Genomic DNA, 51,580 nt, shown 5'->3' with positions numbered 1-51,580 from the left:
CCCGCCGATGTCGTTTCCAGATCATTCGTTAACAGTTATATGTAGTTCATGTCGATTCGATAACGATCACCGACTTCGACCGTCTTAGGGGAAGCATCAGTCAGAAATGGTATCGTTCAGAACAAGTTTATTGTTTGCCGAATATTTCAAGATTGCGTCAGTCCACGAACGACGAATCATTTCGACAAATTTGAAACAATACGCGTTTATAATCACCGCAGCGATAATTACGAACCTAATTCGCTCGATTTTGCCGTCAGCCAGTGACTTCGAGTTACGTTTTCCAGTTGTGATGATGAATACGTCATAAAATCACGTCATCATCATACCAGGGAAGTCAACTCAAAGCCTCTCGAGCCAAATAGTTAACATAGTCATCAGTTTACCGCAATATTACGCGAGTGAAAATATGCCTTTCGAAATGGCGATGAAGCAGCGAAAGCGACGTCATTTTTCGCAGTATACAATCAATATCAATGGATAGACAACAGAAACAGATCATTACTGTTCTGGGGGAGTTGAACTCGGTTCAATTTATCTAGCAGTTATTCGCCAGAATTCGAAAATTCAGCGTTACCGCATCGCCACCAAAAGCCGAATATTAACAAACACAAAAGTTGAAACATAGTGATCGCAGAGTCATTAATAAAGACCGCAGAAAGTCTAACGTTTTTGCCTCTTCGAAAGGTACGTGCTTTCAGAAAATTCAGCTGTTCTTATCTTCATTCGACAATATCTTTTGACATTTATAGTCGCCACGAAGTTCGTAACCGTCGACGTTCAGTTCAAAACTGGCCAGGCCGCTTAGTTAGCGGCGACTACAAATTTCTTTGTTACCGTCATTACTGGAAATGACGGGTATTCGTTGAAAACCAAAGTTGCCCGTCTGGGCAATGTTAAACCTACGGGATGCATGTTCTGTCCTTCGAAGAGGCAATAGATAAGAAGCCGCGAAATCTCTCGTTTCTCCGCAGTTTATGATTTTTACCGTAGCCCTCATTTAAACTAGCAATTATTGGCCTTAGACATCTGGAAAGCGAAAGTCAAGGTATAAGCAAATATCATACCGGCGTTCATACCCCTTTATCCCAGATCGGCGACACGAAACAGTTACCGTCCTTATGTCGGCCGATGATCGTCCGACGGGGCTGCGAATAATTACGAAGGACCACCACAAGCCGCTATATAACGGCGAGCGACGCGCGGACAAACGTTATTGAATAAACGCCGTAACGGCGACGTCATCGAACTTTATTGCATAGGTTCATCACGAAGATTGCAATACGGTCGTTTTACCGCGTATCTTCACCATTTTGACGCGTAACGAAAACTCATTACGCAAAATGTATGATCAACGCCGTTATACCCTCGATAGAATTGAATGGTTAAACAATGGCCATTTACGCTCATTCGCCAGTCAATGGTTTGAATAACATTTAATCAAGTTTACTATTAATAAATTCGCGGTGTAGCCGGTCGTTGACGTATTGATAAAAGACAGTACTACGCAACGTACGCCGATCAAATATTTTCCCGCGGGTGCCGACGAAAGCCATCATCTCTAAGTCAGTAACATTATATAAATCGTCAAGGACTTTCAGTTCAGCGACGGGATATCCGCATATTCCCGTACTTCACTTCGTAAGATCGATCAGTTGTGGTCTACACGCTAAATGCAACCACAGGAGGTATCGGCCTCGCAGTTCGATAAATAGAAGTTACCAGTGTCAGAAGCCAGCATTACCGAAATGCCACCACCATTAAGCGACGTCAAATTTCAGACTCATTGTAATATGGCTAATACGACGCTGCCGGTATAGCGATACGCCGACTTCATCAAGCGTTACATTATTTCTTTATGTAAGACAGAGTTGGGGAATTGTTCGCACCATACAGATCGCTGCAAACCGGAGTAATTTTATCGTGGTACAACCGCCAAAAGAGATGTTCGCCTGTTCATCAACGCTGCGGGTCGAAGAATAAGTCAGATATCAGTTTTCGTCAAATTCAAAGGCAGCCGCAACACCGCTGGTCAGTTGCCAGTTGTTTATGTCGACGATCGCCCTCCGCCAATATTGGCCTGAAGTTGGTTACGCATTAGTTCGACGTCAGACGACGTCTCGCCAATATTAATTGTAGCGCAACCGACGTCAGATCGAGCCTTCCGCCATATTAATATTGTTCCATGTCAGATCGCCCCGCCATATTAATATTACTCAGGTTATGTGGCGAATCGGTGTCAGACGTCCCGCCATAATAATACAATAGGTTACAAGTTGCTTACGTATTTAACCGACGTCAGATCGATCACCGCCATACTCAGGGCCTGTTAACATGGTTGACGTCGTTCGCCGCCAATATTACCAGTTCGGTTGAATACGCAGCGAATGACGTCAGATCGCCTCCGCCATATGTTCGCTTAAAAGCATTAACTTCAACTTCCTTTACCACGAATGTCGCCATAATGTTATATCGACGATGATAACAACAACGATGTGGCCATTTGTCCGATGTTCGATTGTCTCGTCAGAAGGGCCTGTCACCTGCGCCATTATTGATTCGCAGCGATTCACCACTATCAGCGCGTTATATTACCACGGCAGAAACAGCAGGACCATCCATAGATTCGCTCATTAAAGCGACAGTATTCATTGGCGACAGCATACACCATTTGCGCTTGAAGCCAGCGTCAAAAGCCCGGTTAAATTCGAGCTGGCCTACGCAACTTCGTTGCCGACGATTCGTCGTCTTCAACACGTCACGTTATTTCGTCAACCAACTCCAGATTCGCCGCCCCCGTTATTTACGACGGCCCCCATCGATAACGCAATAAAAATTTCAGTGCTGCCGTGGCAACGAACAGGCACCAGCGTGAGGCAGCCCCGTTATGATTCGATTCGTGACACTGCGGTTCATCGTTACTTCCGATGTCGCCGGAATATTAGCTGAACGTAGCGCAAGTTAAATTCACCATCTCTGGCGATCATCAGTAATGCTGGGTTCAAGATTACCATTCAAGCCCAGATGTCGTTCGCCGGTTTTCGCTATAATCGCGCTCTTTATACCTACACAGCCATGACGAAAGCTAACATCAATGGTCAGAATTGCGTTTTGCAGAGCGAACACATCACGTTTACCAAATGCATCATATGAACGAATAAGTTGGGTTACCGTCTGCCAGCACTGCATATTTATTTGGCAGTTCGTATTATTTGGAACAAAATGCGACCGACATCAGAAGACGACGAGGTCGTTGGCTGCATTTATATCCGAAGAAGTTCATCGCAGCAGCAGATTTTCATTGTGCCAGGCCCTTTCTCATTGGTTATGGCGCTTTACAATGAACCGTAAACATGACCATTTTCAGATTAAACAATTGTCGGAGTCAGTGATATTTTCGAGAAGCAGTGGTGTGTGTGTAAGGTTCGTAGGTTGGTATCGCTCATTTAATACGCCGTTCTCGTCGTTTACCGTCTCAGACAGTATAACCCCATAACTCTTCCGACCGCCGGGAAGGGCGTCAATTTCGGAAGTTGATATGCATTCAACGCAGTTCTCCAGTTCTTCAACAAGCAGCCGTTGAACATCGTTTTTAAACCTCATTAGTCTTTCTTTCAGTTCTTCCTGCCAAAGAACAATGACATAAGAGCAGGTCTCATTCATATTTGTGAGTCGTCATCAGCTAACCGCAATAAGGCTAACGACAAATACCGCAGCAACGAAGACGTAAAGCGTCTATTGTACCTGCCAGCAAAGCCATTATCAGCAGTTGTCAACAGGCGAATATGCAATAGCAGCTGCTTATCAATGCAGCCAGGTAATACGGTGCCAGCGTTTAGCACCAGCAAGCCGCTCAAGTTGAATGCCAGCGAGCTCGTAATGCGGGTTCATTTGAAAGAAGGCACGACATAGTCGTAGTTACCGTTTGAAATGTCGATGGCCACGAAAGCGCAACATAATCGAATTGACGCCGGTTTAGCTCAGCACGGAAAGCCAACACGGTCGTTAGATCAACACTTCGCAGCGGAGATCAAGCCATAAAATTCTGCTGGTTTGTCGTCGAATCGCCGGTCGAACAGGCGACGAAAGCGAAGCTCGTTGAGCCAGCAAAAGTTTCGTCAGTGTCAGCGTGGTTTTGCTGCCACCAGTCTTTCGCCTTGTTGACGCGCCGTTATCGCTTAATAGCTCTTTCTATGAATGCCGACCAGACGCAAAAGAGAAGATCAAATGATGAAGAAAGTCGCCATTTTCATCTAAATAAAAGTTGCCGACGAAAGCGACAACATAGTCGGGCAATAGCGAAGTACCGTTCACGGTGTCACTATCGCCCAGCGAGAAGTATTTCCAGCCGTTCGCTATGAATGTACAGTTCCTGAGCGTACAGCGAAAGCAAAGATGCTGATTCGTGATTTGAGCCGACGTCAATGCCGGGAGTATGCTGCGTGAATTTGCCACCAAGTTACTCGTTAGCGCCACCGAGCTCCTCACGATAAACAAGCTGCTCAAAATTCCGCGAAGAAAATATGTGAGCCGAATGAATGTTTCAAGTTCATGCCATGTATAATGATGAAAACATATTGTTCGAGGCAGCCATCTTCTGCAGCATAAATAATATTACGCCATTTCAACATAATATGTTAAACAAGTTACGTTACCGTGTAATAAGGCGACATTCGCCAACTGCGTACACTATCTGCCAGACGATCTCGATGAGCCAGCATGGCTTTATCAATAATAATAAAGATAAATACTGAATAAGGTGCTCATGAGTTGGCTGACAGTACCGCGTTCCTTGCAAAATAAAGCCACCAGCAGCAGTTGTTTCATCTGCTCATCGAACAGTCTCAATCATTAGCATTTCGTTTAGCTCACCGAGGCGTTCACGATGTCGAATACGCCTGTTCATAAACGTCACGCAGCCAATCGAGTTTTACCGGGGATCACGATAATAAACACGCAGTGAATTTAACAGCGAAACTCCAATATTACCGCCAACTCAACATGCGACAGACGAAAGGTAACCGCGAAACTTCAGGCGTATAAATGTAATTTCATTTTATCTTCCGTTAAATAATCGTAATACAGATGTAATAACCGCGAATCTTCCGGTATAACCGTTAAATACCGTACCACAGATTTAATCTTCCGGCGCATGGGCACGTCATGTTGTCTTCTTAACGCACATGCATAAAGCCGCCAGGTAACCGAATTTCGATGCGGATACGTAATATCATCATCTATCTTCCAATGAGCGAAGATTCGTATTTACACGCACGTAGTTTCACGGTTGCACGCATGATTTAAAGCAGATTTAATATATCGTTGGTGTTAACGTTGCGATTATATATGGAAGTTGATGAACAATATTGAATAGACGATGGTTTAATGTTTAAACATTACGGTATATATCGCACGCACGCCGCTCATGACCGTTGTCGACCGTATGCGTTTCAACACCGCAAGATAAACAAGCCGACAGGTTAAGAAGATCATCGCAACACGGTGCGCACCGAATTAACCATTTATTCGAAAGAATGTCGTTACGTAATAAGATTGTTTCACCGATGCACAGAGTTCTAAAACAACAAGCCGTATTGTGAGTTTAAAATAACAGTCGGTATTATGAAAGTTCCTGCCGCGGTGTTGCGAGTTCTAAACAAACATGACGAGTTCAAAACGTTGCGGTATCATGCCTTAAACAATAAATTGCGGTGATGCAGTTTAAAACAACACAACAGATATTAATATTTTGCGGAAGGACCGTCGTTAAAGTGCTTCGGCGAATACAGCATATACAAACCATTCAGACTTCATCAACCGCATTACCTTTAACCGTACGGTGAGTCTGGACTATTAATTAGCTGGTATTTGAAAACGGCGCCGATGTTTCAGGGGATCATTCCAGCTGGACGTATCACGATAATAATTCGTCATCTGCGCAATCATAAGCGTTACGGCGTTCATTTCATCAATCATTTCAGACGCATGAAAATGACAGCCCACCAAGCTCGACAATACACAGAACATTTGTTTGTGCCGAAAACGCGACTTCTGTTTTGTGGAAAGCGAACAGCTTTTTATAAAATATTATATCGATATACGAATATACAATCATGCGCTAACATCAGTCCTTTGTTTGCTGTTCATATGAACAGCACTTTTCGTAAGTCGCTCCAGAAAGTTAGTAGGCCACGCACCAGGTGTCGCATTTGATGAAACAAATTTCAAGCATAAATCGCCATGATTCGAGACGTCCATGAAAGCGAGCGATTCAACGCAGTTAAGACGTTACGTGGTATTTTGTTTTTCATTATGTTAGTATCAGCCTCAGTAGATTACCATCACATCGACAAGTCTAATCTGAAACCAATATTTGGTAAGTTGTTGGGTGAGTCATCCGAATCGTGAGCTGCTGGTTACCAATCATTTATACCATCCAGCCGACATTCGCTCGCACTGTTCCGTTTGGTGTAGTCCGGTGTCGTTTGTTCGCCAGTTGATACGATCGGGATTTCGACCGATGGGGAAGGGCCGTCGTCTTCATCGAAGCGCGTCTCCGACATTGATAAATCCAGGAGTCATTATAACAGTCCGGTGGAGCGCTGACAGCCGGTTTATCTTCCACCATGAAATGCTCATTGTCAGTACTCAGTACATACAATCGCGAATAATGTCTCTTTCGAGCATTTGTCGAATGAACGCCATGTTAATCACTACGAGTCGCACCCTCTTAAATAACGATGACAGACCCGTTCACGATTGCGTTAACTCGCCGCATGTTCGCGAACCAATCGACTGTTGACGTACATATCTTTATTCGACGTTGTTCCAACAACATCTGGTACGGTAGATTACAGACGCCATGTCGAATGTTTCTAACGTAACCGTCTCAATCTTCACCATATGACACTCATAAATTTGCTGGAATCGAGACAAAATCAAAGCTACTAATTATCATCTGCTTCTTCGCGTTCGTTATCTTTCGAAGTGTCCGGCATTTTGGCCCAGCGTTAGCCGTTACTCAACCAGTATAGACGATATGAATATGCCTTATTTACAGCGATCGATTCGAAAGAAATCTATCAGTATCACCAGACCGGTGTTAAACCATCAATAAATCGTCATTATCATCATAGCGATAGCCAGCACGATGATTATTAAAGTCATGATATTGTTTGGCGTTAATACTTCAGAAAACCGTTTCATTATACTTGCCCGAAACGCCGTTCTATCGCCGCTCCATTTATGTCAGCGAAAAGCCGTCCAAGGGCATAATAACTTTGAATATTGTTTTGACATAACACGAATTGTGAAATAAAACCACCGTAGCGCAGCCGGTTACGTTATCATCGACGTCACTTCCAGCACAAAGCAGCCATAAACACAAAAAGAAATGAGTATGACGATCATGTCGTATAAACGGGGAGCATTCCCAGCGAAGACGGCAACAGGCGTTGCTTCAAAACAGCCTACGCTAAATACCTGTCAGTGCCAGCAGTTACGGTCACCCAATGCCAAGGTTACCTGTCAGCGTTAAAGCACGGGAGTTGTCACCCGCCAAATACCTTTAAGTCAGCAACAGCATGGGAAAGTTATGGTCACCAGCTTATCTTTTCATACAACCAAGCACCCCGGATCAAAAGCGCAGGCGCAATTCGTCACGATCTCTCAAGTTTTCCGGAAAACAGCGTTGTCAAATCACGAATGTTTGTTGAGCAACACACGACCATCAAGCACTAACTGATTATCACGAACACAGCGCAAGGCCCGCAGTGGCAAGTCGACGGTGCCTGAATTCCGGGATTCGACAAGCCGTTCAGATCAAAACAGGTTCGCTTCAGTCAGCAAAATTCGAGTTGATACATTGTCGTTAGGCGTCGAGGAACATTCATTGCACAGCCCGATGGAAGCTTCATTTATGGTGTGATGTACTATTGATCGTTGTCCGTATAAATTTTACGTTGTACAATGGAGATATTCGCATCGAGTTCGATCACCAGTTCATTTTGAGACGTATTCTCCCGCGGCGGCAGCTGTGAGCGTCCGAATTTACGATCGCAAACAATAAAATAAAACAAACATGGCACGAAGAATCTCTGCGCCAGCCGGCACACGGGCACAACAAGGATCGTCGGCCAAGTCGTATATAAGTATCGATGCCACCAGTGTTACGGTATTCGTACGAAACAAGCCAGTCTGCCAGTATGCTGCCGCTAACATACCGTCAATAATACGCATGCACGTCGTCATGAGAAATATCAGCCACCCATACTCACCACTGGCTCACCATGTTGATGACCGCTCGTCATTACATGACAGAATGAATGCTATCATCGCTCGCGCTGTGGTTGAATCGGTCGCTGCGCCGATTCGAAACCCAGATCAGTGGTTCTCCGTACGTGGTTACATTGCGTATGTGCAGCGTAAAGGTGCGTGCAGCGTTGATGTTCAGAAATTGCCGCACGAAAGTTGTAAGTGGAGTGTTTGTCCAGATTAATAATACTTTCGTCGAGAATGCATTCATCGTAGTAAACAGCACACGGTTGCATCGATACCATTGAACAGTATTGCTTACATTTTTCTTCGTAAAGTCGGTTTATTTAACATTTCATCAAATAATTGTAGCATTACGTTTTGGGATGCATGCAGTGTTCGAGATCTTTTCTGTTATGTCACCGTTCTAAAATAGATTACTAATAAATTACGTAATGATTCAGCACTTAACAAAGAGCCATGTCATGACGATCAGCTGCGCGACTACAATGCTTTCACCTTCGTTAACAATGACACGCCGACCTTCGCGCCTTTCGCCGTGGGTTACGTCAAATGAAGTGCTCAGCGTTCGTCGTCATACATAGCAACGCTATTACGAATGCGTGCGTACAGCGCATCAAGCGTATGGCGGCGCAATTCACGAATACGAACGACATGCCATTTCGTTTAGAGCACAGCCATAAATGCCATTTCAGATGATTCGAGGCGCATTACGAGAAGCTCAAAATCGGGCCTTTATCGAAAGTCTCATGAACAATGAAGCCCAGTGCGCCATACGACTCCTTATCATTTATGCCATTACAAGAACATCAAAGTTTGCGCTAAACACAAAGTGTTTCATCCAGCAGTTCAATTAGGCTGCAAAAGACAAAGGGCTCACCGTTAAAGGTGCCACAAAACACCATTATCAATAAATCCGCAAATATAAATTATAAGTCGGTTTTGAACATGTACTGGTCGATGGTCTGCGCCGAGCACTGGGTAAACAGCCGTTTTCCGGCTAGCGAAGGCTTCGATTTTAACAGCGTTATTTCACAACTGTTTCAGCAAATGCTGCCAGTAAACACTACTCGGCAACGATGTTGGCCGTACACCACACCAAAATCGTTGCCCGACTCAAAGCAGTTCACGGGTGAAATTCGTTACCGCATCAGCATTCACAACTAAAGTTTGCCAGCAAAACATTCACCAATACGTCGCCAGCACACAACAACATGCACTAAAAGTCGGGTCGCCCGACCTCGCCGCCTATTTCGCAGCCTGGCACGCTTGACATCAAGGCAAGCAACGTCAAGTAGTTCACAACTGTTTTAGCATTGCCAGTAAACACCATTCACAATCGGTCAACAATTGTACCGCTGAAGCTGGGATCAGTTTGAACAGTTGATTCTGGCGAAACATCAGTACAATGTCAGTATTCCTCACAACCAGTTTTACATTGCCAGTAACATCCATTGTTAACACGTTAACCAGTTCATGTTGCACTGTGTTTTAAGTATTCGGTGAAATTACATTCTGCCGTTTTAACATCATGCCAGTGTTAACGTCATTACAAATCATTTTTAAATAACAGCAATAATAATTCATCGGTCATGCCGTTACAATAACCAAACATGTTGCAATAAACACAGTTTTGACCTCAAGAGCAAGAATGATTCTGGCACAGCCGATTAACAAGGCGTCAAAAGTCAGTATTTTACAACTATTCCCGCAAATATAATATCCATTTCGGTAACATGCCGTTGGTATAATACCAAACATGAGATCACCGAATAAGTTTGGGACTCAAAGCGTTTCGGTGAAATATTTCATAATAACATGTAAGTACAAAGTCAGTATTTACCTGGAATCAATAGTACAATATTCATCAATAACAAAATGTTTATTAATAACCGCCGTCAACAGTTTTTGATTCAGTTATTCGGTACTATACAGCCGATTTTTACCAGCAGTTAAAGTCGCGAATTTTACAACTGATTTCGCATAATATCCACCACAACATGCCAAAGAATAACCGTTACGTTGCACAAAATGCGCCTGACCAAAGCGCTCATTTAAGAAATCATATCTGGCACAAAGCCGATAACGGTTCGCGTTAAAGCAATGTCAGTATCACAACCAGCCTACATACAGTAACACCATTCAATAATACGTTACATACCAGTCACAGTTGCATCAAAACGCCGTTTTGATCGCTGTGCGCCTGTTTGAGAAATATTCTTATACAGCTTCGATTTTAACACCGGGGCAGCAAATAATGTCAGCATTCACAACCAGTTTTAGCACACAGTAAACGACCATCTTCATTTAACGTTCATCATTCAGTCGATGTTGCGTAATAAAATCAATAGTTCCGGAAAGGGCTCCATTGAGGTAATTTCGCCCTTACATTTCGATTTCACACTGCGTTGTTGTCGACCAACGTCTTAACAGTTAAACATTAACCATCACGCCGCCATTAAACACAGCACTTTCAATTTTTCACCAATAAAGTCAATTCGAAGTGTTCGAATTCACTGAGTCGTTAGTCCGCATATTCGTATGCCGCAATTAGTCGCCGGAACCGTTATCTGTTCAGGAACGCCATGTTCGCAACAACGATATCTCGCCATACGCGTAAAATAAACAATTTCCACCAGTATCGAACCAATAAAGCGCAAGAAAGCGATTATGCTTATTATTCCGGATTACCGACAACACCATCTTCACAGGAAAAGCTGATAGTTATCGTCGCCGTCGACATGATTTGCAACATAGCCGGTGCCAACCGATAAATAGACCTCTGTCCAGTGAAAGCACGGAAGTTATTATCATCAGCCAGTTGTTGAATGCATACACCCTCCTTTCTAACAGCGTCTTCTTTCAACCAGTTTCGATCGTTACTTCGTTTATTCCTTCAGCACAACGACGTAATTGGCCTTCGATCATGACGCCATGCCGCCGGCACCAAAGGCATAAGCAACAATATCACGCACAAAACCTCGATATGGGGAAGTACATAATTTGAAACAACTTTATCCAAAATGACACGCCAATTCTTTCCAAAGATTGGTCGAATCTTCATCGCAGCACTTAAAGTTCGAGCCAGTTAGTCTTTCATTACGCAAATCTTTTCCTTTCCGTACGGCATGAAACCATGTTCTCAAGAAAAGTTGTCGAGTTCTAAAGCCTTCATCCAATAATGAAAATATCACCCGCTTCAACCGGCCTCGTTAATATCATCGAATTTCCGCTGAAAGCTATTACGTTTAGTTATGGAGTATCATTATTCTTCATCGCCGCATACGGGATTGCCAATTAAGAATATATCCATCATGCCACCAACATTCATGGGCTTCAACTAAAGGTCTGAGTGTTTCATACGCTGAAGCTTTCAAATTGCGGGTTGTATTCTTCGAATGTAGATATGGCCTGATCCAACATAGCCATAACATACCATTATGAAAAGCTACAACCGGAGCGGTATGATATTAAAATGTTCTCCGATCACAGTCCCGAGCCTACAAGAATATGCAATGACAGCGCCCCGGACGATTCACTGAAATATCGCAAGACCGTATGTGACAACATCAAATTTTACCGTGTTTAAAATATCATCATCACCGTTAGCCGCAGGTCATAATAAAAGCGTACACTTTGACAAACTGGTACTAACGTCGACACGCCAGCTCATGTCGTCAGTTCGCATTACCGGTCGTTCATGCCCAAGATGCAACTTCGACTGGATCATGCTCTATCAGTAAACTCGACAACATATAGTTTCGCCTCATTATCTCTTATGAGCGAGCAGAGTTTCATTATCTCCATCTATAGGCGGTCTGCATATCGAGTTCGAACAAGAGTCGGTTCATGATCAACAATATTAGTTATCGAACCGATGACACAAAAGTCAAATCAGTCAAAGAATTCAACCACTAACCGTTATTCCTTCTTTACGTATTTCACGGTAAAATTAGCTCATCCAAACAGAACAGCACTGTTCATTTAAAGTCAAATACAGAGGTGCGAGTTTATTTACGCAACATTAAAACGCAAGTATGTACCGCATCATCGCAGCAAAGTTCTGAGTACGAAAAGTACAATAAGTTGTTTTCAAACTATCATTGTGCTTTGACAGTACTCAATTCCCTCGGCGGACCGCGCCGCACTCAATGACAGTCAAACCTTTATTTTATCACCAATAGTGTTGGTTCGACGCCTGATTATGATCAGTGTTTCATTGGTCAGTTTTCGATAGTAATATCGGTCCATTTTGAAGTCAGATATCACCAACCAAATATCAGCCAGCAACGCGGAAGATCGAATGCCGCACTTTAAAGTCAGGCCGTTGCATTGGTCGCATACAAACAAAAATAATGAGAACTGGTTCTCGAGAAATCGCATCATGTGAGCGAAAGCGGTTTAGTTTTACGTCAATCAATAACTCAGCTTTACAGCATCTTGTTGGCGTATCGTCTGATTTGGCGCATGCGTCATCTTCATTTCGCCAGACACATATTGAACGAAGCGAGATGTGCTGAATTAACGTGGTATGATCGCCGTATTGAATAATCATCAAAACACACGCAGAGTATAGCCGACATGAACCAGAAAGCCCGACAATAGTTTGCATTGTAGACAAAAGCAATTGCTGCCACAGTATCACGCTCATCAAAATCAAAAACATAGCGAACAACAAACTCCATTTTCCAAATTAACAGCAAAAACGTACAATTATTTTCATATATCGTGATGCAGCAATACGCACGCATCATCAATAATAGACAAATTCGTGCGGAGTTCAATACTGACCGGTGAATAGGAACACAACATAGGCGTGAAACATTGCTGTCGGCAACAGTGACAAATGTTTATTAATACGCATAATAAAGACATACACAAAGAATTACGACGCACTTCGTTAATTTGCTGTCAGCGTTATTCGAGTTCATCTCGCTTCATCATTTTGTAACGACGTTACCACGCCGTTCCCGCAAAAACATACGCGATACCGGTTTGCCCAACCAGACCGTTCCTGTTCAGTGGTTTATGGCGCGCGCGTGCGCGCATATATGGCGAGTTTAACTTCGTTTTGCATCAGCAATATCGTTATCGGGTTACCACGCCGTATCTGATGAGGAATCGAACGCCAAGATGAACGCTTTATCACTGGTGCTGGCCCGGTCGCGCGATGATGAAAACGACAGCGATGTCACATATCGCCAGTTTTGCGCCCAGCGAACACATCAGCACTGCGCCAAGAACATTTGCTTCATGTTTACGACAACTTTCTTCCTCAATTTCCAGCGAACACCAAACTTCGCCACCAGTCGCACAAAGTCCTTGGTCGTCTCGGTAAAGAACCAAGAAATATTCGCAAGTTGGTGTTACCCAGCATTATCGACCCAGTTCAAATCACTTGATAAACCAGGAGAGCCAGCATTTTCGGCTTGCTGAAAGTCATTCGCGACAAGAAGAACCGTGTCGCCTTCATTATTCGTTGGCGAATGCATTGAAACTTCACCTTTCGTATTATCTGGCAATGAGCGAAACATTGCTGGTGATGTATAATGAAACACTTGCCGAAGTCGCATTTCGAAGAATATCAGCCGTTTCCTTATCGTATATTTTTCGATAACTTCAACCCTTCGCATGCCAAACATTAGTTGTTCGAAATGGGTTTCAATATACCAGAATGTCCATGGACCGGCGACGATGTTAAAGCGTAGGGCGCAGATGTGAAATAGCACGTGCAACAAAAGGTCACAACCAAAGAATGTACCATGACGAAGCACTTCCGCTTGCCAGCCGTTTCGACTTCAATATTGTAGCGTTCCATCACTTCAAAACCGCGCCAGCACCCAGCAGTTTCCGGGAGCGTGGTTAATATGAGATCCTCATTACAAAACGACGCATGGTTGTATTCTCCACATACGCCAGCTCGCGGCATTTTACGCTTTTCGATCCAAAGCAGAATCACCATTCGATTCACCAGAACAGCATCAATGGAACGTCCAGCTTTTCAGCCGTTGAAAGAACGGACGTTTGTCACGCCGAGTTCAGTCGGTTCGTACAAATGATTTTGTGCCGAAGAAAGCTGAAGTCAATTTCCGATAGGTTGAATAGAAATCAATGCACTTCAAGTTTGTCAGTCGGAAGAGCAGGAAGTGGGCATTCATTTTCCGAATAATTTGCCGAAACCTCGCCATTTCGAGGTTTATCATATGCCGTCATCTGAAATGGAAGATTTGGTCAACCGTTCATCATAGCTCGCTATTATTATATGGAACATCGAAGACATCATCGACGAGAACATTTAACTTCCTCAGCAACATTAAGAACACGTTCGTTGTCAACCGAACATCGATTGACGTCCCGTTCACGAATTGAAGATGTTAACGATGATACGAGGGATTCGTTTAGACAATACACCTTCAACCAATTTTGACGTCGCATATCATCGATCCACCGTTCGTCAGTTAAACAACCGAAAGAATACTTCCAGCCCGGCGCATTTAAACCATATCCTTCAGTCTTCAAACCAAAGCCGAATGCGCGTACCGGTTCGACAAAGTCGTTCAATCGGCTTTCACCCATCCTTCAGACAAACCGTTTGTTCACGTTCTTCTTCATCATTCAACAAAACAATTTCTTTCTCGATTAGCGTCAATTCAGACAATCGTAGTGTCCCGATTTCATCACGTTAACTGATTTACTGAACCGGGCTTCTGGTTTGAAACGTATGATGCGATGCCGTAGATACCTGATCGAAAAGTTGTTCCATGCGTTCATTTCGCCGAGAAAGTCAGTTTGGATAATCATCATCGGCATCAATTATCCTTTGTTCAATCGAATAAACCGTATTTGCAGCGATTACCGGTCTTTCCGTTCATCATCGTCGTAGACAAACAGGTACTTCGCGCTCAACACCGGAAGCCGCATCAGACCAGCAAACGACCAAACCGTTCACGACAGAGGATGTCCAATCAGCAGGAAGTCACGCAGACAGATTGGGAAAGCAGATTTGTATGGACGCAATCCTTTCGTAAGATATGTTCCGGCATTCCGCATCTTCGAATGTTCGTTCGACAGTAGATGTGGTTTTCGTCCCGCCGAGTTGTTCGATGCCGGGTAAACTTCGCCACGGTGCCGCAAGCGTTTCTGGGAATTTCCGGTTCTTCAGTGAAGTTGACGCGGTTCTGTAATTAATATCACGACCATGTTTCGTCGAATTCAGCGGTGATCTTTAACCGACAACCACGCAAAGGAAAGTTCATTAACATACCTTTCCAAACAAATATGTTCGTGATCGTCGGCCGTTCGCTCAAACACGTTGATTATCACAAAATGTACTTCACACTTACCGTTCACCCTCGAATACCGTTCATTTCCCGGCCTTTAAATAAATCCGTCCGTCAAAGAAACGTTACTTCCGGTTACTTGGCGAATTGTTTAAAACAAAACCATCAAAGATATACAGAAGGCATAGCCTGGTTAAATAGTTTCGGTCGAATAATGAAAGTTTCATGCAAACGACGAAACAACCAAATGCATTCATTTAGTGAAAATGCACGCCAGTTGCCCCGTTCCATGCCGAACAAACAACAAACAGCTGCCGAACAGCGTTTCGAAACAAAGACAATCATTTCAAGAAACGCCATCATTTTCTCAACCGAGCCAACAAAGAAATCGTTGTAGAGCGCGGGACCAAACATTAAAACAGTTTCGCCGATTTTACCAAAACAAAGTTGTGAACGTATTTCGATATAAAATCGTCTCGTTAACACGCAGCAATATTTTCTTCCATTTCTTTCAGAGCGATAGCAAACAATCTTCCAGCAACATCAAAACGGCTTCGCATTCATTCACGTAAAACGATTCTGAGGTTTGTTGATATTTGAAATGGCATTGTCGAAGAAGCGATGCCGCAGATAAAGCCGTCAATGGGCGAAATGAGGCAACGTTTACCGGCGCTTCACTACCATCTCAACTTCAGCCTATCATTAATCGCCCGCTACCCTTTCACCGCATTAAACCTTAGTCCTCTATTGCAGAAGGCGTACGCAGAATCGCGTTCGACTTCATAAAATACCAAACCGCCGCGATAATGAATTTCGCCAAAACAGCGAATATTTCGTCAACATAGCTTCGTCGCGTTCGTCAACCAACTCGCATTGCTCTTTACCACGACTCCAGACTGATATTCATTAACTATTACTTCGTTCATAGTCTTTGGTCAATCTGCTTCGTCGGTTTCCCGTATACCATTCATCCGTTTATTGATCACATAAAATTTTCGATCTGTAACCATATACCATTCACGTTTCATAACGTTTCTACTCGTCCAACCTCTGTTCATCACCTCTGGCACCGTGAAATATCCAGGTTGAACCGGTCTTCAATCGTCTGTAAAGAAATGTAAAGAGATCGATATCGGTGGTTGATGCGTTGTTGACTTGGTTGACATCGCCGCCCTATCTTCGCAGATCGACGTCATAAAACCACCGATTAGTTCGTTCCGTTATTACAGATCGTCGATATAAGCCGGAATATTGAAGCGCGCGTTAACGTCCAAACAAACGTTCTCATCGCTTCATCTCACCTTACTGACATATGGTTAGTTACCATGCCGTTTAAATGGTCGTTGTATAATATGCCGTCGTGATATGCCGAACAGTTGCGCAACCACCGTCAGTTCCCTTCATCGACATACGGTATGACACCGTATAGTGACAGTTACTTTCCTCACGTCGTTAAAGCAGCTTCATCGGAAGACCTGAAGCGTTAGACACCGTGACACGCAAAGACAGAACCGCTGAAACCATTCAGAAGCCGGGTGATATCCCAATTCGATACGCGCATGTCGATTATCGGCAACCGAGTTAGCTTCATAAATACCATAGCGTAATGGTTGTTTTCTCCCAACTGGCCGAACAGAGCGTTGAGGCGCCGGAGTCGTTCACGAAAAGTCGAGTAGTCAACCCATAACCTTATTATATGCCAGGAATTACGTAATCAGAATATGCATAATCGAAATTACGTATAATCAGGGAATACGCATAATCCCCGAATTTCAGTAATACCAAAGATAACGTTCAAAATATCATAAATCATCTCCGTAGTTTTTTAGTATATGTTTTCAGACAGCGCCTTCGAACAAATTGAAAGCAAATGCCACCTCGAATAGCAATTCCGAGACGAATATTGAAACTTTAACTTTTGTCACACTGCAAAACCCTACAACCGCTAATTTTATTAAGTTCATTGCATACAAGTGCGCTTTCGTGAACTTCTTTCCCCACCCAGTTTCGGTACGCAAAAGATGACAAATGTCGAGTCATACGAGTATACCCTGCTTTATTTTGTATAACTTCGCAGTTCACGTTTCTCACATTGTTATCGCAAGTATTCGCACAATTAGTCCTTTATTATATTTTCAGTAATAAATGAAAATGGCAAAGCATACGACTTTGCACGCGCGAGGTGAAAGGGTTTGGTTATCGACGGTAACAGGACACTAACTGAGACCATGAAGTTCATTAATGACTCAAAACGTTATTCGCAGCTTCATATTATTTACCGTAACAGCGTAATTGTCAGCAACATGACTGGCTGGTATCTTAGTCGTAGCTTACTGTGCCGAATGAAAGAAATTTGCTAGCAAATCTGAAAACCCGCTTTATAATCATATGGCAAGTTTTTGCTGAAAGGAGAGAGACGAAAGAGAAGAGAGTATATATATATATATAGTATATAGGCATATATATATATAGAGCAGAGAGAGAGAGAGAAGTATATATATACGACAAAGCCATAAGTAGCAGAAAAGCAACACAAGTATCATACAGCAGCAATTGGCAAACGTTAATAACATCCATCAAACAGCGCCGACGCTTCAGCATCACTATCATCACAATGCTACATCGCCCAGTTTTACGCCCAGCCCAGCTTCTGGAATTCTCTGATTAATATTGCCGAGCCTTCAAATGTCGACACCACTGAAGCCGGGGCACCATTATCACGGTTAGTTCATCACTAATAATAAATGCTTACGTCTTCGGGAGCGAATAAAATAATGTGCGAGGCCGTGCTTCATTAATAAACCGAACAGGACGTTGAAAGTCAGACTCGTGAAGACGCCCCAAGCGTTCAAAGCAGAAATACGATATCAACAGGCAGTCAAATTCAAAGAGCAACAGGCATCATGCGTACGATTAGATAACAGTCACATCAATACACATATCATTCACTGGCTTTAAATGAATGAATACGCTAACGAAATGTGAATCACGGATAAACACCGTAGCCTATTTTCATGGGGCATCTACGATGAAGCGCGAGACATATGCCACCGCCATGCTCACGTTGTACAACGGCAGAGGTTTGTTCTTTCATCAGAACTTGTTTAGGGTCAGAAGTTCTCCGTTTTCATAAATCAAAGGCGAGGAAGTCCAGTTTATGAATGCCATATGGAATGTTAGCCCCGGCTTCATGACAGTTGTCGACACCACACACTCGCTCAGTCAGTCATAATGGGCATTACGTGATTAAGTTTGCTCGAGCGTTGACAGTAGCGAAGTAGTTCTTTCCAGCACTTTGAGTTGCCAGCCTGAAGATGCCGAGCCGAAGATATTCGTAGATCACGAAAATGACAGTAACCGTATTTTAAAAAGAGCGTAATAAACGGTCACAGTAGTCGTTTTTCATGTTGCAAAACGATAATATCACCGGCTGGTACCCGTGATCGTGAAGCCGAATGGCGATTGCTGCTGTTCGTTCATTACAGAGCGATGGTTTTCGCAATGCTCACACAGCCGTTCACTGTTCATTGAATAGCACGATAGGTTGTACGCAGTTTGTTTAATGAAAACACAAGAGACTGAGTTTCAAATGTACCCGACAGAAAACGCGAAGCTGAATTATTCTTCGAAAAGAATGAGTATGCCTGCCGAGCTTGTTGCGGTAAGTTTACGTAATGGGAGGAACAACATACCGGAGTATCATTCGGAAATGTTATTCCGCGCATTCTTTGACATTGTCCTTCGGTGTTATTACCATTCAAAATTTCGATATTTTACAGTCAGATAATAATCAGATTAACAGAAAGAAATTCATTTTACCGGACACGAAGACGTGCTACCACATCAAATATAATGTTCTGAAGCCATAGCAGAGCACAGCCGGGAGTACCAAGCTGCTGTTCGCTCACGCGAATGGGTTCACGTTATTGCGAAATGCCGGGACATAAAAGCGGCGTGTCCAAATCAATCTTCCCGCGATTTATGATACATTAACGATTAAAACTTTGAATTACGAGCACCGACAGCGGCGGTGAACATTCAAATCATATGTCAACCCCGCGTTTCAGTATTAACCTTCAATCGCGCAGTTTAGTCTGGCTCGTTCCTCATTCATTTTGCATCCGTCGTGTCATATTATAAGTTACAACACCGCCTTTAGCGAAATCAGAATCACAGTTTGCAGATCTAGTAGGCAATGACGCCGACTTCATCAGTCAGCGATTTTCAGCCCGATTTGTTAGTTAACAAAATTCAACTTCCTCTAATTTGTAATAAGTACAAACTCGAGCAAGAAGATATATTTTTCCGAAAGTTTGAAGACAACATCGGAATAGGTCGCCAGTTTCTCCTGTTTCTATGCTTCTAAGTTCTCACAAATATACAAACTCCATAGTAAATAATCGTACCGTTAAATTACGGCTGAAGCACGAATAAAAATGCGATTTTATGACATACAATTTTAAATATTGTAATTGAGATTCAGTCCTCCCATTTCGGAGGTTTTACTTTCAGAGTAAACATATCAGACAACCGCGTCTTCAAAGTAAAATCTCGATTTTCATATTAGTAGCAATCACCATAAAACTGGTTGGGCGAGCGAGTTTACACGTCAGCTTACAATATTCCAGTTATGATATAACGAGTTCGAACATCAACGTTTATATCGATCGCAATTGGGGAACGATGCATGTGTCACCGGTCAGTCGTTATTCTGTTTATCAGTTAATGGGTATCGAATGTCAATATTTCTAACGCTTTCGCATGTAAACTGACAGCGTCATTACGATTTATGGGCCTTCTAAAGACTACCAGGATTCTCAAACGCAGCCAGCTCAAACGCAAGTTCAACACAGAAAAGAATCGACATGGGAACATTCATTGGTAAGCTTCCAGATTATACGCCCGCATTGTTAATAAACAAGCTCGCACGGTAATGGTTTATTACTGGTGACAATGGTCGAACCGAATTTTTATCAATCATTGACGAACACACAGATTCCATATCTCGTCAACAGTTAAACGGTGACAAGAAAACGATCATTTAAAATCATGCCATTATCTTTTCAGCATTTGTACGGCAGCAACATCAATAATGCATATTTATATTCGCTATAGCATGTTATACGGCGAATAACGGTCATTAAACAATTTCTATAACGAATACCGAAAAACCGTGATTGATCAGAAATGATCTTCCTTATTCAATAATATCCCCTTTCCATCGTTATATTTCGTCTGTGCTATTAATGGGGTTACATTTCAAATTCCTGTTGATTTTCAGATCGTGGGTTGGTTTCGGTAAAATCTTTCGAAAGAAAATTATTGGTTTCGAAGCATCAGAGAAATCTTCATTTATAAGCGTTTCTACTGTGGTTAATTAACTTCGTTATCACGGTTATGACGGTACCGGTAGTAGTGAAATGCACTTCCGCGCCAACGCCAGTAGACGGCGATCATTAACACAGCCATCAATGGACGGAGTTCGCTAAGCAAAGATGTTCTAAACATAAGATTATCGTATGTTCGAAGAAAATGTCAGCAAAACAAATATCTCATTACGGCTAGTAGATTGATGGCGTTGCGCGAGCGAGATATTACGTCGCCTTCAATATCCGAATACTAGGACGTTGTTGTGCAGAGACGAATTAGTGTTTTGGGATCGGCCGGTTAAAGTTAAGTCGATAGCATTTATAGGATGACCCATCACCCCCGATGTGTCATTACGGTCATTGCCATCAACAGAATAGGTTCACAATTTTCTTCTCACAGACAGATCAGTCATCAGTTAAACGAAGATTTCGGCCAGATAAACAGATATTACAGGACTTCGTCATCGGTAAATGGCCAGTAAAGTCAACATAAACTTATTATTTCTCGATTAACTGCGTTCAATTTTCAGTCGATAATAAAGATACGAAGTCAGCAGGAGATATATTACTATAATGGCGAAACAGTTGCCAAAAAACTATTTTGAATGGACAACCGAAATTTGGGTGAAGATAATGTGCGCATGTTCAGCTATAGTCGTCGTGCTAAATATTTGTTAAGTTTACCTCGACAAACAAAAATCGTAAAATGAAAATAAAGTCACACCATAATAAACGCGAACAGATTAAAAGGGCATCAAGCTTCAGCTATACATTTCAAGATAAGGTAGTAATATCTTCTAGCTGCCAACATCGAAACGAAAATATCGTACCGATCATACGATACCAAGAGCAGTATATCAGTAATTTGTGTGCGCATTGTCTTCAATTTAGGCACTAGTGATGCTCACATAAGTTTCAGATAGCCAAACATTCGTGGTAACGTTTCGGTAACGTCATCTGGTAAACAATCCACAGCTAACAGACACAAAGCTCGATTATTTTTAGTAATTAACCATAATTAGATTTGCCGCACTTTTAAAGATGATTGCCTAATGCAGTTCAAGAATAATGATGTATTTCAATTTTGAAAATTGTTCGTTTGGTCAAGAGCTAATTGTCGGGTTGACCATTATCGCGATTTACTTCGAACGGAATCCAACATCGCGTATTGTTCCACATGAGTGTTGCTTCACGATAATGCATTATATCAATCTCGAATTGCTCGCGACGATAAGATTCAGATTATAGCCGAAATCTTATAGCTCGATATACACCCAACTATCAGATGTTATTTAAGACATTCGAACAGTTGTTTGGATCGGTGTCGAAAGACAGGATGACTATTGGCATAGCGATAACCGCTGGCGATATCGCAATAATCAAACACAATCATGAAGGTATTTGACATCTTCCAACGAATCAAACACACAGACTATAAAAGTAATTCACCGAGCAAATAGTCGACGTACCTGATGGATATCAATTTCCAGTTTTAATACATCAGTTGTAGTGGTTGTCAATAAAGCCGTTCGTACATCATTGTCAATGATGATCATCACAACCTTTTCAAACATGTTCGGAGTTGCATCATCGTTCAGAGTCGACAGGTGATCTTTGGGATTTTCATTCAGTGTGATATCGAACACGTCGTGCCTGGTTCGTCATCATCAACATCATATCCCGCCATCGATTAATACAGCACTAATGACATTGATGTTTACTGTTACTGTTGTTCAAGAGATGTTGACTATTTACGCTTACGTTAGTATCTTTTCCATATCGCTTTCCAAAATATCAATTATTCGACAGGATTATTTGAATTGGTCTGTTCGACCTGACAGTTCAATCTTGATTATTAGTGATTTTGAAGGCCGATTCGAAGAATCATTTAAATCTTCAGAAGGAAATCATAGTTGATTGTTTTGAGAAGGGTTAAGAATTGTTTTAGGCAGAGATTACATGTATAATATACGCTTGTATCGTTCCTTACCTTTACAACAGCTCTGCCAAACAACTCGAGCAGAAACTTTGTACAAAAATTAGAGGAGACCAAAACGACAATAAATGTTATTATATAATCTCATATGGCTACCACTTCGCCCACAAAAACTCGGATATCCACTAGTAACTTATCAACTCCAGCCCTTCTCAAAAGCTAATTCCATTCACTTTACGGACGTCTGATACGACCTGCAGGACGGAAAGAAAAATGGTTTCTCGGATCAGTAACAACAGCAATTGCGCTAAATCAGGAAACGGCGAACGAACAGAAGGACCAGCCCTCAAAGGTTGATCACTCGGGACATCTGGACCAGTTCAAGAATGTAAATCCTGTCAAGATGAATTGAATGGCAATTTTTGGAGAAAAGCGGTCTCGGAAAGATCTCTGTAGAAGATCATGCAGAGTAGATCCAACAGTCTCTTGGAACAGCAATCCAACAATGCCAACGAAATGAAACATCAAGAAATGTTGAGCTTACCACAACAACCAAGTGTTAAGCTGATCGTATGATGTTGTTGTTCTTTGGATGACAGACAAACTGCTAATGACGATTGATCTACCGAATGAAACTCAAGATCACCTGATGTAGAGTCCCCACGGATATGAAGACCGTGTCGTTTATACAACTCCAGACATGCTTCTAGAGGCCAGAGAAAAAGGTTGCATTGGTCAATACTGACAATGATTTGCATGACTCGGCTGTGAGCAGATGTCCCTCGCCAACGCTGATTATTATTAAAGTCAAATTGATATGTCATCCGGTACCTGAGTCTGAAAGATTGTCATTAAGTGGTACTCAGTGGGCTTATACCTTCTCGTCCAGTGTGTCTGGTTCGTTTCGGAGCTTCTGTCATGCGATAGCGTAGCAACACCTTCATAGCCTAACGTTTGATTAATACATTATCGCCAGCGGATATCCTGCATCAGCCTGTATTGCCATCATTGTCGTCACATTACGTCTTCGACCTGACATTATTGGCTACTTCAAAAAGGCAACTGACTAATCAAACAACTTGGTTCACATGATAGAGAATGATATATAAATATTTTATCTGATAGTTCCAAATCTTATATCAGGTTACAGAAGGTTTCCGGAAACACATAATCTGGAATGTCTTATCATTATCAAAAGCAGTTCTGATCATTGATATAGCATTACATCAAGTAAAAGCAACCCCATGTGGACAATGCGTGTTAGTTCCGTTCAAATGCAACGCAATAATAAGACATAACCCGTGAAATTCATGTGACCGGTGACAATTTCAAAAATTGAAATACATCCATTATCTTTGTGACATTGGCAATCATGCGCACAAAGTCCGTATGATTATCACGCAACCCACCATGAGTTAATTACCAAAAATCATGTTGATCTGAACTGTGTCTGGATTATGTGGATTGTTTTACTGGTGATGACATTTACCGAAACGTTACCAGACTGAAATCTTTGGCTTCAGATAAGACTATCATACAAACTTATGCTGAAACATCCACTGGTGCCTCGGGTTAGGAAGCAGAGACTTTAATGCACACACAAATCTGCAATTTTGCTACTCACTTTCCGAAGGGTGATATTATGATCAGTACATTATTTTCTTTCTGCTTCTGTGTTGTAGCTGTTGCAGTCCTGGTACTAAAGAATATTACTACAATATTATTGTCTGGAAATGCTAAAAATTATTCTTATATGAAGCTTGATGCCATGTACAATCTGTTCACTTGTTTATTATAGTGTAGGACTTGTATTTTTCATTTGATTTTTTTTTGTTTGTCAGGGTAAACAACAAATATTTGTTTTATGATTGTGTACAAGGCGACTGCTATCGGTAAGGCAGATATGCGCATATTAATTAGCGAACACCCGGTGTCTTCACTAAATTTCAGTTGTCCATTTCAAATAGTTTTATCATTATTTCACTCCATTACGCCAAAGCTGGCATATATTCTCCTGCTTTTACGTTTTCTGAAGTATGTAAGCATATCATTTGGAAAAATTAAGTACAGTTAATCGAAAGTAATAAGTTTATGTTGACTTTACTTGTATTTTATTGTGTGAAGTCCCTCGCAAATTAGCTTTATCTGTTTTATCAGCCGCATTACTTTGTAGGAAATAAGTCTTGTTTAATTTGTGTGAAAGCTGATCTGATGTTCTTGTCTTGGAAAATACACGTATCATAATATTGAGGGAAGAGAGAAGTTGATTGCTGGCTGAACCCTGTCCTGTTGATGTGGCGGTGTATGGCATATATGCCATGTGTGACACATCAGCGGAGGATGATTTGGCATGGGTCATCTATCATGCTATCAACCTTTAGCCGAGTGATCCCAAACACTAATTCACGCCATCGCGCACTTTTAACAACGTCCTCGCCTTGATATTTCTGGATAATTGCTGAAGGCGGCGTAAACCTATACTCACTCAATTACCCATTCTCTTTAACGCCGTCAACGCTACCAGCCATGTTTATGGCTTGGGGATATTTTGTTTTGCTATTGCTCTAGTAAGTTGTTACTGTCTTAGACACACCCATTTAAATCTTTATAATTTTTAAGACATCTTTGCTTAAAGCAGACTCCGGCCCGTTGATATCAAACATGTTAATGAATCGCCATCAAATGGTGTCGATACTAACTGTTAGCGGAAGGCGACCGTTTCCTGCCCCACCGGTTGCACCCGTCATAACCATGTGCAAGCAAAGTTAATTCTTCCCACAATTAGGAACATATGCTATAGAGAGGTAATTTTTGGAGATTTGGAAGATAGTCAGTGACGTTCTCACTGATGCTTCAAATATGGAAATTTCTTCCAAGAAAGTTTTACAAAACCCAGCCAAGTTACAACCCTGATCCTGAAAGAATCGCAGGAGGCTTTGAAATCTTCGAAAACATTTGTGAAATGTATGCTGGACAAAAATATAACTTGATGGAAAGGGATATGCATTGAATAGAAGATCGTCATCCCTTTCCCGACAGTCATGTCCACAGTTTTTCCAGTGACTCCTGTGATTCCGTGATTATAGAAATTGTTTTGTACGTTATTGTTTTGCGTATATACCACTTGGAATAGTGCTAAATGTGCATTATTTGATGTTGTGCCATTTTAAATGCAAAAAGATAATAACATGATTTGTGGGTGTTTTTCTTAATCACCGCTTAACTGTTGACAGGATAATATCAAATCTGTGCGGATTTACGCACTAGGCATCGTGGCACGCCCTTGAAGAGATGTAGTGTCAAAATTCGGTTCAATAAATTCAGTATCGCATGTGTAAACCATTACCGTTGATGCAGGCTTGACAAACAACGAAGCATAGACGACACTAAGTGATTGAAGAAAGCCTGGGGAATGTTGTTCCATGTCCGGAATTCTTTTCTGTGTTATGACTTACGTTTGGGCTGGCTCATGTTTGGGAGCTAAGAACTACGAACTACAGGTCTTTAGAACCTTATAAATCAATAATGAGCCTTTAATAGTTTACATACCCGTAAAGGTCCGGGTTAGAATATTGGCCTTCAGTTACCCATGCTTGTCGTAAGAGGCGACTAACGGGATCGGGTGGACAGGCTCGCTGACTTAGTTGACAATACGCATCGGTTCCCAATTGCGCAGATCGATGCTCATGCTGTTGATCACAGGATTGTCTGTTCCAGACTCGATTATATTACAAACTGCCGCCATATATAGCTGGAATATTGCTAAAGCGCGTAAAACTAAACTCACTCACTTAATAGTTTATAGGTGGTTGCTACTAAATATGAAAAATCGATTTTACTTTGAGCCCAAAAAACCTCATTTTGGGTTGTGTTTCACCCCAGTAAAACAATATGTTTACTCTTAAGTAAAACCTCCAAACGGGAGGAATAATAGTACCGCCGGTCAGGACTTGGACTTGCATTATCCTGAACCACCAATATTTAAAATTGTATGTCAAGCATAAAATCACATTTTATTCAGTACTTCAGGCCATGAAGACCCCAACAGTACAGTTGGGTTTTACTTATAGGAGTTTTTAGTATATTTGTGAAACCTGTTCAGCTTATAGAAAACACATATTTTATGGAAAACAACGACAAATTTCCATTGCAATGTTGTCTTCTAAACTGAGAAAATATATCCTCTCTTGCTCAAGTTTATACTTATTACACAAATTAGGAAGACATGTTCTTCCCAGATTTTGTTAACTATCGCAAATCAACTGAACAGGAAATTCACTGACTGTATTAAGTCAACGTCGTTACTCTAGATCTGCAAACTTTAGCTGATTACGCAAGGAAATTCTGATTTCACTAAAGGCCCTTGGTGTTGTAGCTTATAATATATAAGTATTTTTTATGTTGTAGGTGAGATTCTGCAAAATTAGTGAGGCAATTTGAAGATTTAAACTTGCACATTTGGGGTTAATGCAGAAACATAAGGGTTGACCTCTATCCATGGTTGAGATGTTCACCTTCACTGTCAGACCTTTCGTAGATTCTAAAAGTTTTAATCGTTAATATGTATATAATCCTTTATGAGAGATTGAGTTTATTTACGCCGCTTTTATCAATATTCCAGCAATATCATGGCGGGGGACACCGGAAAATAGCTTACATATTGTACCCATGTGAGGAATCGAACCCGGTATTCAGCGTGACGAACGAACGCTTTAACCACTAGGCTACTCCACCGAGCTGTATACCTTATAAACTAGAACATTATATTTGATCTTAATTTGCTTAACGATCAGTGAAATACGTGTCCATTAAGATGAATTTCTTCCTGTTGTAAATCCTGAGTTGATATCTGATATAAATATCAGACCGACCTTGAGAGGTACAGATAGATGCTAATGGTAAAACACGGAAAGTTGAATGTCAAAGGGTGCACGGATAACACCGATTTCCGAAGATGGCCATTACTTCCGGTATGTTGTACTCCATTGCAGTAAAACTTACCACAACAAACTGTACTCGGCAAGGCACTCGAGTCAGTCATATATTTTTTCAGAAAAAGGATAATTTGGCAGCTTCGCGTTTTTCTGTCAGGTTTTTTTAAGTTTGAGAACATTTTCTCCCAGTCTCTTTGTGTTTTCATTTTAAACCAAACCATTTTGAACCTATCGACATATTCAAACTGAAACTTGGCGAACATTTCTTTACATGTAGAGCATTAAAGCTCATCCACACTCCTGTAGTATAATGAACAGACCTTCTCTCACAACAATCTCATTCGGGAAAATACATCATACAGTCCACTGGAGTTTTAGCCCATTGTTGTGTAAACTCGTTTTATAACCTATGGAAAATGATACAATGACCGTTTATTTATCTTTTTAAAAAATACAGTTTATAATCATTTTCATTGTCTACGAATATCTTTCAGCTCGACATGTAAAACTGTAACTCAAATTATACTGACGAACTAAGACTTCCGCTACTATTCAACACTCGAACAAAACCCCAGCTCCATGTCACCCATTATGGCGCGTGACCCAATTTAAAAAGAGTGTGAGATATCGTGCACATGGTGGATGTCATAAGCCGGGCTGGCGACACACCATATCTAACGGTTATGTAGCATTCCGCAAAACTAGGACACCCTCATAACTGATTCTCAGAAACGGAACTCTAGGCCCTAAACAAGGATTCTATTAGAAAGAGGCTCATTATCCTGCCGGCGTTGTACAACGTGGAGCATACGCGCGGTGAGCATATGGTGTACCTCGCCTCAGCTCATGGTAAGATCACCCCATAGTAAGGCTACAGTTATTTATCCATGTTCTATTTCACGTGCTAGTATTCATTCGACGTTTAGAATAGTGGATGAATATATTGTGTATACATATATGTGTGTGACTGTATGTGAAATCGACTACACGTGAGTGCCTGCCATGGTATGCTGGGTTGGGCTGGCGCACTGTTTGATATCGTATTTCCTCTGCTAGACGCTAGGGCGTCTATTAATTTCACACGAGTCGTTGACTCAGCGTCTGTTCAGTTTTATGCTGGCATTGTGTAAACTCACAACCTCACCGAATTCAACACTTCTACATTCCTCCAAAAGGTACACTTGTAGAAAACATTTATTATTAAGTGATGGAATAACCCTTACATGTCGTAAGTTGCCCCGGCTTCAATTAGTCATCGACGTTTATTTGAAGGAATGCGACAATGAGTACCCAAATGGAGAGTCAAAACAGACAGAATATTAAAACTAGACGTGTAAAAGCATTGTGGTGATGACAAGGGCATGGCGGTCACGCAAAGAGATCCTGTCAGCATTTGTTTGTGGATGTTATTAACATTTATAATTGCTGCTGCTGCTAATGTCACAATGACATTGTACCTACTATACTTATAACTCGGCTCGCCTCTCTCTCTCTCTCTCTCTCTCTCTCTCTCTCTCTCTCACTCTTCCTCAAAAAGACACCATATTGATTATAAATGGGTTTTCCAGATTTATATAAACTTTTCATTATTTTGTATGTGAATTTGTATTCCTGATGTACCTTTTTCAATTCCTTTGAGTAAATACAACTAAAGATATATGGTCATGATGGTACTGATAATGTTATATGATTACAGTAAATAATAAGAATTCAGAGCTGCAGATAACGTTTTGGGTCATTGAGTAATGAACTCGCTAGTGTTCATCTCAGTTGGGTATCCTAATTTTAAATTGAGTAACCAAAACAATTGTACTCACCTCACTTAAAGTCATATGGGTATTTTGCCATTTTCTATTAATTGCAAAAATATAATAAAGTTTAAATGATAGTGTTTGTTATTTAGATTTGATCTTTAATATGAGAAACGATAAGAAAGACTGCAAGTTGCCAAGTTCATGTCCTAAAATAGAACCTCTCAATATGACTCAGTAATTTTATCTATCCACCGGTACGCAAGCTAAGATTTGACATTTTTGTGTGTACGCATGTAAGATCACATTTAGTGAGTATTCACAAAAGTTCAAGCATACTTGTATGCAATAGACTTAATAAGAATTGAGTTTAATAGGAGTTTTACAGTGTGGGGATGTACAAAAGTTGATAAGAAGACGCCAACAACCTTTTATAAAAGTTTCTTGTTAATATTTTATTTCAATAATTCCGTCTGGAGGTGCTACAATGATAAGTTAAGCATTTTAACTTTCAAACAGTTTCAGAGAATATGTCTAAAAAACCTCTCCTAAAACCAGGGAATATGTATAATTCCTGATAATTTTAGACATTATGTATATTCCCTGAGTGAACCAGACATTACACATATTACCTGAAATTCGGGGATTATGCATATTCCCTGATTATACGTATTCCCTGATTATACATATTCCCTGATTATACATATTCCCCTGTAACATATATATAAGTTATGGAACAACTACTCGAGCACATGAACTATTTTGGTCTGGCTGAATTCTTTCATTAGACACAACTCCGTACTTCTTTATCTGTTCAATAGTTGGGAAAACAACCAGTACATATATAGTATTTATGAGCTAACTTCAGTTTGCACAATAGAAAGTTCAATGTATTTTATTATGTCCCATATCTTAATTCGTCAGGATATCACCCGAATAAACCTGAATAAGTCATGGACATATTAATGGTTTCTGTATCTTTGCAATGTCACACAGTGTCCTAACACTAAGTCTTCCAATGAAATACTTTTAAACGGCATGGGAGTAACTATCCCTGCCAGTGTAAAATACCATATGTCAGTAGAAGGGACTGAGTGAGTGAGTTCACTTTACGCCGCTTTTAGTAATATTCCAGCAATATCACGGCGAGGAACACCCAGTATCCTAACAATATTTAAAACGGCATGGGGAGTAACTATTCGGTATGAAATACCATATGTCAGTAAAAAGGACAGATGGTGTGGGAGGTAGACGTTTGGTTTGTTGTTTAACGCCGCACCCAGCACTATTCCAGCTATATGTCGGCGGTCTGTAAATAACGGAGTATGGACCAGACAATCCAGTGAACTATATTATGAGCATCGATCTACGAAATCGGGAACCGATGACATGTGTCAACCAAGTCAGCGAGCATGGACCACCCGATCCCGTCAGTCGCCTCTTACGACAAGCACGGATGGTTGAAGACCAGTTCTAACCTGGATCTTCACGAGTCTGTAGAGAGGGTAGTGGACAGTTAAATAGAGAGTTGGACAGGTAGAAACTGGTGGTAGACCAGGTTATAGAAACGTAGATAGGTATATAGAGATTTACAGATCGAGAGTTTTATATGGTCGAAAGATAAACGGATAGAAGATAAGTATACAGGAAGATGACCGGTAAACAGAGATTGGTAAAGGCTATAAAGGACAAGTAAATAAGTGTAAAGATATATCAGTCTGGAGTCGGGTAGATAGGTAAGGAGGTAAAAAGAGCAATACAGGTTGGGAGGGGAATAGACAGGTTGAGGGGAAACGGATAGTGAGACACGGTAAAGGTAAATATGGTGGCAGAAAGGTGTCAGTGAGTGAGTTTAGTATTCCGCTGTTTTTAGCAAAATTCTAGCAATATCACGGCGGGGCACCCCAGAAATGGGCTCCACATATTGTACCCATATGGGGAATCGAACACGGTTCTGCGGCATGACGAGCGAACGCTTTCACCACAAATAGAAAGTTCGTTTAATGCAGGTAGAAAGAGGGTAAAAGACAGGTAAAGTGATAGAGGGAGTTGGAAAGTTAAGGATGGTAGAGAGGTATATACACTAAACGCCAATAGAAACGTTACCCTCCTTCCTTATTGATGGAGGTAACTATCTACAGCTGGCGTTGTGATGCGTAGACATCCACTTCTTGGTCTGTCTCTCGCCATATTTCTCGTACTGTGTATCATATCAAATATTCTCGCCTCTATAGAATCATTTTACACGTGAAATGGATGCAAAAACCGTTTGGGTATTGCTGCGTTTTTGCGATTGATTTTTGCTATATGTAAATAGAAAATGGAAGAAAATGTTACTTTAAATGTTAACAAAGATAATTTTAGATGTTCCTAAACAGTTTTTCACAATATCAAAGCCACGTTCTACTTGTTTTAATTACTGCAAATCAGCAGAAACTGTTTTAAATGACTGAATTCATAGGAATTACTGTTTTACAATTTACACACTCTACAACGGTTGTTTCTTGTTTTAATAGTTGAAAAATGGCGACTTTAAATGGTGTATCTTTTGTTTCAAAGCATAATTTTTATTTCAACCTTTTTTTCTTGGACATCTAAATGACTGTTATTGGTTTATTTCGGCATGGACGAAATAGGACAATTCAACTCTTCTGAAAAAAAAGATGCATTTCACCTAAATATGAATGCATTTGAGATTTGTTTTCGTGATTTGCATAAAGCTGTGTTGTTAAGCTTTCTTGTAAACTAATACCTTCTAACATATCTTTGATGGTTTTGTTTTAAGTAATTCATAAATGTAGGAGGGTAACGTTTCTTTTGGCGTTTAGTTTATTTAAAAAAAAGGTAAGAAGGAAAATACAGACAGACAGAAGTATTCAGGTAGACAGGTAGAAATTATTGAAGAGATTTATTTTATGTCATCCAAGCATGTTTGTTGACAGGTGTGTCTACGGTGATCTGAACCATGGCTGAACAGAGTGCACAGGATGAGAGTATGGCAAAGAACATGGAACTTTCCTTGCGTGAGTTGTCAGTTAAAGATCCACCACTAGATTCGACAAACACTAAAGACAATGCCATCGATGATATTGAGGACCCACAGAACCGCAGCTCAACTCACTTGGAAGAACCAGGAAATTCCCAAAGTAAACACACGGCAGCACCATCAGCAAAGTTTACCCAGCATGGTGAAGACTATGCCGGAGAGTCATCCAGGACAGAAACCACATCTGTTCTGTCGACAGGCAACGAAGACGTTCATGTCAGAGATGCAGGGAAAGTACTGGGAACACTATCTGCAAAGGATGCATTCCATAAGTACATATACAAGTACTTTCCCAATCTGGATACAACTGTCTACATGACTCCACCAATACCCGTTGGACATCCTCCTGTCATGAGAGAGAAAACTGAGTTTGGATACATTTATAGTCCTGAGTATTATTACCTTCTGGGCGATGAATCAGAGAAGAGGGTTGCAAAGTGTTTGGAATATTTGTTCAAACATCTAACCGATGAAAAGTACCTGCTGTTTTCATCATCACATCTTACCATTTTGACAACTTTGTACGATAACAAGTGTGAGGAAAAAGGTGAACACGATGTACTTATTATCCACTACAAATACGGTTTGATATTCATTGAGACAAAGGGATGTATGGGTAAATCTGATGACGCAGTGGCAAGTGTTATCCAAACTTGTCTTTCTCAGCAGGAGAAAAATAGACGCTTTTTTGGAACAAACTTTCCGGGAGTCAAAGGTGTATCTACAGCATGCATCCTTGCATTTCCAAATATATTTAGAAAGCCTTTCTTGAGTTTCAGTAAATCAGTTAAGCGTATTGAGAAATCAGGATTTTCCACACACGATTGTCTGTTTCTAGATGACACTCATATCGAGAAAGAAAATTCGGTAACAAACTTGTTGGAATGGTGGAAGAGAATAGCAGCGAAACAAAAACATGGATTTACATCCCTGGAAGAGTACAGAAGGGTCATTGAAAGATACATTGGAGAACATTCAACTGTCAAGATACCAGTACCTTCAGCTGGACATGAGAAGGAAGGACCTGGAAAAAGTTATGGACAATGTGTAGCAGGGCTGGGAAACAGATACTCGAACATTGTTTTAACCCCAACCCAAGTTGCTGTACATAACAGTTTTATTGAACGGCTAATTCTCAGGGGGAGATTACGGATCGGGGAAAACAATATTGCTCATCTTACAAGCAATAAAATTGTTGAAAGAAGGGAAAAAGGTATGTGTCCTAAACATGGCTGAATCCCCCTCTACATCATGTTCTTTATGCTTCAATTCTGCATGGATTTAAGGACGATACAAATATCCGAAAACGTCTCTTCACAGTGCCTGTTACTGACCAACAATCTCTTAGACGTGTTCTTGAAACATGTGCAACAAGGAAGTTAAATGTTCTCATTGATGAATGTCCTTGTCATTGTGTTGATCTAGACATTCAGACCACGCTATCGGTATTCCCTGCTGAGTGCATTCTGTGGATTGTAATAGCCAAAGAACATGATGTTGATCAAGGCAGACAGTTGTGCCATCTTATTTCAGATGACAACATATGTCAGCCTCAAAATGGCAGGTTTCAACAAATTCTTCTGGAAGAAATACTTAGATGCCCACCTTCTATACTTCCATTTTGGCCAAACTTTAGGGGAACCTCAAGAACCATTCTGTGGTTCTATTCCAATATCGGAGGTAGACAGTCATCTTGCTTCTGTGGGCTTGAAGCCTCTTCCCAACACAAAATCCGTTGTACGAACTATGACTGAACTCAGCATTGATAAACGTCCGTTCTTTCAACAACTGAAAAAGCTGGACATTCCATTGTGCACAATTTCTGGTGAATCAGATGAGGCAGTCTATACTTTTGGATCAAAGAGATTTGTCGTCTCTGCAAGGAGTAGCAAAGTTTGTATATGGAGGTAATACAACCATACGTGTTTATGTAAGGGATCACGATACACTTCCTGAAACCCAACCCCAAACCACATATAACCAGAAGAAATTTGCTAGATTTCTTTACAAACTTGGTTTTGGAAATGACAAGATAGCTACAATAGCAAGTCAAGGTAACAATAGCAAGCAGAACAAGCTTCGTCCATGGAACGGTCTTGTGTTTAATGAAATAACATTTGCACATTTCTTCCTATCTAGAGCAGCCCTACCTTTAACATCGTCGCCGGTCCATGATGGACCGGTTCTGAATATTGAAATTATTTCAGACAACTTAGTATGTTTGGCAGCGACATCAGGAGGGTTTGAAGGATATCAAAAAAAAGCTGAAATCCACATCTCTGATAGGGAAACGGCTGATTATTCCTTCAAGGAAGTACGACCCCTCGACGGACCAGAGTGTTTCATTATACATCACAAACACTTGGACTCTGTGTGTTTGCTTCGAGATTGCCGGATATGCAAAGGTGAGTTTCAATACATTCTCAACAGACTTGGAATAATAGAAAAGGCGACACAGGAGCGCGAGGATGTGTCTGTCCACGAGATTGAACTCAGCAAAACCCGAAATATGCTGGCTCTCCCTGAGACGCCAAGAAGTGATTTAGACTGGTCCGATGTCATCTTGTTGGACGACAGGGAAACACCAACTTGCGAGATAGAATTTCTTGGATCTTGCCAAGTCCCTATTGTTGATAGGATGACTATGCAACTAGACAAGCAGGATGCCTTTGGGCATACAAAATCAGTGTTGTACATTCGCCCGCGTCAGTTTCAAGGGTTGGAGAGGAAAGTTGTCATTGTCATCCAAAAACATGAAGAACCGTGTTCTGTCTTGGCAATTAGCAGATGTGTTTCACAGCTAATTTTCCTAAAACTGTGACAGTTATGTGGCATCATGTTGTCATCAGTCCTCATCTATCCACTTTGGTGGGGTAGCTTAGTGATTAAAGCGTTCGCTCTTCATCTTGAAAACCCGGGTTCGATTCCGCACATGGATACAACGTGTGAAGCCCATTCCTGGAGTCCCCCACTGTGATATTGCTGGAGTACTGCTAAAAACGAAGTTAAACTCACTCACTCACTCATGCACGCACGCACGCACGCACGCGCACGCACGCACGCACTCACTCACTCACGCACTCACTCCTGGACAAGACGAGTCTGGACAAGACAAACCAGAGGATGTTTTCCCGAACAATGATGGAAAGTTGAAGGAACTAAATCAGCGTCAATGTGTTTTTAGGGCAAGCGTGTGATACTTGTGCCCAATCTGACCGTTTTACCAAAATGATGAAATAGCTTGAATGGAACTCTCAGGCCAACTGACTGATATGCAGTGTAAGTGCGTCTGTGTCTTTGTATATGTCTTTGTATACATGTGTATAAACATTTGTCACGTATTCCTGCTGTTTATGACTGTATGTTTCACACTATATTTGTGTTCCTATATTCGCAATTAGGTATTGAGACTCCACACAGGTTTGTGTGTGTGTGTGTGTTCGTGCGTGCGTGCGTGCGTGCGTACGTGCATGCGTGCGTTCATGTACGTGTATAAGTAATTATACGTTTTACTGTGGGCGGGAAATAGGTTTGGGTATAAATAAGACCGCTATGTTTTATTTCCGAATATGCTTTTGGTTTTGATGGAAAACGTCTATTACTGTAGCAGCCAATTTGCTTTTGTCTACAATGCAAAATATTGTCGAACTTTCTAGTTCATGTCAACTTCTCTCTGCCGTGGTGTTTTTAGTGAGTATTCAATAACATACAACGGTCAAGGTCAACTATGGGCGATGGATTTACCACGTTGAACCCATACAAAGCACATCCCTCCTTCGACCAATATGTAATCTGTGAAATGAAGATTAATTACAGAAAATAAATAGCCCAGAGACGTTCTTCATTATGCATAAATCTAGACTTGTCACATACTCTGGATGCCATAAAGCTGGAATATTGCTGAGTGTGGCGTAAAACTAAACTCACTCACTCACATATTCTGGATTTGCAAGGGCTGAGTTCGCATTGTTTTTGTTTCAAGGTCTGTAAAAATTGTGTATATAGTTTGTTCAAATATGCATTATGCAACAATATAACTAAGTGCAGCATTCGATGCTACTTTTATACGATTGCTTTAACCTGTGTAAATAACGAGACAGATACAACCTGAGGTTGTCATAGTCCCTTTGGCTCAAAATTGGACCGATGAATTGCAATCTAACTCGAAAACTGATAAACATATAATACTCAATGAAACACTGATCATAATCAAAGCATCAGACCAACACTGTGAGGTTTTTGCAGAATTTATGTCCTAAAAATAAAAAAAGTTGTTTAACAAACTATCATTAAAATTTTGACACAGTCCACTATTTGTTACGAGGGTGGAGTGCATACTGTGTCAAAACTTTAATGATAGTTTGGAAAACAACTTATTTATTTTTTTCATACTTTCAAGAACTTTACTTGCACGTGTCTGACACATACTTGCACGTTTTACAGGTGCTACTGTTTGGTTGCCGTGTTGCGTAAAACTAAACTCACACACTCTCTGGGAGCTCCATGTTTGACTTATAGAGTAAGACAAGTGCAACGTTATGATTTGGATAGGTGACAAAGTTAGAAGGATATTTTCTACGTGGAAGCTTCATAAGAGGAGATAACGGGATTGGGTGGACAGGTTCGCTGGCTTGGTTGACACATGTCATCGGTTCCCAATTGCGCAGATCGATGCTAATGCTGTTGATCACTGGATTGTCTGTTCCAGACTCGATTATTTACAGACCGCCGCCATATAGGTGGAATATTGCTGAGTGCGGCGTAAAACTAAACTCTACCACTCACTCACTCACTCATAAGAGATGGAAATGAAGTACTTGGGCCAAGGAGGCTACTCGTATTGTGACTTCCAAGGCGGCCATGACTTTCAAGTTCATTACTGACCGAGCAGGAAGTATGAATGTTACATAGTCAGAGGAAGGATTGCATAAACGGGCATAAAGACGGCCGAACATTGCGAAAAGACTGACGGCATGGGCTTGAAGAGCGCAAGAGATCAGCATTGTCGGTTGTAGTGGGGCGGTTAAGGCCAGGATTTTGTCAAAATTGTACACTTTGGTATGACCCTGCATTTCTTAGTGATGATGAATATTTTAAACTTACAGGCATCACAAGAGATCAATTTGATGATGTTGTGTCACATACACAGTCTTTGCGTGGCTCAAGTGTTAGATCAGTCAGAACATGTGTTGCACTGATTCTTGTAAAACTCAGGACTGGACTGTCGAACAACCTTCTTGGTACCTTGTTTAAACTTACAAAGTCACAGGTACAGCGAGCAATTCATTGTGCAAGGGAATGTCTCATGTTACATTTTGTACCCAATAATTTAGGATTTGGGCATATTCAACATGATGAGTTTGTGCAATATCATACCACTCCAGTTGCCAAAAAACTTTTCACCAATGACAAAGTCAATGTTGCTATTCTTGTCTTGGATGGGCCATATATCTACATTCAGAAAGGGGCTGACCACCAATTTCAGAAGCTATCCTACAGCATGCATAAGCATAGACCTTTAGTTAAACCCATGATGGTAGTTGGCACTGATGGATATATTCTTAGTGTGCTTGGTCCATATGCAGCTGATGGGAAGAATAATGATGCATCCATAACTAAACATATGCTTTCAACAAATTCTGATGATATTAACAATTGGTTGGAAGCAGATGATGTTTTCATTGTGGATAGAGGCTTTAGAGACTCAATAACCTTTCTTGAAAACATGGTTTTCATGTAGAAATGCCAGCTTACCTGGAAAAGGGAAAAGACAACATGAAGTAGAAGATGCTAACGTATCAAGACTAATAACTAAAGTGCGGTGGGTTGTTGAATCGTGCAACGGAAGAATTAAGCAGTGGCGATTTTTTTGGATAAAGTTGTTTCAAATCATTATGTACCCCATATCGGGGATTTTGTGCGTATTGTGTGTGCGCTATGCAACAAGTACCGGCCAGCACTGGCATCTCATGATCCAGAAGGTGAGGGAATTGCATCGTTGATGCTGGAGAGGAGTCGGCAGGGCAACCCAGTCAAAGAACTGGTTGAAAGAGAAAACCTTCTTAGAAGGAGGAATGTATACATTCCAATAACTGAAGCTGATGATGTAAGCTTTCCAGTGCTTTCACTGGATGAACTTAGGATATAACAATGGGTGTTTATCAACTAAAGTTGGCACCAGCATATGTTGCAAATCATGTCGATAGTGACAATGCCTATCAGCTTTTCCTGTGTAAGGAAGTGGATGATTTAATCCGAGTGAAAATCCAGTCTCGGCATGTCGGCTCACTCTTGCACACTTTGTGGGTTCAGTTCACTGAGGTTAAGGTGACAGGATGGTACTGCACTTGCAAAGTGGGTGCTAGAGTTGTTGGATGTTGTGCACACATAGCAAGTGTCATTTGGTACCTTGGGTATGGCAGACACCAAGACAAGATGCCAGTTTCCAGCAACACTAGTGATACGCTCTTGAATGCTGCAGTTCTTGATAGTGATTCAGGTACTGAGATTGATGACTTTGTGGGTGAAGAGTAAAAGTGTATGTTTAATATCTTAGCAGTGAATGAGTTGTAAATAATTGCTTTGTTAAGATGTTTGAATACAGACTTTTAACACTTACTTAGTGTAAAAATCAAGCTGTGCCAAGAATGAAATTACACCTCCAATGGGCCCCTTTGAGGTCAAGACTATTGATTTTTATTGCAACATGACTGGTAATTGTGATAACATGTTGTGAATGAGATGTTTACTGTATGCTAAAACTGGTTGTGAATACTGACATTTAACACTTACTTGGTGTTAAAATCAAGCTGTGCCAAGAATGTAATTTCACCCAAAATAGGCCCCTTTGAGGTCAAAACTTGTGATTTTTAGTGCAACATGACTGGTTATTGTAACGACATGTTGTGAATGAGATGTTTACTGTATGCTAAAACTAGTTGTGAATACTGACATTTAACACTTACTTGGTGTTAAAATCAAGCTGTGCCAAGAATGTAATTTCACCCAAAATAGGCCACTTTGAGGTCAAGATTTTTTATTTTTAGTGCAACATGACTGGTTATTGTAACAACATGTTGTGAATGAGATGTGTACTGTTGATTTGCAAGAATGGTTGTAAATACTGACTTTTAACACTTACATGGTGTTAAAATCAAGCTGTGCCAAGAATGTAATTTCACCCGGAATAGGCCACTTTGAGGTCAAGATTTGTTATTTTTAGTGCAACATGACTGGTTATTGTAACGACATGTTGTGAATGAGATGTGTACTGTTGATTTGCAAGAATGGTTGTAAATACTGACTTTTAACACTTACATGGTGTTAACATCAAGCTGTGCCAAGAATGTAATTTCACCCGAAATAGGCCACTTTGAGGTCCAAACTTGTAATTTTTAGTGCAACATGACTGGTTATTGTAGCAACATGTTGTAAATGAGATGTGTACTGTATATTTGCAAGAATAGTTGTAAATACTGACTTTTGACACTTACTTGGTGTTAAAATCAAGCTGTGCCAAGAATGTAATTTCACCCAAAATAGGCCCCTTTGAGGTCAAAACTTGTGATTTTTATTGCAACATGACTGGTTATTGTAACAACATGTTGTGAATGAGATGTGTACTGTTGATTTGCAAGAATGGTTGTAAATACTGACATTTAACACTAACATGGTGTTAAAATCAAGCTGTGCCAAGAATGTAATTTCACCCGGAATAGGCCACTTTGAGGTCAAAACTTGTAATTTTTAGTGCAACATGACTGGTTATTGTAACGACATGTTGTGAATGAGATGTTTACTGTATGCTAAAACTAGTTGTGAATACTGACATTTAACACTTACTTGGTGTTAAAATCAAGCTGTGCCAAGAATGTAATTTCACCCGGAATAGGCCACTTTGAGGTCAAAACTTGTAATTTTTAGTGCAACATGACTGGTTATTGTAACGACATGTTGTGAATGAGATGTTTACTGTATGCTAAAACTAGTTGTGAATACTGACATTTAACACTTACTTGGTGTTAAAATCAAGCTGTGCCAAGAATGTGATTTCACCTGAAATAGGCCCCATTTGAGGTCAAGACTTGTTATTTTTAGTGCAACATGACTGGTTATTGTAACGACATGTTGTGAATGAGATGTTTACTGTATGCTAAAACTAGTTGTGAATACTGACATTTAACACTTACTTGGTGTTAAAATCAAGCTGTGCCAAGAATGTGATTTCACCTGAAATAGGCCCCTTTGAGGTCAAGACTTGTGATTTTAGTGCAACATGACTGGTTATTGCAATAACATGTTCTGAATGAGATGTTTACTGTATATTTGCTAAAACTAGTTGTAAATACAGACTTTTAACACTTTGTTAAAATCAAGCTATGCCCAAAATGTAATTAGACCCAAAACGGGCCCCTGTGATTTTAGTGCGACGTGATTGGTTATCATTAGTACATGTTGTAAAATTGACCTATAGTTTATATTTGCAAAGAAAGTTGTGAATAATGAGTGTTTTGGTAAACAACTAGCATGTAATTGAATTACTGTCCACAATGTATTGCAACCCTAATTGGGCCCCTTTAAGTTAAAACCTTGTGATTGATGTTGACATGTTTTTCATCATGAATACCTGTTGTAAAACTGATGTTATTTGTATGTAAATAAAATGGTAGTTGTAACTAAGTCATTATGGCACACTGATATTTCAGACTTCTTGTTATTCTTCATGGGAACTGATAAAACCCATTTTGGGCCCCTCTGCATTGAAATTACGCCTCAGATCATCTAAAAAATAGCATTTTTATGCAAAGCAATCTTGTCTCTAAACAAATAACATGTGTTCAGCCAATTCTGTTTGTGGGCCAAAAACCACCCTTATCATACCTTGTCCTTTGGCATGACGCACGCACACACACACACATTCGTGTAAGCGTGCGCGTTGCTATGTACTGGTAACTTAGTAACGGTGAACACTGAACACTTCATTTGACATTTTTATCAAATACCCACAGCTTGAAGAGCGCAAGAGATCAGCATTGTCGGTTGTTAGTATTTTATCTTTGGAAAGAATCAATACGAAGCGTTCGTAAAATCTGCTCTTGTCGTCCACATGACATAAGCTCTTTGTTAAGTGCTGAATATATTCACATGAAATTTAATTAAGTATCCCCCTATTTTAGAACAGTGACATGAACGGAAAGGTCTCCGAATTTTCATACATCTAAAAGAGCAGTAATGCCTGATTATTTGATGAAATATTAAATAAATGACTACAGAAAAAAATGTAAGCAATCTGTTAATGGGTATGTTCTGTACGTGATATTTGCCACCACTTTTGATTTTGTGGAAATGCAGTTCATTGAATAAGTATTGTGTATCCCCCACGTTCTTGGATGACAGCCTCCACCCTGCTCGTGCGAACAGTGAACCGAGGCAATTAACACTCACACACGCACGCGCACGCGCACGCACACACATACACACGCAATGCTGCCTCCAATAACCCACGTTGTCCTGGAGGGTCCCTTCCCTGATCTGGGTTTCAGATCACGGCGCATCGCAGGCCAAGGGAGTGTCTTGAAAACATTATTCCGCAGGAACTGTACCACAGCACGGGAACGATGTGGTGCGGTGTTCCTGTCCATGGATATGTGGCGGGTAGCCGATGGTCATCAACATGAGGCAGGTGAGGTGAGGTGAAATTGGGTTTTACGTCGTGCTTGAGAATATTTCGCTCATATGACGACGTGCATGCGTGTGTATGTGTATGTGCGGCTGCTTGTACTAGCCCAGACTGAAGCTGGTTTTATAGTGCTAGCCCACTGAGATACCATGCCGCAGTGAAGCATGAATACCCCACTTAGACACATTATACTGACTCCGAGCCGACCAGTCCTTGTTGTACCCATTAATGCCGAGCGCCAGGCAGGGACCAACAAGTACCATATTTTAACGTATTTTGGTATGACGCGGTCGGGGATCGAACCCGCAACCTTCCGCTCTCCGGGTGGACGCTCTAACCACTACACCACGGAGGCGGTCTCAAAATGAGGCACAACAAATTGATCAAGGATGTCCCAGATGTATTGCTGGCCATTAAGATTTCCCCATACAGTTACTAATGTCAACTTACAGTCATGGGAGACACATCCCCACACCATAAGTGAGCTTCCATCAAGGGGAACAGTACAATGAATGTTCCTCGGCACCTAAGCAGCGTAAATGCGCCTCCAAACTCTCAGACGACCACTGTAACAAGAAGCAGGAACCTGTTTTAGTCTGAACAACGGTCTCCAGGTCCCAGGATTCAAACACCGTCGAGAAAACACCACTGCAGACGCTGCCTTTGATGTTCATGAGTCGTAGTTGGATGCTTGATGAGTCGTGATGACCCTTCAAACCAAGCAACCTTGAGACGGTCATGGTTGACAAACGCCTGCTGGGCACCCGGAGTTGCTTCAAACAAGAGATCGTGGCGAAGGGTTCACGCCTCACGTAACGGTCCAGGGTGCCGTTGTACAAAGCGATCGCTAAGGTGACCATAACTCCCATACTTTAACACTGACTTAAGGTAGCCTTAGCGCTAAGGTGACCATAACTCCCATACTTTAACACTGACTTAAGGTAGCCTTAGCGCTAAGGTGACCATAACTCCCATACTTTAACACTGACTTAAGGTAGCCTTAGCGCTAAGGTTGTTTTGAAAAACAGCACCCTGATTGCCATCTTCCGCTATCTAGAGTGGTCTCCCCGTTTTGCCCTGGCCTTGGTCGATCCTTGAAAGCGCCTGTTTCTTTGTGTTGCCGAATAGGTCTGCTGGTGCCAGAGTGGCAGACGTCGACGGCCTTGAATGACATGCCAGCTGCGTGCATACACACTATCTGCTATCTCACTCCCAGTGAAAGTTTTCTTCTAGTCGTGTTATGGATAAAACAAATATTCACAAGTTGTATACCCTTGGACGGCTTTTCTCATGACATAAATGGGTAGCATTAGGGCAGCGTTTTGGGCAAACCCTTTCAAAATGAAACTTAGTTTTCTGAAATGTGCTACCAAACAATGGCATCACTGACTTATCATCATCGATAGCAACATCACTATGATGAAATGTATTTAATTAAGTTCCATTTGTATTGATAGTTTAACACCAGTCCTGGTGATGCTACATTAAGATTTCTCAAGAGATGTCCACTGTGTAATAAAATATTTCACCAACTACACTATCGGTCTATACTAGTTTAGGTACTAGCTGTAACTGCTTGGGCCAAATGCCGAGACTTCAAGATATAGGTACGAAAACTCTAGTGATGTCGAAATTAGCTCAGTCCAAGCTTTGATACGCGTATCTCGAATTCCAGATACGTTGCCAAATTTATAGGTATCATATAGTGAGGAGATTGGGGCCGGGGGACACGTTCGAGAAACTGATACATTCGACATAACGAGGTTCGAATGCAAATAATCGGGTCGAAATCTACCGTACCAGATGTTGTTAGGAACAACGTCCCATGTCGTCGGGGTATGTAGACACGCAGTCAAGCGAGTCAGTGACCCGTTCCACAGAGCAACCTTACGCTGCGGCAATTCTCGGCCAGAAAATGAGAGTTAACGCAACGATCGCTTTGTGAAACGGGTCCCTGGTAATCATCGTTATTTAGAGGGTGCGGCTCGGTAAAAGGTGATTAAACGTAGCGTTCGACATTATTGTACTCAAAGAGACGTGTGTGCGGTTGTATGTACTAGTACTGACTAATGAACATTTCATAGTGCAAGCAACGGAGATACCATGGCGCAATACGGATACTCCACACGGACACAGTATAATGACTCCGGGTCCTCGTTTATCCCCACAATACCAAGCTTATGTCAGAGGCAAGAATCACGGATCGGTCTCCGTATTAGGGAACCCGAACTGGCGACATGAGTCACCCTTCCCCATCGGTCAAGAATCCGATCGGGGAAGACGTAACCCTGGCAAAAGACACAAACTGACCACAGGGACCTACACCAAACATGGAATGGGGGAAAAGCCGGGTACGGGCAAGGAATGTCAGCTATGTCAATTAATGGATGGTATAAATGATTGTGAACCAGCAGTGCTCGGCAGTTCGGACTGAAACTCAGAGTTCAGAGCCACCCCTTGTAACTACCAGAATAAATCGTGTGGACCCCAAGACGGACTTGTGTGCTGATTAGAGTCATATCCCCCAGAGCATCAACCTACTGAGGCGGATACTAGCGCCAAGCAGAAAAACAACAAAATACCACCTTTAACGTCTTAACGCGTCCAAGGATCACTCACTCACTTGGTGAAAACGGTGCCAATCTCGAATCATGACCTTGGGCCGTATTTAATACTTAAAAAGAAGTTGTTTCATAAATGCAGCCCTGGAGGCACGCCTAAGTAGGCCCATACCGTATACTCTGCTCTAAAGATGACTTTACAAGTGCACAATTTTCACCACATTTTAATACATGAACAACATATAAACAAAGGACTAGTGTTAGCACATGATTGTATAATACGTATATGTCAATATAATATTTGCATAAAAACATTTCAGCACAAAAGTAGAAATTCGCAGTTTTCAGCACAAACAAATATCTGTATATACAGTATCAGGCTTACTTCGAGAACAGGTATCACATTTTCGTGCACTTCACATCTGAAAGCAATGGGTGTGAAATAATGGACGCCATAACCACTGATTGTACAACTATATGACTATACTCCCGGTCAAGATGAGGTTAATGACAGATTAATATCGGTGACAATAACACGTCCAACACAGGCTGTCTGAAACCGGACAAACCTGTGATCCACACCCTGAGAAACATCCAGCGTCAGGTGAAGCCGTTTTCCATAAATACCAGCCCTAATTAATAAGTCAAGATATCTGTTAACGCTCCCTGCACGACATTCACACAGTTACAAAGGTAATACAGTTTGAGTATGGGAGTATTTCCATACTGCCTGTCACAGATAAGACATATTACTGTATTCATACTACCGAAGCACTTTAACGACAGTCCTTCCCGCAAAGTATTCTTAATATCTGTTCAATGTTGTTTTAGAACTCACAATACCGCAATTTGTTGTTTTAGAACTCGCAATACCACAGCTTGTTGTTTTAGAACTCGAAATACCGTAATTTGTTGTTTTAGAACTCACAACACCGCAGCTTGTTGTTTTAGAACTCGCAATACCGCAGCTTGTTGTTTTAGAACTCGCAATACCGCAGCTTGTTGTTTTAGAACTCACAATACCGCAGCCATCAAGAAGTATACAAACAGACGTATGTCTTATTGACGTAACGACACATTCCTTTCAGATAAAATGAAAGTTGAATTTGGGGCTTCTTTTGGTGCACTGGTATTTACGGCAATCTGCCAACACAATGTAACATATTTATCTGCACACAAATTGTTGTACATACAGTGTTTCAGCAGTTCCTTGAATACATAACGTGCGTGCATTATAAACCATAATGTTTAAACATTGAACCATCATCTATTCAATATGACAAACATCCAACGTAAATATATAATCACAACGTTAACACCAACAGTGTGTAAATCTGCTAAATCATGCATGCAACAGACAGGAAAATACATTACATTATACACAATACAGATGTCATACAACCGTAATGCATGTGCATTTAAGGAAGATAGATGAAATGATATTACATATATCCATCAGAGATTCAGTTACCTAGCAACTGTAATGCATGTGCATTTAAAGAAAGATAACATGGCATTATATTTATACACCAGAGATTCGCAGTTACCACACATCTGTAGTACACGAGTATTTAACGGAAGATAGAAATGAAATTACATTTATACACCAGAGATTCGCAGTTACTACACATCTGTATTACACGAGTATTTAACGGAAGATAAAATGAAATTACATTTATACACCAGAGATTCGCAGTTACACACTCATCTGGTACACCAGAGATTCGCGCATCTGTGCATGCATTAAACGGAAGTTAACATTAATATTGGAGGGGATTTCCTTGTTAAATTCCTGCATGTTTGGCTCTCAGTAGTCCCGCATTCCATAAGACTCGGTGCTCTAAGTGAACAAAGATTTATAAGATGAGCTCATTGTCTTCAACATCGTATTTCGCCCGTGACACATGGGGACGACACGCCTCGGGCAATTTCGCTTAAGTTATGTAGTTAGAGAGACTGTTCCGATGGGCAAGGTCATAGGCAACAAAGCAACAGACCAGGCCAAATGGTATTTTTACAAAGAAGAACATGATTGCTTTATCTAGCCAAAACTCACTGAACATATTTCCAATTGACATCTTTGATAGTATTGGTCACGGGCAATAATAAAGCCATACTGTCATAAATCCGGATCGACTGTAGATGATAATTTATAGATGAATGTACACAGTTGAATGTCATTGCCAATTACACAGTAGCATGCTTGACAACATAATTATGTTGAAGAGTAAATATGTGTATATTTTCTGAAAGGTCGCACATCAGATTAATATGTTTCTGTCAGTATATAATTACATAGCATGGACAGAGCAATTCATTACTGTCATTCGAGCTCAGATATTTTCTCCTGGAATTTTGAAACAACTTGTATATCACATGAGGCTCGGGGCAGCGACAACGGGCCCAACTTGATCCGTCAACTTGGTGGCAAAATTCCTCACCCCGCCCAAGCAGGACACCTCCGACGTGACATCAGTAAATCCACAGATCAAAACATCTTTGCTCCGCTGTGCCACAAAGATACCATCGGAGTTTCTCCCGATCACTGTATCTTTATCCACGGCGAAACAGCTGTACTGGATCGCCTCTACAAACAGGCTGAATATATTTGTCGTGAGGAACACCATGGACTTGAGAATGCCCACCGCTTCTTGCCCGGTAATGTTTATCCCGCTCGTCCCGGCCAACTTTTCGCCATTTAGATCGAAAATGGCGGCTTTCTTCAGTTTCCCCTCAGAAATCAAGCTATCGACGATCTCGTTCCACGTCATGAGTTCAAACATAATTCACTTCGAAAAAGGAAAACTAATAAAGTGTATCCGCCAACGTTACTTTGGCTGCTGTCAGCCGAGGAATCCGAAGCGAGACTGAGCAGGTGTGAGAACCCTACCTTGTTTTGGTGAAACTTTTGCTGAAATGACAAAACTTCCTTCCGTCACTGTATTCATGTGGCGATCATGGCCAAACGAACTCTCAATGCGATTTATAAACTTGATCTCCACGTGCGAGTGTTGGCTAATCCTGCTTCGTTGTGTTGAAGCTTTTCCCGTGCTGAGCCAGCCCGAGCGTCAATTCTGATTACGTGTTGCGCTTCGGCAAACATCGACAATTTCCGTGACAACTACATTTATGTCGTCTGCTCGCTCAAAATGAACCCACTGACACAGGCTCCGCTGCCCTTCAACTGAGCAACACTGAATATAAACGTAACCGTGTGTACACAGCATTGTCGTAGCTGCTTCTTGCCTCTTCGCCTGTTGAATATACTGTGTAAGCTTGCTGACTATATGAGATTTAATAGACTTGCTACACATTCCTGCTGTTTATGACTATGTTTCACACATTATTTGTGTTCATATATTCGCAGTTAGGTATTGTGACTCCACAAATATGAATAGGACCCCTGCTTCGTATAATCGTATTTCTTTTAACACAGAGAGAGAGAGAGAGAGATAAGATAAGGGTTTAAAGTGATCTTCAGCAACCCTAGCTTGTTGTAAGAGGCGACTGGAGGGAACCGTTGGATGTTGTGATATAGTTGATGCAGATCATTGCTTCCAAGTGTGCCCTTTGGCGGATCCAGAGGGGGGTGCAGGGATGCGCGCCCCCACTTTTGTCCTGAAAGTTTATTAAATTACCATTGAAACTCTCGAGAAAATGGGTGTAAATTAACTGTGCACCAACCCACCCCCTTTCTGAACTGCGCACACACACACCCCTTTCTCAAAAAGCTGTATCCGCCCCTGGTGTCTAGAACGTAGACTAACAACTAATCTGAAATGGTCATATTTTACGGGAAAAGTTCATTGTAAAAAACATAAAATATAATGAAAAGGAGCCCTGAAGCCCTGAAGCTATACTTGCGTGGGCTTTCTTGGATATATTTGCTTCAGGGTCTGTATGGACAGACTATCTAGATCGATGCTTCTGATGTCAGTCACGCGATTACCTGGTTCAAAATGGATTCTTTACAGACCGCCGTCATGCTGCTACCATACGGCAGTGTAGCGTTGAACAACACACGAAACTAGCCTGCAGTCAGTTCATATGAGTGCATTTGGACAACGTGAGTGTGTACTCCTACAAAAAACACAAGGTCATTCTGTGCATTGATGTTAAACTCGTCCGTAAGTAGTGTAAGAGTATAAAGAGCACGATTATACTTAAAAACCAGCAGAGGACGACAATCTGAGGCAGGATATAATCTTGAACCAGCATTCTGTGTGTCATAGGATGAGTGAATTTAGCTTTACGCCCCGTTCAGCAATATTCAAGCAACATCAAGACGGAGTACAACAGAAATGGGCTTCACACAGTGTCCCGTACGGAGAATCGAATCGTCACGTAACAACAGGGCTGCCTCACCGCCTTAGTTGTCACCTAGACTCGTTGCCATTATGCAGCGCCAAACGCTTTTCCATTTTTATTACACATTATCTATCGATGGGGCCGTCATGTAATACTGGGGGCAACAGAAATCTAGGTTGGTTGACAAAATGTATGACGTGTTAAAGTGACAAATCGTCAGCGTATATTCAACAAGTTGCACGTAAAGGCCCAGCTCAGGCTTGCTCCAAGGCTGTACTGAAAGCTAAGCAAATGAATGTATACTATCATAGTAATTCTATCCTTTAATGAGGCAAGTCTAGATAAGCGGATAATAGAATAGGATGGTCCTGTGTTGTTTTCTTGCCGTGAACTGTGTATATAACACTTGTGGATGAGGAATGTATCGTTTTGGGTCCTTTGCAGATCAATATGAAAATGTACAAGGTGGTACAAGGCCCTTCTGACGGAACGGACAATCGGGAACATGGACAAATGGCTTACATCATTGTTGTTATCATCGTCGAAATATAATTATAGCAACATTCGGTGGGTAAAAGGGGAGAAGTTGAGAGTTGGCAACTTTTAAGCGGAACAAATATTATAGCGGAGGGCGATCGATCCTGACGTCAGTTCATACATGTGCTTGTAGGCCTAATTAATATTAATATAGCGGAGGGCGATCGATCCTGACGTCAGTTCATACATGTGCTTGTAGCCCTAATTAATATTAATATAGCGAGGGCGATCGATCCTGACGCCAGTTCATACATGTGCGTGTAGCCCTAATTAATATTAATATAGCGGGGCGATCGATCCTGACGTCAGTTCATACATGTGCTTGTAGCCCTAATTAATATTAATATAGCGGAGGGCGATCGATCCTGACGTCAGTTCATGCATGTGCTTGTAGCCCTAATTAATATTAATATAGCGGAGGGCGATCGATCCTGACGCCAGTTCATACATGTGCTTGTAGCCCTAATTGGCTTGGGGTATTTTTCTCACATTAAACACCTTTGGATTTGACCGAAACCCTTCGTTTCGTTGTTGTCTGTGATATCTGACTGTATGTCTGAATTCCGTTACGAAACGTTATTCATAACTAGAACCGGGTAGACTGCGAACACACGTCTCGTACAATAGAACAGAGTTGCTTCCCTTTGATAAAGGGCAATTACTCTCCGGACAGACATGGGTTAATGCGAAAGCTGATCACTAACCAATAGGTACCGTATAGTTACAACTCTGTCTACATAAAGAAATAATATAACGCTTGTGATAAGTCAGCAATATCTTATACCATGTATCCATGTGTATAATTACAATGAGTCTAAAAGTTTGAAGGTGGCCCAGTCCGTAAATATCGTGAGGTAGCATGACACAGTTTCCGAGTAATGTAACTTCCTATTTGTAATGTAACTTCCTATTTGTAATTTTACGAGCTGAGCTACCTCCGAAAGTCATATAACCATATGTGGGTTATACGGAACTAGCGTGCCGACTGACCCACAACTGATCGGTCATCCATGAGTAGAGTTACGGATATACGGATTATCCGGCACTGACCTGAGAAGTTGACACCGCAACCTGAGGTCGCCTTGACCCTGGTCGGAGGGTTGCCCTTGGCCATCGGATGGATGTCATGTATCTGACATAGACGGGTGTTACCTGACTTAGGGGTCGTGGCATACGTAATAGCCCACGGAATGGTACAGTGTATGTATCTTTGTTGAAGCGTACGTTGCGTAGGCCTACTTGTCTTTTTATCAATGCAGTCAAAAACATTTCAACCATATCACGGGGTTGTGTAAATAAACGAGTCATGTGTATTCAAACCGGTGGCTAAACGAATGAGCATAGAAATAAGCCATTGACACAGCCATTCGAGATTCTATCGGGGTTATAACAGGCCCCGTTGGTTATACAGTTTGCATATGGGTTTTTCGATTTACACGTCAAAATGAACAGGGGGAAAAGTACACAGTCAACCCTCAAACAAACAAACCTAACTCTGACCGTACAATCTTCATTAGTGGGTTCCCAGAAGGCACCTGCTCACAATAAAGTTCAAATGACGTCACCATTGCCTGTTGACGTTTAATAATTATGCTGGTTCCCAGCTCCCTTTGCGCGCGTCAACCTGCGCCAAAGCTAAGAGTCGGTTATATTGCGATATGAGAGACAGGATCCAGCTCACGTAAACAGTACCGCGCCCCATCCGGACAGATCATGTTGACATAGGACCGGGGCAAACTTGTTTCATTGTCGCCAGTCTACGGGACCTGCTATTGCACATAAAGGGGGTGCGGACTGTGTTAGTGTGTACACTTATACCTTGACTTGCTCAAGTCTCTAAGGTAATAATTACTAGTTTAAATGAAAATTTCTATTAAAAATCATAAATACAGGCTGGGGTCCGCT

The 51,580-nt window shown here is 41.4% G+C and overlaps 3 protein-coding genes across 4 annotated transcripts; 2 read left to right on the top strand and 1 right to left on the bottom strand.

Moving 5' to 3' along the window:
* Nucleotides 1-28,369: 28,369 nt before the first annotated feature.
* On the top strand, nt 28,370-35,335 carry LOC124255702. 2 transcript variants are annotated; one of them, XM_046689610.1, is made up of 2 exons: nt 28,370-28,658; nt 32,487-35,335. In XM_046689610.1, the coding sequence occupies exon 2, from the start codon at nt 32,510-32,512 to the stop codon at nt 33,824-33,826; it is 1,317 nt and encodes a 438-aa protein (XP_046545566.1). In that variant the 5' UTR covers nt 28,370-28,658; nt 32,487-32,509; the 3' UTR covers nt 33,827-35,335. The 2 variants fall into 2 exon arrangements, with proteins under 2 accessions (XP_046545566.1, XP_046545564.1); XM_046689608.1 differs by having other exon boundaries at nt 28,371-28,642.
* A 2,057-nt stretch (nt 35,336-37,392) lies between these two features.
* On the top strand, nt 37,393-39,394 carry LOC124255690. The gene is given in 4 exon segments (XM_046689581.1): nt 37,393-37,427; nt 38,331-38,454; nt 38,457-38,730; nt 38,733-39,394. Coding segments are annotated over 4 exon segments (825 nt in total). The 3' UTR covers nt 39,125-39,394.
* Nucleotides 39,395-47,178: 7,784 nt separating this feature from the next.
* Nucleotides 47,179-47,937, bottom strand: LOC124255705. The gene has a single exon (XM_046689613.1). The coding sequence runs from the start codon at nt 47,611-47,613 to the stop codon at nt 47,203-47,205; it is 411 nt and encodes a 136-aa protein (XP_046545569.1). The 5' UTR covers nt 47,614-47,937; the 3' UTR covers nt 47,179-47,202.
* Nucleotides 47,938-51,580: the final 3,643 nt, after the last annotated feature.

The sequence above is a fragment of the Haliotis rubra genome, unplaced genomic scaffold (genome assembly GCF_003918875.1).
Source record: "Haliotis rubra isolate DU_JTF1 unplaced genomic scaffold, ASM391887v1 Scf606, whole genome shotgun sequence".
In the NCBI taxonomy this organism is placed as follows: Eukaryota; Metazoa; Mollusca; class Gastropoda; order Lepetellida; family Haliotidae; genus Haliotis; species Haliotis rubra.
Note: the sequence above shows the minus strand (reverse complement) of the source record. Positions and strands in the feature narration are given on the sequence as shown.

What these genes read in the sequence shown, in the direction of transcription:
- LOC124255702 (XM_046689610.1), top strand. Translation starts at nt 32,510, where the DNA reads ATGGCTGAACAGAGTGCACAGGATGAGAGTATGGCAAAGAACATGGAA.
- LOC124255705 (XM_046689613.1), bottom strand. Translation starts at nt 47,613, where the DNA reads ATGTTTGAACTCATGACGTGGAACGAGATCGTCGATAGCTTGATTTCT.